Below are 60,369 nucleotides of genomic sequence, written 5' to 3'. Positions count from 1 at the left end.
ACGTAGTTTAAGGTTAAACCTCTTTTCTTCTAATTTTAATAAGTGGCCACGAGTCTTATTAAATTCCCTTACGCAAAAAAGTTTTCTCCCTATTGTGGGGTCACCAGTCCGGTATTTGTATATTGAAATCATATCCCCTCTCAAGCGTCTCTTCTCCAGAGAGAATAAGTTCAGAGCTCACAACCTTTCCTCATAACTAAGATCCTCCAGACCCTTTATTAGCTTTGTTGCCCTTCTTTGTACTCGCTTCATTTCCAGTACATCCTTCCTGAGGACTGGTGCCCAGAACTGGACGCATACTCCAGGTGCGGCCGGACCAGAGTCTTGTAGAGCGGGAGAATTATCGTTTTATCTCTGGAGTTGATCCCCCTCTTAATGCCAATATTCTGTTTGCTTTGTTAGCATTGCATGCCATTGCTGAGCCTATCATCTACTAGGACCCCCAGGTCCTTTTCCATCCTAGATTCCCCCAGAGGTTCTCCCCCCAGTCTATAGATTGCATTCATATTTTTCTACATTGAACCTCATTTGCCATGTAGTCGCCCACCCCATTAATTTGTTCAGATCTTCTTGCAAGGTTTCCACATCCTGCGGAGAAGTTATTGCCCTGCTTAGCTTAGTATCGTCTGCAAATACAGAGATTGAACTGTTTATCCCATCCTCCAGGTCGTTTATAAATAAATTAAATAGGATTGGTCCCAGCACAGAACCCTGGGGAACCCCACTACCCACCCCTGACCATTCTGAGTACTCCCCATTTATCACCACCCTCTGAACTCGCCCTTGTAGCCAGTTTTCAATCCATGTACTCACCCTATGGTCCATGCCAACGCACCTTATTTTGTACAGTAAACGTTTATGGGGAACTGTGTCAAATGCTTTTGCAAAACCCAGATACACCACGTCTACGGGCCTTCCTTTATCTAGATGGCAACTCACCTCCTCATAGAAGATTAATAGATTGGTTTGGCAAGAATGATTCTTCATGAATCCATGCTGATTACTGCTAATGATATTGTTCTTATTACTAAAATCTTGTATATAGTCCCTTATCATCCCCTCCAAGCAGTGGCGTATCTAAGGTATGGCACTTTAGCAAGTCCAATGGGCACCATATGAAGGCCATGCACCACCAGAGAAAGCACCAAGCGTGAGAGCGCTACACAACACAGGGTGAGCTCAAATCCAGCCGGAGGGAGCGTCACGCTGCCCGGCACCACCAGAGAGCGCTATACTGCCCAGCCCCACCAGAGAGTGCACCACATTGCCCAGCACCACCAGAGAGTGCACCACGCTGCCCAGCACCACCAAAGACAGCCCCCACACTGCCCAGCACCACCAGAGAGAGTGCCACGCTGCCCAGCATCACCAGAGAGTGATACACTGCCCAGCACCACCAGAGACAGCCCCCACACTGCCCAGCACCACCAGAGAGAGTGCCACGCTGCCCAGCACCACCAGAGAGAGCGCTACGCTGCCCAGCACCACCAGAGAGAGCGCCATGCTGCCAAGCACCACCAGAGAGAGTGCCACGCTGCCCAGCACAAACATAGAGAGCGCCATACTGCCCAGCACCACCAGAGAGAGCCCTACACAACACAGGGTGAGCGAACATCCAGCCAGATAGATCGCTGCTGCTGTTTCGCTGGGTTTGGTAAGAGGGCCTGTCGGCCATTATGCATTACTGATCCTAGGGACTGGGGGGGGGCTTGTAGTTTTGTTAGCTGTTTGTTTTTTTGTTAAGGTTATCTGAAAGATGGGTTTCAAATGTTTTGACAGGGGCAAAGTTTCAGTGCTTGCCATAGGCGCCATTTTCACTAGATAAGCCTCTGCCTCCAAGAGCTTGCATACTATTGATGTTAGGCTAAACTGGTCTGTAATTCCCAGGGATGTATTTTGGGCCCTTTTTTAAATATTGGTGCTACATTGGCTTTTCTCCAATCAGCTGGTACCATTCCAGTCAGTAGACTGTCGGTAAAAATTAGGAACAATGGTCTGGCAATTACTTGACTTAGTTCCTTAAGAACCCTCATCGTACAATAAAATTGCAAAAAGCACTGAAAATAATCAGGTGGCTGAAATAGAAGTCATTGGCTACAAGAACAAGTACTAAAAAAAAAAAAAAAAAGGAAGTACTAAATCTCACTGAAAGGCCAAACTGATGAATAAGATTAATTAACTCTTAAAATCAGTAAAAAAAAAATCAGAAACCTGAGAGACCAAGCTGCTGCAATAAAACCATTTAATTATTCAAAGGAGTACTAAAAAAAATGAAAAAAATAACAATAAAAAAACATGAAATATGATTAAATGTCTCCTGGAATAAATAAAATGGATTAATTACTGGAATAGGTGCTACAGAAAGCAAAAAGGCGTCATAGTAGTAGTAGTTACATAGTAGTAGTAGGTGAGGTTGAAAAAAGACACAAGTCCATCAAGTCCAACCTATGTGTGTGATTATGTGTCAATATTACATTACATATCCCTGTATATTGCGGTCATTCAGGTGATTATCTAATAGTTTCTTGAAGCTATCAATGCTCCCCGCTGAGACCACCGCCTGTGGAAGGGAATTCCACATCCTTGCCGCTCTTACAGTAAAGAACCCTCTACGTAGTTTAAGGTTAAACCTCTTTTCTTCTAATTGTAATGAGTGGCCACGAGTCTTATTAAACTCTCTTCTGCGAAAAAGTTTTATCCCTATTGTGGGGTCACCAGTACAGTATTTGTAAATTGAAATCATATCCCCTCTCAAGCGTCTCTTCTCCAGAGAGAATAAGTTCAGAGCTTGCAACCTTTCCTCATAACTAAGATCCTCCAGACCCTTTATTAGCTTTGTTGCCCTTCTTTGTACTCGCTCCATTTCCAGTACGTCCCTCCTGAGGACTGGTGCCCAGAACTGGACAGCATACTCCAGGTGCGGCCGGACCAGAGTCTTGTAGAGCGGGAGAATTATCGTTTTATCTCTGCAGTTGATCCCCCTTTTTAATGCCAATATTCTGTTTGCTTTATTAGCAGCAGCTTGGCATTGCATGTCATTGCTGAGCCTATCATCTACTAGGACCCCCAGGTCCTTTTCCATCCTAGATTCCCCCAGAGGTTCTCCCCCCAGTGTATAGATTGCATTCATATTTTTGCCACCCAAATGCATTATTTTACATTTTTCTACATTGAACCTCATTTGCCATGTAGTTGCCCACCCCATTAATTTGTTCAGGTCTTTTTGCAAGGTTTCCACATCCTGCGGAGAAGTTATTGCCCTGCTTAGCTTAGTATCGTCTGCAAATACAGAGATTGAACTGTTTATCCCATCCTCCAGGTCGTTTATGAACAAATTAAATAGGATTGGTCCCAGCACAGAACCCTGGGGGACCCCACTACCCACCCCTGACCATTCCGAGTACTCCCCATTTATCACCACCCTCTGAACACGCCCTTGTAGCCAGTTTTCAATCCATGTACTCACCCTATGGTCCATGCCAACGCACCTTATTTTGTACAGTAAACGTTTATGGGGAACTGTGTCAAATGCTTTTGCAAAATCCAGATACACCACGTCTACGGGCCTTCCTTTATCTAGATGGCAACTCACCTCCTCATAGAAGGTTAATAGATTGGTTTGGCAAGAACGATTCTTCATGAATCCATGCTGATTACTGCTAATGATATCATTCTTATTACTAAAATCTTGTATATAGTCCCTTATCATCCCCTCCAAGAGTTTACATACTATTGATGTTAGGCTAACTGGTCTGTAATTCCCAGGGATGTTTTTTGGGCCCTTTTTAAATATTGGTGCTACATTGGCTTTTCTCCAATCAGCTGGTACCATTCCAGTCAGTAGACTATCTGTAAAAATTAGGAACAACGGTCTGGCAATCACTTGACTGAGTTCCCTAAGTACCCTCGGATGCAAGTCATCTGGTCCCGGTGATTTATTAATGTTAAGTTTCTCAAGTCTAATTTTAATTCCGTCCTCTGTTAACCATGTAGGTGCTTCCTGTGTTGTGTCATGAGGATAAACACTGCAGTTTTGGTTACTGAAGCCCCCCGATTCACTCGTGAAGACTGAGGAGAAGAATAAATTCAATACCTTTGCCATCTCCCCATCCTTTGTAACCAGATGTCCTTCCTCATTCTTTATGGGGCCAATATGGTCTGTCCTCCCTTTTTTACTGTTTACATACTTAAAGAATTTCTTGGGATTTTTTTTGCTCTCCTCCGCTATGTGTCTTTCATGTTCTATCTTAGCCATCCTAATTGCACCCTTACATTTCTTATTGCATTCTTTATAAATTCTGAATGCTGTGGATGATCCCTCAACCTTGTATTTTTTGAAGGCCTTCTCCTTTGCTTTTATATGCATTTTTACATTGGAGTTAAGCCATCCAGGATGTTTGTTCGCTCTTTTAAATTTATTACCCAATGAGATACATTGGCTAATGCCCTTATTTAATATGCTCCTAAAGCAAACCCATCTCTCCTCCGTATTCTTTGTTCCTAATATTTTATCCCAATTTATGCCTTTTAGCAAGGTTTGTAGTTTAGGGAAGTTGGCTCTTTTGAAATTCAGTGTCTTTGTGTTCCCTTCATGTCTCCTATTTGTGTGATTTATACTGAAACTAATTGACCTGTGATCGCTGTTACCTAAATTGCCCCGTATTTCCACATCCGTGATCAGGTCTGTATTGTTGGTAATCAGTAGATCTAGTAATGTTTTATTTCTAGTTGGTGCGTCTACCATCTGACCCATAAAATTGTCCTGCAAGACACTAAGGAACTGGCGAGCCTTAAATGAATGTGCGGTTCCCTCCGCCCAGTCTATGTCTGGATAATTAAAATCCCCCATTATGATAACACTTCCCATCCTTGATGCTAATCCAATTTGTGATAGGAGATCCGTCTCCACTTCCTCCCTCAGGTTAGGGGGCCTATAGCATACTCCCAGTATTATTTTCCCCTTAGCTTTATCCCTTTGGAGCTCTACCCATAAAGATTCCACCTCCTCCCTAGCCCCCTCAATGATGTCATCTCTCACATTCACTTGTACATTATTCTTGATATATAGGCATACCCCTCCCCCTTTTTTACCCTCTCTATCCTTGCGGTATAGGGTATACCCTTGAATGTTTGCCAGCCAATCATGAGAGCTGTTAAACCAGGTCTCTGAAATTTCCACAAAATCCAAATCCTCCTTGTACAACAGTATCTCTATTTCACCCATCTTGTCCACCATGCTCCTGGCATTGGTGAACATGCCACATAGTTTAGACCGGTCGCATATTGTCCTCGTATTGGGTGTTTCAAGATTGCAACTTGGACTTGCTACTATACTCACCTTGTGTTTTTGTGCTTTGGTTAACCTACCACTAATGCCCCCAATACTACCCTCTGGAATATCTTCCGCGCTGGCTATCACTGTCTCTGGACCCTCCCCCCCATCGCCTAGTTTAAAAACCCCTCTAACTTTTTGTCCATCTTCTTTCCCAGCAGATCTGCACCCTCCTCATTTAGGTGCAGTCCGTCCCTTCTATAGAACCGGTTACCGACTGAGAAGTCAGCCCAGTCCTCCAGGAACCCAAACCCCTCCTTACTACACCAGCTCTTCAGCCACTTGTTTACTTCCCTAATCTCCCTCTGCCTTTCTGGTGTGGCTCGATGTACCGGTAGTATTCCTGAGAATACTACCTTGGAGGTCCTTTTCCTCAATTTAGCTCCTAAGTCCCTAAAATAGTTCTTTAGGACACTCCATCTGCCTCTGACTTTGTCATTAGTGCCAACGTGCACCATGATAGCCGGGTCTTCCCCAGCCCCTCCCAGTAATCTGTCCACAAGATCCGTGATGTGGGGAACCCGAGCGCCCGGTAGACAACATACTGTTCGGCGCTTCAGGTCTTGGTTACAGATTGCCCTCTCTGTCCTTCTAAGAATTGAGTCCCCTACCACCAGAATCTGTCTTCCCTTTCCCTTTGCTGCCCCCCCACTCTCACTGGAGGAGTTCTTCCCCTGGCAGCTAGGAGAGTCCCTCATCTCCAGCAGTGCTGGTCCCTGACTGGTTACACCAATGTCACTCAATGGAGCGTACTTATTGGGATGCTCCAGTCCTGGATCGGCCTCCCTGGTCATATTGCTGTAAAAAGTCGGAGGCCGGATTCACATAAATGCGACCGCGGTTTGCAGTGCGGAATCCGGTGCGTTTCTGTTCTGTTCTATTCAGGTGCAAATTTTCCCCTGAACCGGACCTAAAAACGCACAGGACCCTTTTCAAGACCGCACCGCGGCCGCCCCGGAAATGTGTGAACCGACCTCCATTGAGAGCCGCTCCGATTCACATGTAATGCGATTGGATACCTTTAATATTGCATCCAATTGGCATTTATGTGAACCTGGCCCAATTGGTTGCTAGGATGATTAATTACAAAGTACAAAGAAACAAAGCTGTTGATATAAAACTAATCAGCTACTGAAAAACAAAAAAACAATTAGCTATTAGAAAACCTACCTGCTGAAATAAGACTATTTGGCAGCTCCATGTGAATCAGCCTGTCTTCATGTAAAGGAGAGCAGCAGCAGCTGCAGACAATATAAGCCTAACAAGAGTGGTCCCGGTAGCTGATCACATGGATCCGGGTTTCTCAACCTTTTTTCCAGTCGGGGGGGGCTCCCTTGAAACGTATTTTCAGCCTGGGGGCCCCCCCAAGGCTCGGTTCACGTTACTGTGTGTCACGGAATAGGCAGACAAACACACTGCTCTTTACCAGACACACAGGGGTGTCATTCACTCTTAATGGTACCCCCAAGCATTGGCAAACGTGGGGCATTTCCGAAGCAGCGCAATTAAAAAAAAAAAAAGATAAGGGAATTCTTTCCCTGTTTTTCTGCGGGGAAACCCCCCTGAATTTGCTGCCCTATACGCCGCACACAGCTGTGAACCAGGGGCTTGTTCACCTACGAGGTTGAGGGGCGGTAAAACCACACACTTTAGGTGCGTTTTTACTAGGGGTGAGCATCTTCACTGGTCTCAGGATTCGATTACAATTATCTTGTCCACGATTTGATTCTCTTTGATTCCGCAATGCATCACAATTACTGCGCAGGTGCGCATGGTTAAAAACTTTTTATCCAAAAATTCAAGGAGTCAGAAAAACTAAATTTTTCTGCAGTGGCTCCAGTTTCTCCAGAGAGATCAGAGGGATGGAGGGATCAGAGGGATGGCGGGATCAGAGGCATGGTGGGATCAGAGGCACGGTGGGATCAGAGGGATGGTGGGGTCAGAGGGATGGAGGGATCAGAGGGACGGTGGGATCAGAGAGATGGTGGGGTCAGAGGGATGTGGGATCAGAGGCAGAGGGATGGTAGGATCAGAGGCATGGTGGGATCAGAGGGACGGTGGGATCAGAGGCATGGTGGGATCAGAGGGACGGTGGGATCAGAGGGATGGTGGGATCAGAGGGATGGTGGAATCAGAGGCACGGTAGGATCAGAGGGATGGTGGGGTCAGAGGCAGAGGGATGGTAGGATCAGAGGGACGGTGGGATCAGAGGGACGGTGGGATCAGAGGGATGGTGGGATCAGAGGGATGGTGGGATCAGAGGGATGGTGGGGTCAGAGGGATGGTGGGATCAGAGGGATGGTGGGGTCAGAGGGATGGTGTGATCAGAGGGATGATGGGATCAGAGGCATAGGCATGGTGGGATCAGAGGCATGGTGGGATGGTGGGGTCAGAGGCATGGTGGGATGGTGGGATCAGAGGCATGGTGGGATGGTGGGATCAGAAGCATGGTGGGATCAAAGGCATGGTGGGATCAGAGGCATGGTGGGATGGTGGGATCAGAGGTATGGTGGGATGGTGGGATCAGAGGCATGGTGGGATGGTGGGATCAGAGGCATGGTGGAATGGTGGGATCAGACTGGCATGGTGGGATCAGACTGGTGTAGCCAACTCCTGGGCCTCTCCAGGCCTAATGGTGACCTCCAGAGTTAGTGAGAGCTGACATCCTCCTGTGTAGAGTGGGTTATGAGGCATAGTGGGTGTAATGTAAGGTAGATTCATGGGCGCCAGACACTTCCTGAATGCAAAGAGATTTATTTTCTATTAAACAGAACTGTGGGAGAGAGGGTTTAGGGCCAGGACTCCCTTTAGTAGTTATAATCAATAGAAAAAAAGGGGGTTGGTCAGATCAAGTCAGAAGGCCAGTGTATTGAATAACATCAGCATTCAGTACATTAGCAATATAGGGATACCGACTCACCCTGTGTGGGTGGCGCCTTTTCCTTTTGTCTTGAACAGACATCGCTAAGGATGAGCTCTGGCGTGTTCGCACATCTCCACGTGCAGAGCCCGCCAGGAATTCGGCACGGCGCTGCGCTAATCACAGGAAGAGAGACATTTTCCCGATGTGCGGCTGCAGAGATCGGGAAATGTCTCTGCCTGTGATTAGCGCAGCGCCGACTTCCTGGCGGGCTCTGCACGTGGGGATGTGCGACACACGCCGGAGCTCATCCTTATGCCGCTTACACACGAGCGGACTTTACGGCAGACTTGGTCCGGAGGACCGGAGTCCGTCGGACAATTTGATTGTGTGTGGGCTCCAGCGGACTTTTTTTTCCCCAAAAGTTCGACGGACCTAGAAATGAAACATGTTTCAAATCTTTCCGACGGACTCGAGTCCGGTCGAAAAGTCCGCTCGTCTGTATGCTAGTCCGACGGACAAAAACCGACGCTAGGGCAGCTATTGGCTACTGGCTATCAACTTCCTTGTTTTAGTCCAGTCGTACGTCATCCCGTATGAATCCGTCAGACTTTGGTGTGATCGTATGTAGGCAAGTCCGTTCATTCGGAAAGTCCGTCGGAAATTCCGCCAGACCCAGTCCGTCGAAAAAGTCCGCCCAGTGTGTACGCGGCATCAGACATTGTTTTCTCAAAACCCAAGGGCCTCCAAATAGTGATACCTGGTCAAATAAATGGCAATCACAAGGAACCTGCGACTAAGCTGCAAATCAAGGACATTTCGGAGATAGCCTCGCAATTGATATACTTCAATCTTATTCTGCAATAGAGCTGACTCCTCTCGGATCAACTTACCGCGAGTAATTCACATGCATTTATATTTGAAAAATTGCTGCTTTGGAGTCAGTGGTTGGAGTATAATTTCATTGGAGGTTGGACTACTAGCTACTCTGTGATCCTTGTTACAAGTTGGCCAACATACTGTACATCTGCAATATATAGGGCTATTCCAGCAATTTGGGACTTACCTTTTTTTGATCCACTGACATTTTCACAGGGGACCTTTTACAAGAGGACTTTTCACAACACAAACCTCGTGACTAGACAGGTTGGTAGATCTTGAAAAATGAGCCATAGGAGGTAAGTACAATGGCGTCCCTAGGGGGGGCCAGAGGGGGCCCTGACCCCCCCAACATTATGCTGTGCCCCACCATGTGCCCCCCCCCCCCCCCCCCCCCCCCCAATAAAAAAAAAATTTTTTTTTTTTTTTTTACAAAAAATCAATGTCTAAGAGGGAGAGCGTCCCCAGTCAGCTCCTGCAGGTGATTCCTCCCCCCTCCCTCTGCTTGCTGACACTGCATAATGCGAGCGCACACACAACCACGGCCGCCCGATCTGCTCCTTCCCCTGCATCCTCATTGGCAGGGAGAAGGGCGAGTTGCAGGAAGGACTCCACCAGGACTCTCAGTTACAGAAAAAACAGACTGATTTCTCCCGTCCTTAGGACAGGAGGACCAGCCTGTAAATTCCAAGAGATGCCAGACCAGCGCTGTCAATAGCTGGGGCAGGACAGCAAGAGGAGGCTGGGGAACCCCACAGTGGCAGAACACCATCTCTCTATCTATTCTATATAGATAGATATATATATATATATATGCATTTTATAGTTGCCCCCCTACTTTTGTCCCTGTCCCCCCATGTGCCCCCCCTAAATATGAAAGCTGGAGATGCCACTGGGTAGGTAGCCTGTGTGTCGTAGCCATTACTTGGCAAACATTACTACAAGATACCAGCCCCTGCTCTCCTTCTTGATCCCTTGCACGCATGTCTGGGTTCAATTTTTTAATAGTTGCTGTGTGATTTATGTCTTTATTTGATTAATGTACCAGGTATCACCATTTGGAGGCCCTCGTGTTTTGAGAAAACGATGTCTGTATGGTGTCTGTATGAAGTGCTTACCCCCCCCCCCCCCCCCCCCGAAGGAGCGGCTAAATAATTGTTATAACCGTCATTCACGTTTACCACCCAACCCTCGCAGCCCATAGATTCATAAATCACAGTCCTTATTGCTTTTTCACTTGCTTTATTAATTAACATTAACTGGGATGGGAGAAGAACTTCTTTTGAGATGCTCTTTTGTTACATTATCATCTTTCAATGTCTCTTACAGAAAAACTAGAATCAATTGCGGATAGTTGGGAAATCACTTTGTGTGATTTCTTCAATCAGGGAAGATGGAAGTAGATTTGATAGAGAATAATCAATAATCACTAGTCCATGTGCCACTCATAAACGATCGATCGCCCAGTTTCCTTCCGCTTTGTTGCTACTTCTTCCGCAATGATTCTTTGTTCCCTTTTCTCCTTTATGGCCGCTCCCCTCCCCGCAGGGGCGGCCAACGACACCAGCAATCACATGCTGTAAGATGTCATCTCTTCCTCCATGGAGACTGGTTCCCCACCCTTCTTGCAAGGGGGAAGGCTCCGTTGGCTCCCTAGAGGGGGGGGGGAACCTCTCCCCTCCGGGAACCAGGCTGGGCTTCTCTCTAGGGTTGCCACCTCATCCCTTTAAACCCGAACACATATGAATTACACAGGTTATGAGGCTAATTTAGTTCAGATGAGGCACCAAGTGTGTATAATTACTAATTAATATTCTTAATCAGCCACAGAACCTGTGCAATTAATATGTGTTCAGGTTTAAAGGGATGAGGTGGCAACTCTATGGCAGACCCCGAGACTTCTACAGGCAGACAGCCATGCGGGGAAAGGCATCCAGCAAGACACCACATCTGCAGGAGTAGGATCGCCGTCTCCTATGGCAACAATCTTGTAACAGTTTCTAACACAAGTTGTAACAAACTTCTTTACTTCTACAATCTCCTATTGTAGATCTTCACTCCACTGAGCTCCCAGTCTCTCTCACACTAGACTTGCTGGTCCACTGCCACTGAATCCCGTGAGCGCTTCCAGTCTCTTTAGTATCTTCCTCAAGCGTCATCCCCGCGTCCCTGCTGGGTCCCTGGCTTGGCACTCAGATACTCTTCAAACGTCGCCCCGCTGGCCTGCTCGGTCCCTGTATTGGCACACAAGGCTGCTCTGCAAGCGTCACCTCCGCTGGTTGGGTCCCTTGCTTGACACCCACTGAAGTTTCCCTATTCTTCACCGTTCCTGGTTGGTGAGAAGGCTGCTCCGGTATTTGTTTCAGTTACTCACTGTGGTCCCTGGTAATAGGGTGGATGGTCCCTTAGTGGCGACAGCTTCCCCTCTACCTCCGACCACGACAGGTTCTCCGGCCAGCAGAACCATCACTTCTGGTTGGGCTACAAGCCGCAATCCCAGCCCTGCACTGCTTTTCCTGCTTCTGGATAGGCCCTCAGACAACCCAGCAGCCAGATGTGCCCGGGACAGGCCTCAGGCTCTTTCCTAGCAGCCGGGGGCAGCACAAACAAAGTCCACCCAGACAGCCATCCAGGTGGCACAGAACCCCGACCACCTGACTCCACCCGAATATATAGGTTCTCCCAGCAGGCCAAGGGATTCTAGAAAACCCCTGCCCATTGGCTGAGATACCCCATATATTCCTAATCTGTCCTTGCAATGCCCTTGTCTTATCTAATGTCGCCACGTACCCCGGCCACCTAGCGGCAGAAGAGAGAAGAGCAGCAATTCTAGAATTAGGGTGAAGTCAGTTGACACCCTAGCAATTGGCCAAGGCTACTACTGCCTGGCAAATAAATTTAAGAGCAACCCTGCCTAAACATCAGGGTGCTACACTGGGATGGTGGGATCAGACTGGCATGGTGGGATCAGACTGGCATGGTGGGATCAGAGGCATGGTGGGATAGTTGGATGAGACTGGCATGGTGAAATCAGAGGCATGGTGGGGTTAGACTGGCATGGTGGGATCAGACTGGCATGGTGGGATCAGACTGGCAAGGTGGGAACAAACTGGTATGGTGGGATCAGACTGGCATGGTGGGATCAGAGGTATGGTGGGATCAGACTGGCATGGTGGGATCAGAGGCATGGTGGGATCAGACTGGCATGGTGGGATCAGATTGGCATGGTGGGATCAGAGGCATGGTGGGATCAATGGCATGGTGGCATCAGACTGGCATGGTGGGATGAGGCAGAGGGGTGATGGTAGTGGAGGGATGGGATCAGTGGCACTCACCTGCTATTAGTGTCAGTTGATTCCCCCTCCTCAATGCTGCTCAGTGTGTTTTCCTCCTTTCAGTGTCTCCAGTGAAGCCTCTCCTGATGTCGGGTCTCCTTCAGCTCCTCCCCCTGCACTGTACTGGCTGTCAGCTCATCAGCTGACATTCTGAATCAGTGAAGGGGAGGTGGCTTTACCCACCATGCAGGCTCTGCCTCTGTGTTTCTCCCTGAGAGGCACCGCACGGCGCAATGACGTCACCAGACATCGATTCAGCGAACTCGCAGCATCGGTGCAGGATCGTGAACATCTGAATCGCGATGCTGCGATTATATTCAGCACCCCCTAGTTTTTACCACCCCCAGCTGCTCCCACCCAGCAGCTGGAGGTGTACACATGCTGTGGCTGGAAATATGCCCCTAGGTGAATGGGGCTGTGCAGCAGCTACCCTGCAATTCTGTGAATTGCACGCATTTAGGGGGTTAAAACTGGAGGGGAGGAGGCAACATATTGCCTCTTCATTGCCTGTCAATTGCCTCTGAAAAGCGATCTGAGCATGGATCGCTTTTCAGAGGAATGACATTTTCTTGCTGGGATTATGAACAAGCAAGAAAAAAATCACTTCTGGTCGTACAGAAATAGGGAGTCAGGATTAAAAGATTAAAAGTAATGTACATACATACACACACACACACACATATATATATAAACATACACACATACAGTAAACAGACACACATACATAAAGACTCACACACACACATATATATATATATATGTGTGTGTGTGAGTCTTTAAGTCTCCTCCCCCTCCCGCAGAGGTCGCAAGTCAAGTGAAAAAAAGATGCCCCCCCCCACTCGACTCAATGACGTTGGATGACGTAAACGCCCAATGGCCTTAAAAAAAAAAAAAAAAAAAAAAGAGTTTTTTTTTTTTCAAAACAATTGCGTTTGTAAGACCACTGCGCAAATACGGTGTGACATAAAGTATTGCAACAACCGCCATTTTATTCTCTAGGGTGTCTGAAAAAAATATATAATGTTTGGGGGTTTCTAAGTAATTTTCTAGCAAAAAAAAAACCTGATTTTTGTGGTCAACTCCTTGCCTACCACGCCAATTCTGCCACTTTTCTCACATCCATAAAAACAGCATTTATTTTGCTAGAAAATTACTCAGAACCCCCAAACATTATATATACAGGGCCTTGAAAAAGTATTCATACCCCTTGAAATTCCCCACACTTTGTCAGGTTACAACCAAAAACGTAAATGTATTTTATTGGGATTTTATGTGATCGACCAACACAAAGTGTCACATAATTGTGAAGTGGAAGGAAAATGATAAACGATACAAATAAATATGTGAAAAGTGTGTGTGTGTGTGTGTGGGGGGGGGCATTTGTATGGCGCCCCCCGGAGTCAAATACTGAATGTATGAATACTTTTTTCAAGGCCCTGTATAAACACACACTATACATACAGATTTTACAAATCGTCAGTACTGAACCTTCTCTCTCCCTGCTGGGTACTGCACTGTAGGGGGAGGCAGAGAGCTCAGCACACACAGTGATGGACACCTCTCCCTTGCTTTCACTTTCTTAGATGTAAAGAGTGTATTGCAGCAACTGGGGAGTGGACATGCGGGAAGAACCACAGCGGTCAGCAGAGGGAGCAAGCATTTGGACATGTGAGCCAGCAGGAGCAGGGCCGTCTTTAATATTGATTGGACCCTGGGCAGAACTTTTCTTGGGCCCCCCCCCCCCCCCATGCAGTTTCGCTCTCCGCCATACAATAAATAGCAGCTAGACTCAAAATCAGTTTACTGTATCAGATCAGGCAGCGATTGTGATTGGTTGCCAGAGGTTACAGTGTATCATTACCGCTCACTGACTGGTTGCTAGAGGTTACAGCACATGATTTCTGCTTGTTGATTGGTTGCTAGAGATTCATGTGGATATGACCTCAGGGGGGCATGGTATACATATGAATGCCGCCGGCCGCCGCTATTTACATATGGATGCTGGTAATTTACATGTAAACACAGGGTCTGCAGGTGAGTCATCTGTACACAACAGGGCAGAGCTGGGCAGCATTAGTAGCAGCACTTCACACTGAGATATTGGGACACAGCACAGGACTAAAACTTCAAGGGATGAGGGGATTTAAACCAGGATAGTTGTCAAGTATGAGGCAGCTACTTTGGGCCCCACAACAATGACAGGGCCCAGGGCAGCTGCCCCTTTTGCCCTGCCTTAAAAACGGCCCTGAGCAGGAGCAACCACAGCGGCCAGCAGGGGGAACAAGCATTTGGATATCTGAGCCAGCAGGAGGAAACACAGCAGCCAGCAGAGGGAGCAAGCATTTGGATATGTGAGCCAGCAGGAGGAACCACAGCGGTCACCAGGGGAGCAATCATTTTACTCATCTGACCTGGGGGGGGGTGGACATACGGCAGGATTCCAATGCAAGGACCACCCAACAGGTAAGTATATTCACTCTTTTTTTGAGGGTGATCTTTTGATTATAACGGACCCGGGTGCTGAGGAGAGGTCCGGCTCATATGTGCGATGTTCATTGCTTTGTTTGCTCTGCCTTCCTGCGATTTCCGGCTCGCCCCGGGTCCCGTAGACTTGACGTGTTCCCGACATGTTGGGCCCAGAGACTAAGAAGAACATTGAGCCGGGAGAAGGACCACACTGGACTCCATGAATTATTATGTATGTGGTTTATATATATATATATATATAGGAACAAATACCATAGAATTAAAAAAAAACAGAATCTAGAGGGGGAGTTCCTCTTTAAGGTGAAAAGTTGTTTTTAATAACAAAATAGCAAATGATTAAATGATTAAATGATTACAGAATCAAAACTAAGAATCCCCTCCCTGTGTTTACATGTTGTGTAAAGCTTTCTTATATCATATCAATCAAACAGGACTCCATATACTGTACAATATATTCATATATAATGTAATGTTATTTCTTTTATCAATGCCCTAATATGGAAACATTACAGTAGAAAGCGACTTTTAGAGCCCTTTCACACTGGGGCGGTTTGCAGGCGCTATTGCGCTAATAATAGCGCCTGCAAACCGACAGCAAAGTGCCGCTGCTGTGTATCCAGTGTGAAAGCCCCGAAGGCTTTCACACTGGAGCGATGCGCTGGCAGGACGGTGAAAAAAATCCTGCTAGCAGAATCTTCGGAGCGGTGAAGGAGCAGAGTGTATACCGCTCCTTTACCGCTCCTGCCCATTGAAATCAATGGGCCGGTGCGGCTATACCGCCGGCAAAGCGCCTCTGCAGAGGCGCTCTGCGGTGGTATTTAACCCTTTCTCGGCCGCTAGTGGGGGGTAAAACCGCCCCGCTAGCAGCCGAATACCGACGGTAAAACGCCGCTAATAATAGCTGCGTTTTACCGCCGACGCAGCACCCGCCCCAGTGTAAAAGGGCTCTTAATCTCTTTATATGATTTAATAGCCCCCGTGTCCAAATCATTTACCCAACTTGGTTAAAGTGGACCTTCAGTCATCTTTCCATCTATTAAATCTTCTGCTCTTGTTGTTATTTTATCTTTGGATAGTAAAACATTTTTTTTTTCTGCCGGTAAATCCCTTATACAGCCCACTTCCTCTTTCTTGTCTGGTCATTGGTCTAGGCTTTTGACATCATACACAACTCTCTCTCTTTCACTCTCATGAGAGTTTTCCAGGAAGGGAGGGGGGGAATGAGTCATAAGAGGGCCAATGAGAGCTGCATAGCTGGAGGCGTGTGTCTGTGTAAATCCAGGAAGTGAACAGGCTTCAGCTGCCCACAGTTAAAATGGCTGCAGCCAGACTTAGTGCAGGGAGATTTCTGCAGCCTATTTGGCAAGTACAGAATCACAGTATATATGAAATAATATGCAAAGTGGTAGGAGGGAAGCTTCAGAATGGCAAAGATGTTATTTATTACAAATGATGTGAGCAGACTGCAGTTCCTCTTTAATGAACACTATCTGTACCCCTTGATTTTAGCTTAAAGTGTAAGTTCACCTTTACTGAAAAATCTGTAAGGTGAACACCTGCCGAGTGCCCACCATAGCAACCTGCTTGCTATGGGGCACTCCTGAATGCTCGCTCCTGAGCCAGCTCTGCGTGTCCATTGACACACAGAGTGTGGCTTCCCCCCACCCCCCACACTCCCTCCTCACTGGCTGTGATTGCCAGTGGCTCCCACTGCTGTCTCTGAGCCAATGGAGAGAGAGCGTAGAGAGCTACTTCTCTTAGGCACATTGCTGGATCGAGATTGGGCTCAGGTAAGTATAAGGGAGGGGGCTGGGGAAGGAGAGCTGCAGAGAATGTATGAAGGTAAAAAAAAAACCTTCAGCCTTCCCGCTGACCATACGCAGATGTGCAGCCTCACAGAAGAGGGTCTTTATCCATGAGACCACCTATCTGCATACCTCAATTTGTGCTGGGACCGTGCCGCGCGCTCTCAGCACAGAGGCCGGTCTCTCACCAAGAGCCCTGCGTCTTGTACTTCTGGGTATGAGACGCAGGGCTTGGACTCTCGGACTCCTGGGTTCCCACTCACCTGATTGCTGTGATAACCTCTGAATGGCAATCCCAGTGATCAGTCACGGTGAGCCCACCCCTGTGTTTTGTTTCATTCCATTGCTTGGATGGAGAGAAAGATACATTGTATCTTTCTCTCTTTGCAGGAGAGAAAAAATGTAAACAAAGATACATTGTATCTTTCTCTCTTTGCAGGAGAGAAAAATGTAAACAAAGATACATTGTATCTTTCTCTCTTTGCAGGAGAGAAAATGTAAACAAACAAAGATACATTGTATCTTTCTCTCTTTGCAGGAGAAAATTTATAAACAAAAAAAGTGTAAAGAAAATTAAAAAATTTATTAAAAAAAAACATTACTAAAAAGACAAAAATAGCTAGATCCAGGTTTGATCTAGGTCAATGCCAGGGTTAGTGCTAGGGTCAAAGTAAGGGTCAAAGGTAAGTATCAGTATATTTTGGGTAGGATTTTTTTTTTAAACTAACCAGTCCAATAGGGGTGCAGGGGCGCCTCCCCCCTAATCCATGCGCCTGGCCCTTAATCTACATGCAGGGCGCCGGACGCATGGATTTCAATGTGTTTTTTTTTCTTTTGAAGCATGTGATTAGAGCCGGAAGCTCTAATTGGCCTCAAAAAGGGTCTGCTCGGGGCTCAGAGCATTGTGTCCTGAGCCCACCCTGTTGGGTGACAATAGCGTCTCCTCCCGGCCAATCAGGAAGCATTTTTACCTTTATGCATAGAATGCAGTGGCGGACGCTCATGCAGAGGGCGCAGGGGCGCAACCCCTAATCCATGCGCCCGGCCCTTGGATCGAGAGCCACGTGGGGGGGTGGGGGGTTTGAGTGTGGGGGCCAGGTCTGTTTGCTGCCCCCCCAAATATTGACCACCAGCTGCCAATGTAACTAACATACACATATGTTAGTCATAAGTCCAAAAATAATAATAAAAAAGAATCAGAATTTATCCTTTACCATCTACCACCAAAAGAAAGCCCAATTTGTTCTAAAAGAAACAAGGTAGAAATCACCTGGTTACACAAAAAAGTCGTTGGGATGATATGTACAGATTTACTAACACACATTAAAGTTGCAAAATTGCGTTCAGGCATTAGGATTTGTTTTACCTTCAGTCACTAAGGGGTTAAACATATATATAGATTTACAGCTTTTAGAGCAATAATAAACACAATTAGATATGTTTCCTTGTCACTCGCTTTAAAGTAACGTCTAAACCCCAAACTTTTAAAAAAGTAAAAAAACTTTTTTTACTTTGCATAGAGTAAAGAAAGATAAACCCCCTGTGATGTCACTTGGTTGCCGATTGTGTCTGATTGGGGAGCTTTGTCTTCACTTTCTGTAATGTAACATAAAAGGCGCGGCACAGTGGTGTAGTGGTTAAGCACTTTCACCTAGCTGCAAAAAGGGTCGCTGGTTCGAATCCCGACCACGACACCATCTGCCTGGCGTTTGCATGTTCTGCCTGTGTGGGTTTCCTCCGGGTACTGCGGTTTCCTCCCACTCTCTGAAAGACACACTTGTAGGTTAACCACTTGCTGACCAGTCGCTGCAGTTGTACTGCGGCAGAATGGCACGGCTGGGCGAAACAACGTTATGTAACATTGCCGATTGTGTCTGATTGGGGAGCTTTGTCTTCACTAGGGGAGCTTGCCCACAGAGCCAATGCGAGTGCCCGGCAGTCATGATCACCGCCAGGCTCCCGCGATCGCTTGGAGAACCGGGATCTGTGCTTGTAAAACACACAGTTTCCGGTTTTCTGAGGGGAGAAGAGACTGATCGTCTGTTCATACAAAGTATGAACAGCGATCTGTCATCTCCCCTACACTGTCCCCTCCCCCCTTCAGTTAGAACACACACTAGGGAACACAATTAACCCCTTGATCGCCCTCTAGTGTTAACCCCTTCCCTGCCAGTGACATTTTTACAGTAAACAATGCATTCTTATAGCACTGATCGCTGTAAAAAATGCCAATGGTCCCAAAAATGTGTCAAAATTGTCCGACATGTCCGCCAAATATGTAGAAGAATGCATATCCACCTAAACTGAGGAAACAAGTTGTTTTTTTCATATATTTTTGGGGAATATTTATTACAGCAAAATAAAAAAATTACGTTTTTTTCAAAATTGATTACAGCGCAAAAAATAAAAACCGCAGAGGTGATCAAATACCACCAAAAGAAAGCTCTATTTGTGGGGAAATAAGGCTGCCAATTTTGTTTAGGTAAAGCGTCGCACGACCGTGCAATTGTCAGTTAAAGCGACGCAGTGCCGAATCGCAAAAAAGTGCTCCGGTCAGGAAGGGGGTAAAATCTTCCTGGGGCTGAAGCGGTTAATCGTATCCTGTCTAAAATTGGCCCTACCCTATTTCCCCCGAAAATAAGACCTAGCATGAGTGTCAGTGATGGCTGCAATATAAGCCTTACCCCCCCAAATAAGCCCTACCCTGTTCCCCGAAAACTTTAACTAGGGATAATTTGGGGGGTAGAGCTTATATTGCAGCCATCACCGACAATGTTATTATTGGTATCACACAACTCAACTTCCCAGTAATGTCTACCCCCACCGAGTCCTAGCCTGCTTAACACCTGGTAAGATTCAAACCTGTTGTATGTGTCATTAATGAAGAGGTTATCCTGTGTCCCCTGTGCAATCAATAAATCGGGGGAAATGGCCACGTTACTTGCAGCTGTCTCCATATCAAGCCGTATTTCTGACAACCCGGGAATGTTGAGCACTTTTGAAGCACTCATCCAAATTTCGGATAACTGCTTCTGTAAAATCAAAGAGATCAACATTTCATCTGTTTCTGCAATTTTGGGGACATCTTGGCTACCTCCCTTTTCGGTAATGCAAAAGTTGGCTCTGGTTGACTCCTTCTCCAGTAGGACCGTTAGAGGGTCCGTCACGTTGATGAGCTCCTCGATGTGGCAGATTTTACTGCACAGCTCGTCCTTCTTTATTTCCAGCTGTCGGATCAGATCAGAGACCGGCTTTGCATTCATTTCCGCTTGCTTGGTGATTTGGTCAATGGCCTGAACTTCAAGAACATCCAGTCTTTGGCGGATTTGTTGGAACAGACCTCTCACGTGTGCTGTGAAGGCGGTTTCTGCGTCATTGGCTTTTTTTCTCTTCTCCTGTAGACCTTGGAGACTTTTCTCGATCTCCTTTGTCGAAGAGGTGAGTTGTTTAAGGGTCTTTTTCAGTTTATCCTTTTTGTTCTTGGAGGCTTCATCTAGTGCCAGGACCTGGTGATGGCAATGCTTGGCATCTTGCAAACATGACTTGCAGATACAGGTGGAATCCACGGTGCAGTAATACTGCAGGATCATATTATGGATGGAGCATTTCCACTTCCCCGGTGAGGTGGTGGGCTCAACTAAAACATGTTCTGGCGACTTGCTGTGGGCTTTCAGGTGACTATCGCACAGGGAAACGTTATGTAACATTGCCGATTGTGTCTGATTGGGGAGCTTTGTCTTCACTAGGGGAGCTTGCCCACAGAGCCAATGCGAGTGCCCGGCAGTCATGATCACCGCCAGGCTCCCGCGATCGCTTGGAGAACCGGGATCTGTGCTTGTAAAACACACAGTTTCCGGTTTTCTGAGGGGAGAAGAGACTGATCGTCTGTTCATACAAAGTATGAACAGCGATCTGTCATCTCCCCTACACTGTCCCCTCCCCCCTTCAGTTAGAACACACACTAGGGAACACAATTAACCCCTTGATCGCCCTCTAGTGTTAACCCCTTCCCTGCCAGTGACATTTTTACAGTAAACAATGCATTCTTATAGCACTGATCGCTGTAAAAAATGCCAATGGTCCCAAAAATGTGTCAAAATTGTCCGACATGTCCGCCAAATATGTAGAAGAATGCATATCCACCTAAACTGAGGAAACAAGTTGTTTTTTTCATATATTTTTGGGGAATATTTATTACAGCAAAATAAAAAAATTACGTTTTTTTCAAAATTGATTACAGCGCAAAAAATAAAAACCGCAGAGGTGATCAAATACCACCAAAAGAAAGCTCTATTTGTGGGGAAATAAGGCTGCCAATTTTGTTTAGGTAAAGCGTCGCACGACCGTGCAATTGTCAGTTAAAGCGACGCAGTGCCGAATCGCAAAAAAGTGCTCCGGTCAGGAAGGGGGTAAAATCTTCCTGGGGCTGAAGCGGTTAATCGTATCCTGTCTAAAATTGGCCCTACCCTATTTCCCCCGAAAATAAGACCTAGCATGAGTGTCAGTGATGGCTGCAATATAAGCCTTACCCCCCCAAATAAGCCCTACCCTGTTCCCCGAAAACTTTAACTAGGGATAATTTGGGGGGTAGAGCTTATATTGCAGCCATCACCGACAATGTTATTATTGGTATCACACAACTCAACTTCCCAGTAATGTCTACCCCCACCGAGTCCTAGCCTGCTTAACACCTGGTAAGATTCAAACCTGTTGTATGTGTCATTAATGAAGAGGTTATCCTGTGTCCCCTGTGCAATCAATAAATCGGGGGAAATGGCCACGTTACTTGCAGCTGTCTCCATATCAAGCCGTATTTCTGACAACCCGGGAATGTTGAGCACTTTTGAAGCACTCATCCAAATTTCGGATAACTGCTTCTGTAAAATCAAAGAGATCAACATTTCATCTGTTTCTGCAATTTTGGGGACATCTTGGCTACCTCCCTTTTCGGTAATGCAAAAGTTGGCTCTGGTTGACTCCTTCTCCAGTAGGACCGTTAGAGGGTCCGTCACGTTGATGAGCTCCTCGATGTGGCAGATTTTACTGCACAGCTCGTCCTTCTTTATTTCCAGCTGTCGGATCAGATCAGAGACCGGCTTTGCATTCATTTCCGCTTGCTTGGTGATTTGGTCAATGGCCTGAACTTCAAGAACATCCAGTCTTTGGCGGATTTGTTGGAACAGACCTCTCACGTGTGCTGTGAAGGCGGTTTCTGCGTCATTGGCTTTTTTTCTCTTCTCCTGTAGACCTTGGAGACTTTTCTCGATCTCCTTTGTCGAAGAGGTGAGTTGTTTAAGGGTCTTTTTCAGTTTATCCTTTTTGTTCTTGGAGGCTTCATCTAGTGCCAGGACCTGGTGATGGCAATGCTTGGCATCTTGCAAACATGACTTGCAGATACAGGTGGAATCCACGGTGCAGTAATACTGCAGGATCATATTATGGATGGAGCATTTCCACTTCCCCGGTGAGGTGGTGGGCTCAACTAAAACATGTTCTGGCGACTTGCTGTGGGCTTTCAGGTGACTATCGCACAGGGAAACCTCACAGTGCTGACAACATTTGATGGCAGAGTGAATGCAGTAGGTACAGGTGATCCCGGTCTTCTTCTGGTCGGGCAAAGTCGAGTGGAAGCGCTCTGCAATGTTAGACAGAGTGACATTCTTCTGCAGCCAAGGACGTTTCTTGAACACTGCTCTGCACTCCGGACAGGTATAGACACCCTGTCCTTTCTGACTATCCAGCACACGATTGATGCATGCTTGGCAGAAGTTGTGACCACATCTCAGAGTTACCGGGTCCTTATACACCTCCAGACAGATGGAGCAGTTCAGTTCTTCCTTCAAGTCAGCAGACGCCATCGCTAGCTGTAGGTGCAGGAAACAAAACTAAAGTAAAGCTTTGTCCGGAAAACAAGCCACATTGACGTAACCATGACAGTCATGTCATTTGACCTCTGGAAGGTTTTAACTCCTTCATGACCAGACCATTTTAAACGTGACAGATTGGCGGCAGCGAGCAGGATTTGCTTAGTACATTAGTACATGGTTTATTCATTTAACCTGTGTACTAAAGGTCAGAAGCTTGTTAGAAGCAACTGACCTACAGAAGCTCACTCAGTGCATCATTTTTGTTTTGTAGAAGACATACTTGATTATTTGCTCCCCACCCTTTTTTTTTTCTTTTCTATCTTTTATTTGGGCAAAAAACTTGGAGATGGTAACCCACAAGATGATATGCTGGTACAAGAGGAAATCCGAAGAGACCGCGATTGACCTCTGTGAGCTAAGAGGCATTAGTACAGTCGGCAAGACGAGGACCCAACTTTTATGTGCGTTGATAGAGGATGACCATGAACAGTTCACCATGGCATCTAAACCCAGAAACTGTGCCATTCCAGATGACTGTGTGAGACAGCATGATTCTGTTCTCAAACCCTCTCAGCGGAAGAAATCACTACAGCAGATGAAGCAAAGAGAGAGAGAGCACAAACTGAACAGTACCCAAATCCAGCCTGGAAATGCAACATCACCTCCATCTGCATCAAGAACTACAAGAGCCAGACCTACATCTGTGGAAACCTTGAAGTGTTTTGTCTGTAACCAAGGTGGACATTACTCGAGCCTTTGTCCAAAGAGGAGGAGGCCTAGCCCACCAGCAACTGTGAAAAGTTCTCCCCCTACTGTGTTGCTTGTTGGGGAAAATGTAGGAGACCGAGCGGATAACCTGCAGCCAGTTACCGCAAGTAACAGCGTTACAGTCGGACTCCGAGGTATGGGATCAGAGGATGTCCTAGCTCTTCCAAGATTGAGGTGCTGTGAAGATGTGATCCCAGGGGAAGCCATGTTTGTCACCGGAGGTGGAGGAGCCATCTCTGCCGTGCCTACAGCTTGTGTTTTGTTGAACCTGGACTCTGAAAGCCAAATGAAAGAAGTGGGCAGAGCAGATCCCACGTATGTAGGAGGCCATGTGGATAGCCTGCAGCTGGTTACCGCAGGTAACAGTGTTACAGTTGGACTCCAAGCTATGGGATCAGAGGATGTCCTAGCTCTTCCAGGATTGAGGAGCTGTGAGGATGTGATCCCAGGGGAAGCCATGGTTGGCACAGGAGGTGGAGGAGCCATCCCTGTCATGCTTATGGCTTGTGTTTCGTTGAACCGGGAATCTGAAAGCCAAGTGAAAGAAGTGGGCAGAGCAGATCCCACAAATGTAGGAGGCCGTGCGGATACCCTGCAGCTGGTTACCGCAGGTAATAATGTTTCAGTCGGACTCCGAGATACGGGATCCACGGATGTCCTAGCTCTTTCAGGATCGAGGAGCCATGAGAATGTGGTCCCAAAGAAAGCCACAGTTATTACAGGGGTTGGAGGAGTCATCCCTGTGTTACCAACAGCTTGTGTTTCTTTGCTCAGAGGATCAAAAAGCAAAGTGAGAGAAGTAGGCATAGCAGATGCCAATAACGTACTATCGGGTACTGACCGGGTACAGTTGGTAGCTCGCTATGAGCCAAATTCAGCCCCCCTGGAACCTGCATCTTCACCTGAAGCACCGGATTCACGTAAAGTACTATTGGGTGACTCAGTGCACATTGGGAACTCTGGGGAGGGTCAGGGGACTAGTGACTGTGTGCCAGGTCCAGGCCCTAATGGGTTTCTGGAGCCAAGGCCCAGAGAGGAAACTAAAGTCAGAATGAACTCTGAAATTGATAATGTTTTGTGTGATGTAAAAAGTCACGATCTGTGCTGTGCAGACGCTCCCTCTGCTGCAGTGGTGACTCCCGGGGCCCACCGGTCTGCCCCGAACTGGTCATTGCCCACTGCTACAGATGGACTGTCTGTGAAAGGGCCCAATCCACCTGGGTCGGACCCTTGTGAACTTGGCCAAGTAGGCCTGAGGTCCCCCCACACTGTTGTCTCCCTGGCATCTGTGGCAGATCGCTCTGAGTCCCCTGAGGCTGTTAAAATTGACATCAGCCTGGAGGAGTACAGAGGTCTGGCTGACGGACGGTCAGTTGGGGATGGCGGGATGAGGGTGTACAGGGAACAGGACTGTGACTCTGTAACCACTTGTAAAGAAAAGGAATGTTTTGAAGTACCTGCTGAAAAGGAAAACTGTGTTTCAGTGGATCCTGGTAAGGACAAGCAAGGTGTGCTTGTAACCTTATGTGAGGCAAAGTCTTCTGTAGTCTGCTCCTCTGCCATCACAGCTACAAGTACTTCCATTGTGGATTGTGGGCTGTGCATCACAGAGGAAGGACCACAGGGTGAGGGGACAAATCTGATCCAATCTGACTCTACTCCCTTGGCAGTTGCGGCTGACAGCACTGAGTTCTTAGGGGCTGATACATTTGTTGCCAGCCCAGAGGAACTCAGGTGTTGTGCCAACAGGTGCTCTGCTGAGGATGGAGTAGGAGTATGTGATGTGGGTCAGAGGACAACCCCCGGTGGAATTCAGTCTTCTGTGACCTTCTCCTCTGCTACCACAGTTGCGAGTTCTGCCACTGCGGATTCATTGCTGTGTGTCACAGAGGGAATATTACAGGGTGACAGGGAAAATCTGGCCCCGTCAGGGCCTACCATCTCAGCAGCTGCAGCTGACAACACCAAGTACTTTCTGGCTGATAAGTCTGATGTTGGCCCGGAGGAACTGAGGTGTTGTGCTGGCAGGCCTTCTGCTGAGGAGGACAGAGTAGGAGAGTGTGACCTGGGTCAGAGCATGACCCCTGGCAGAATAAAGTCTTTTGTGGCTTTATCCTCTGTACCCACAGCTATGAGTATCATGATTGAGGATTCGTTGCTGTGCATAACAGGGGAAGAACCACAGGATTATGGGGGAAAACTGATCCCATCTGAATCTGCTCTCTCAGAGGCTGCAGCTGATGGCACTGAGTTCCTACAGGCTGATATGTTTGGTGTCAGCGTAGAGGAATTCAGGGGTTGTGCTGGCAGGCCTTCTGTTGAGGCAGAAAGAGAAAAAGTGTGGGAGACAGGCCAAAGAGTGGAGGCCCTGGTACCCAGATCATGGAACCAGGCCCAGACCACCCAGGGACGGCCTTATGCCAGGCTCAAACATCTGGGTGTGGTAGCTCATAGAGTACCACCAGATGGCCAGGGCCAATGGCTTAGAATGCTGACAACACACAATGACAAATTTGCCTGTACCCTTTCAGTAGGTAGTCAGTGGCCAGAGGATGAAGTGGATCCGCAGGGCAATCTACTGGCAAATCCTGATCCAGACCCGTTAGGATCGGTCAGAAAGGGGTGCGGTCGCCCTCTCCTATCTGCAAAGGGACAGGCTGAAATGTCGGTGGTGCCAAGCTTCAGTTGGAGTAACCTTCACCCCCATCTTAGGGAATCTTCCATGCAGACGCGTTAGCTGACCCGTTTAGGCTCAGCTGTGCGTCATCTGGAAGGGGGAGATGTGACGAAAATATAAGCGTAGGATAGTTTTGCCTTAACAAGATGTGGTGTGATCTGTAGAAGTAGTGTAATTGTAGATGTAGTTTAATTCTGGGTTATTAAAAATATAGTATTCTATGTCAGTCATGCACATATGTTCTTTCATTAGCATTTGAAAAGGACAGAGACAGTTTTTTCTAGGATCGAAGTGACACCTAGATGCCAATAAAAGTTCCCATTAGAGTAAACATAGATTGCCACCTTCCTGAGGCTCAAAGAAAACAGCTAGTCATCTTGGCCACACGGATCTGCAGGGGGCATTCACAAGGCTCCGGACAGTCTGCAAGCTTTGCTTAATATCAAGAGATCTAAGGAACCTATTTTATCTCTCATAAAAGCTAAAATATTAACGGCAGAGAGATGAAAATAATTCCTTTTGATCGTACACCTGATGGGTTACGTGTACATGTAACTCTGTATGTTTAGCAGGTGTGGAATCCTGGAGAACCACACAAAACCGCTATATGTCGCCTGATTGCGGCAGGCAGGCAGTGATTGGTACTGTTGCGATCGGCATGATGCGCTGGTATCGGAAATCCTATCCATGACCCAGCAATCAGCGCCATTCTGGGCCAATTTGACTCTGGTCATTTCAGAACACAAAACATTTGTGGGCTGAGACAGGAACACCCCCCCCCCCAGGGTTGATTGGCCAAGGGCTAAAGTCCAGCCCACATCCATATTTCAATAAATTGGGTAGCCTGAGATATGGACATTGTTCTTCCACGAAGCCAGTTCGAAACTGGGGAGTTCCCACATGTTCCAGTATGCTTCTACTAACGGATAGACTTACTTGGTAAAGTTTATTTCTGTTTTTACCCCTTTTTTATTTTCATAGCAAATTGCCAATTGTGTGTCTTTCTGCATTATTGTATCTTTTTTTGGTAAATCCTTTTTCTTTGTATATCTTATATGCACTGCCCACTTTCAGGATATTAAATGATAAAATTAATAAGTGACTTCTGTGTACTAAGCTAGGACTCATATCTCTGGAGAGGTTGTTGTATTTTAGTGCCTAAGTACTCGGTCTAAGTTACGTGCCAATCGGTATGCAATTGCACTGTGTGTTGGCAGATTGTATGCAGATTGTAAGCTAACAGATCTTCCAGACAGAGATCTGTGTGTGTGGTGGCTCAGCAGACCAGTCTGCGGACAAACTGTTGGGTGGTGGCAGGCTATCGTTTATTGTGTGTCTGGTGTGTGGGTGTGGGAACAGTGGGAAGAGTGATTAACAACGGGGTTCAAGCTTGCAGGATAGCTGGAGGAACCCTAGAAGTTTATAGTAATTGCTAGACTGCTCCCCAACCCTTAGAGTGCACCAGATTGTATGTAAGATTTGTATCTGCCTGTGTGTGGTCAGCTATCTGGATTGGAGTGGAGTCTCCCTCTAGTGGTGGCCAAAGGTAGTGCAGGCTGTGAAAGTACCGCAGCCGGTCTTACATGCGCAGTATAAGTTCCCCCTTATTCCCTTAGTTCCTCATATCCCCGGTCACGGAACGCACGTCACGGTTAGTTAGTCGCCGTGGGCGTGTGAATTCGTGACAGATTTTATATCATTTTTTTTCACACAAATAGAGCTTTCTTTTGGTGGTATTTGATCACCGCTGTTTTTTTTTTTGTTTTGTTTTTTTAAATTATATAAAACAAAAAACAAAAAAAAACAATATTTTCTTGCAACAATGCAAAAAGCATTTTCCACTTTCATCCGGACACAAGAAAACAGTCTTTGAGCTTGGTTTTGTTGTTTTATTAGGGGTAACAACTTGGATGGGGGTAAAGGGGTTATGGGATGCCCATCTTGACTAAAAACAATGCATGAGGACAACTTCCTTCATATGTACAAGATCCTGGATTCTTCTTCCTGAACACCGACAGTCTTTAGTAATCATAAGCAAAAGTCCCTTGAGGACTAGGAGCTCTCAGTCCCCCTTAGAAAATCGCACAATATGTTTGCGAGCTGCATTCAGGAGTATCTCCTCACCTCTATAGAACTGCTCCCAGCTCTACTGCCTGCAGGAACGATCGGCACTCCTGGCTGCTTGTTCACCAGCCCACCTGGCTTCTCCAAAGATCTCCCAGGGCAAGGGTTAAGCACAGCCCTGTCCTCCTGAAAGCTTGCTACATGTGGCAATCTCTCCCCTTCTGAATCCTTGGGTGTGCTGATGTCAGTGGCGGCTGGTGCCTGGTGGTAATTTTTTTTTGGTGGGGGGGGGGCGGCAAACAGTGCACCCGGGTCGGTCTGGTTGGTCAGTCGGTGCACTTACCTCAACCACGGGAGGGTTCCCCGGGCTCCTCATCATGAACTGGCATCTCCTTCCCCTGTAATATCTTGGCCCTATTTTAAATATTGGTGCTACGTTGACTTTTCTCCAATCAGCTGGTACCATTCCAGTCAGTAGACTGTTCATAAAAATTAGGAGCAAGGATCTGGCAATTACTTGACTGAGTTCCCTAAGGACCCTCGGGTACAAGCCATTTGGTCCCGGTGACTAATTACTGTTAATTTTTTCAAGTCTATTTCTAATTCTGTCCTCTGTTAGCTATTTAAAGATCATTAAAGTGTCCCTAGCAAAAAAAATTGTGTTAAGTGCAGCATGCTAAGTAATATGTCCGTGTAATACTTCCAGGTAATCATTACCTCCCACAGAGATCACACTACACTAGGGTGACCATGTGTCCCAGATTGCCCGGGACAGTCCCGCATTGCCCGAGACAGTCCCGTATTTTGCATGGTTGCCCCCGCACCTTCATTCCAGGACAATACAGTGTCCCGGAATACAATGGGGATCCAAGCTGTCACTGGAGATGAGGCTGGGGGGGTGCGCCCGCTGTGTGATAGCCCGCGGTGGAACCATTTTTTCCCTACACGATACATGCAACTGACACTGAGCAGCACCACGGCCCTGCCCAGGACACGCCCTCCATTCACACACCCTCTCCAGCCATAGCAGAGCCACCGTCCTGCTGTATAACATCTCACAGCCCGCCGCTTCACCCCCGGCCCGCCAGACTCCGATGCCCGTCCATCCCAGTGTGTGTGTGTGTCGGTGCAGCACAGCCGAGCCCTCTGTTTCCACAGGGCTTCCTGAAATGGACTACTGGAAATAGAAAGGAGTGGCTAGATGGTCAGACACCATTCCACTGGGACTTGGGACCAAAAGTGAAGGACTACAGGTCACAGCATGAACCCCCTCAGAGTTGAGGATGTGACACCCCCTCCAACTAGTGCAGGTCCCAGCATAAACCCATGAAATCTATGGGGTCACACCCTTAGATCTCAGGGGTTCATGCTGGGACTTGCAGTCCTTCAATTTTGGGGGGGAGTCACATCCTTAGATCTCCGGATTCGTGCTGGGACTTGTAGTCCTTCAATTTTGGGGGGGGGAAGTCATATCCTTAGATCTCAGGGGTTCATGCTGGGACTTGTAGTCCAGCATTTTTTTTGGGGGGGAGGCACATCCTTAGATATCAGAGGTTCATGCTGGGACTTGCAGTCCAGAACTTATGGGGGGGAGACACATGCTTAGATATCCGGTGTTCATGCTGGGACTTGTAGTCCAGCACTTTTGGGGGGGGGGGGACATGCTTAGATATCAGGGGCCCATGCTAGGACTTGTAGTTCTTCACTTTTGAGGGGTATGACCCCCAATTCAATTGAAAAAAATAGTAAAATGATAAAAAAAAAGGTAATGGTAATCTTCTAATCCAATCCAACTATTAATTATCTAATCACTTTACCCAAAATTGATGGCAAGAGCTGGCTTATATTTAAAGATTCAAATTGGCATACTATGGGCGCCGTTTTTTCTTTACATTGTTGTTTTATTAATTTTCTGAATTCATTTTACAAATGAAAAATTATAAAACAGAGCGTATTAAAAATATACTTAGTACAAAGGCAATCGAAAAAAAAATTAGACGGTCTGAAATTGTTGGTATCTCATAAACGTAGAGAAATACCGACCACAGCATCATGTGCAGCCCCCCCCATAGATACGTAGAAAGCAGCGGGTTTCTACCAGCCTATGGGACCCGTCAGAGCCACATGACGTGTCCGTGCAGGATTTCACACCATCCCACGCATGCTCAGACATGCTGGGGGGGGGGGGGGCTCTGCCTGGTCCCAATGACCTGGAAGAGACTCATGGACCAAGATGGAGCACAGTGACTAAGGAGGACATTGGAGTTGAAAAAGAGGAAACTAAACTACATGAACCAGCAAGTACTTATTTTTTTTATTTATAAAATAGAAAAGTTACCAAATAATTAAAAAAAATAATGAATAAATGATTACAGAATATGAAATCAGAATTTCCTTCCTTCAACACATTAGAATGTAATGACATGTTCTATACAGTGGATATAAAAAGTCTACACACACCTGTTGGTAAAATGTCAGGTTTCTGTGATGTAAAATAAATGAGACAAAGATAAATCATTTCAGATCTTTTTCCACCTTTAATGTGACCTATAAACGATACAACTCAGTTGAAAAACAAACTGAAATCTTGGGTGGAGGCAGTGGCGTCGCTAGGGGGTGGCTTTTGGGGCTATAGCCCCGAATCTGGGGCCCATAGCCCCGAGTCTCTGCAGGGGTCCACAAGAGGAGGGGAGGCTCTCTGGGGACCCTGATGTAAGTGGGAGGCTCTCTGGGGACCCTAATGTAAGGGGGCTCTCTGGGGACCCTGATGTAAGTGGGGGGTTCTCTGGAGACCCTGATTTAAGAGGGAGGCTAGGCTCTCTGGGGACCCTAATTTAAGGGGGAGGCTCTCTGTGGACCCTAATGTAAGGGAGGCTCTCTGGGGGCCCTGATGCAAGGGGGAGGCTCTCTGGGGGCCCTGATGCAAGGGGGAGGCTCTCTGGGGATATATACACACACACACACATATATTATATACATGTGTATGCCCGCCCAAGCGTAAGACTTTCTTTACTATGCTGCTATGGGCTCTAGCCCCAGATCTTTTGTAGACCTAGCAACGCCCCTGGGTGGAGGGAAGTAAAAATAACAAAATAAAATAATATGGTTGCATAAGTGTGCACACCCCTTACACTAATACTTTGTTGAAGCCCCTTTTGATTTTATTCCAGCACTCAGTCTTTTTGGGGAGGAGTCTATCAGCATGACACATCTTGACTTGGCAATATTTGCCCAAAAACACTCCAAATCTGTCAGATGGCGAGGTCATCTCCTGTGCACAGCCCTCTTCACATCACCCCACAGATTTTCAATGGGATTCAGGTCTGGGCTCTGGCTGGGCCATTCCAAAACTTTAATCTTTTTCTGGTGAAGCCATTCCTTTGTTGATTTGAATGGATGCTTTGGGTCGTTGTCTTGCTGAAATATGAAGTTCCTCTTCATGTTCAGCTTTCTGAAGGTTTTGTGGCAATGTTGACTGGTATTTGGAACTGTTAATTCCTGTTACCTTGGCTAAGACCCCTGTTCCAGCTGAAGAAAAAACAGCCCCAAAGCATGATGCTGCCACCACCATGTTTCACGGTGGGTATGGTGTTCTTTTGGTGATGTGCAGTGTTGTTTTTGCGCCAAACATATCTTCTGGAATTATGGCCAAAAAGTTCAACCTTGGTTTCCTCACACCAGAACATTTTCCCACATGCTTTTGCAAAATGTAGCCGGGCTTGGATGTTTTTCTTGGTAAGAAATGTCTTCCACTTTACCCCATAGCCCAGACATATGAAGAATACGGGAGATTGTTGTCACCACACAGCCAGGACTTGCCGGATATTCCTGCAGCTCCTTTAATGTTGCTGTATACCTCTTGGAAGCCTCCCTGACCAGTTTTCTTCTCGTCTTTTCATCAATTTTGGAGGGACGTCCAGTTTGTTTTTCAACTGAGTTGTACAGTTTATAGGTCACATTAAAGGTGGAAAAAGTTCTGAAAGGATTTATCTTTGTCTCATTTTTTTACATCACAGAAACCTGACATTTTACCCCCCCCCCCGGGGTGTGTAGACTTTTTATATCCACTGTATATCAAATGAATCAAACAATATTCTGTAGACCAATATATTTATAAATAATGTATTGTTCTTTTTTTTTTTTTTTTGTATATTAATGCCCTAATATAGAAACGTTACAGTACAAAGATACTTTTAAACTGTTTACATATTTCAATAACATCATTGTCTAAGGCTCGGTCCTCACTGCTGTGACCCCAAAGTCCTGCGGGATAAGAAGAATCGGGCGCACAGAGGGTGTATGCCCAAAAATAAATTAAAACAAGTCTCTTAAACAGTAGTTGACATTAAAAAGCGGCAAGCTTAGTCCTTAAGACCATCAATCCTAAATAAAACAATTGTAGGCAGCAGCCTTCCTAAGAGTATGTCCAACTCTGAATTAAGGAAGAGAAGGAGGGGGGGGGGTGTAGTATTTAAGTGGTTGTAAACCCCTCTGTGCAACTTGTACCTATAGATAAGCCTAAAATAAGGCTTACCTATAGGTACTGTAAATTATACATGTGCAATTCGTTTAGTTCTGAATTCGTTTTTTAACGAATTTTGATAAATTCGTTAATTCCAAAATTTCTGAATTTCCGAATTTTTCAATTTCGGAAATTTTGAATTTCCAAATTTCTGAATTTCCAAATTTCTGAATTTCCAAATGTCAAATCTTGAAAATTCAAAATTTCGTAAATATGGAAATTCCGAAATTTAGAATTTTCGAGAATTCGGGAATTCGTAATTTCGGAAATTCGAAATTTCGAAAATTGGAGCATTTGGGAAATTCGAACATTTTGGAAATTTGAAAATTCGGAAGTTCGGAAATTTTTTAATTTCGGAAATTCGGAAATTCAAAAATTTGGAAACTCTAAATTTCTGAAATTCAGAAATTCGAAATTTCAGAAATTCGAAATTTCAGAAATTGGAACATTTTGGAAATTGGAACATTTTGGATACTCAAAAATTCGAATTCGGAAGTTCGGAAATTCAAAATTTCGGAAATTTGAGAGTTCGGAAATGCGAAAATTAGGAAATCCAAAAATTTGAAATTCGAAAATTCGGAAATTTAAAAATTCGAATTTTCGAATTTCCGAAAAAAGCAAAAAAAAAATGAAACAAATCTTTTGTCAGTGCACACGTCTACTGTAAATATCTCGTAAACGTGCGCTGTTTTAGTAGATATTTACCTTGTAGTGCGCCGATGATGTCATCAGCGCAGTCGCTGTGAAGGAACAGACCTCCTAGCCGTTTCTTCACAAGCGAGTGCCGTGACTGACGGCGCTGGAAGGACATCACACGACTCCAGCCAGTCCCAGAGCTGAAGTCCGCGGCCCCCAGAAGGAGGAGGGGCGGGGGCGGCGTGGGCTTCGTTTGCAGGTAAGTGATGCATACTAGCAAATTATGCTTTTACTTTGCAGGGGGGAAAAAAAGAGGAAGTAAAACCCATCAGAGTTTACTTCCTCTTTGATAATGTAAAAAGCCTTTAATAAGTATAGGATTAAAAACACTCACAAGAAATAAGTGTGGTCATTGTGAAGTACTCAGCCCCAAGAGGTCCCGCCGCCCTGCAGGCAAGTTGTTGTAACCGTTGGCTGGAAGGGGAGGAGTAGAAGCACAAGAGTGGTCAGCGCACGGGTGGAAATGACGTCACCGGAAGGGAAGCAGCTCAGGGGCTGGAACTGGAAATTGCATTATGAAACCAACAAAAAAAAACAAAAAATAGGTCTGTATCTCAGTTCTAAAAAGGGGAGCATAGAATTAATGGTAATCATTAACCGTGTAAAAAGAGTAAAAGGAATAAAAGGCCTGAGTAGATGGGGGACGGGGAAGAAAGGGACAATAATATCTGCTGGCCATTATAGTCCCACAGCCACGGACCTTGTGCCCCTCTATTTAAGCTGCATTCAGGCCTGAAGAAGGAGCGCATGCTCCGCAAATGCGTCACCTATTGGTCCAACGTCAAACCGGAAGTGCCGTCATCCCCCAGCTTCCTGTGTGCTCAAGGTCCAGGAAACGTCGGTAACCGCCGGCGCAGCCCGCTCCACTTCACCAGCATACAGCCACGGATGGACTCCCTCCCGGACGTTCGGTTCACCCACACTTGACATGCCTATTTTAATTCTACTCTTGTGAATATATATGCACAATCTGTTCATTAAAAACTCATTGCTATACTGCACTTAGAGTGGCGCCTTTGTGCTTTTTACCTCATTAGTCCAGTAGAAGGAGCTGTGAGCTGCGAGCGCGTAGCCTGCACCTTCCAGTTCCAGCCCCCCCCTCCCGAGCAGCTTCCCTTCCGGTGATGTCATTTCCGCCCGTGCGTTCCACGCTGGCCAGTGAGACTTCCTGGACTTACAGTGGTGTCTTATGCTTCTACTCCTTCCAGCCAACGGTGACAACAACCTGCGGGAGCCTGCAGAGGACGGCGGGACCTCTCGGGGGCTGAGTACTTCACGATGAGACCCCCAAAGTCCTGCAACTTCCAGTGCAACTTTGCATTGCGACTTGATGTGACTTTAACCTCTTGAAACTAAGACAGAATGTGTTTTCACTTGTCCTGCGACTTTCTGTGTCGCTGATCGCAGAAAGTCGCACCAGCAGTCACAGCAGTGTGAACCAGGGCTACCTCAGTACCAAATTTGGTTCATAACTACTATCGGTATGCCTTAATTGCAACTCAAGGACATAAGATTACAGCTTTTCTAGACAAAACCACATTTTCAGACTCTATAAAGTCTGCTTATGTATATTCCCAAACCAAGCAAATACATTATAATCCCCATAGAAGTAACACCTCATAAAAATCATTAATATTATTAGCAAAGATCTAAGATAGAAACAATTCCTTTACAATGTATCCATACAGGCTTCTACAGAGGAATACAGTGGTGGAAAAAGAATAGAATTGCATAAAAAATACAAAAAGCAATACATGACACAAGCAATAATAAACACTAGTAGATATGGCTCCATGTCATCCGTTTTGTAAAATGTTTTACTTTGTGTAAGCTAGCAGTCTTGACCTGGAGCTTACACAGTACTGAGGACTGTCTCCACCCCCCGTGACTGTGCTGAGTGACCGAGTAGCCAATCACTAAGCACCAGTTCTATCACATGGGAGGGAGCCACATACCTAGGGAGGAAGTCTATACCTAGATGTACCACCTGGAACTACTGGATATCTTTCTTTCAGAAGCGTAGCTCGAAACTTGTGGGCCCCGATGCAAAAGATGACCTGGGCACCCACTACCACCCACTGCTTCCACTGCATGCCAAGATGCTCCAAGTGAATAAAGATTTATGGCACAGGTAGGTTTCAGTAGGGCAGAGGACAGAGTCGGTAGGGCAATGGACAGGGTCAGTAGGGCAATAGACAGGGTCAGTAGGACAGAGGACAGGGTCAGTAGGACAGAGGACAGGGTCAGTAGGGCAGAGGACAGGGTCAGTAGGGCAATGGGCAGGGTCAGTAGGGCAGAGGACAGGGTCAGTAGGGCAATGGGCAGGGTCAGTAGGGCAGAGGACAGGGTCAGTAGGGCAGAGGACAGGGTCAGTAGGGCAATGGACAGGGTCAGTAGGGAAGAGGACAGGGTCAGTAGGGAAGAGGACAGGGTCAGTAGGGCAATGGACAGGGTCAGTAGGGCAACCGACAGTGTCAGTAGGGCAGAGGACAGGGTCAGTAGGGCAGAGGACAGGGTCAGTAGGGCAGATAAAAGGGTCAGTAGGGCAATGGGCAGTTTCAGTAGGGCAGAGGACAGGGTCAGTAGGGCAATGGACAGGGTCAGTAGGGCAGAGGACAGGGTCAGTAGGGCAGAGAAAAGGGTCAGTAGGGCAATGGGCAGTTTCAGTAGGGCAGAGGACAGGGTCAGTAGGGCAATGGACAGGGTCAGTAGGGCAGAGGACAGGGTCAGTAGGGCAATGGGCAGGGTCAGGAGGGCAGGGTCAGTAGGGCAGAGGACAGGGTCAGTAGGACAATGGGCAAGGTCAGTAGGGCAGAGGACAGGGTCAGTAGGGCAATTGACAGGGTCAGTAGGGCAACTGACAGGGTCAGTAAGGCAGAGGACAGGGTCAGTAGAGCAGGGGACAGGGTCAGTAGGGCAGGGGACAGGGTCAGTAGTTTTTTATTTTTTATTATTTTTTTACCATTTTTTTCCACAATTGTATTTTTTTTTTTTTTTTTTATTATTACTTATTACCATTTTTTTTTTTTTTTTAGGAGCCTCATTAGAGGGCTTTGGTGAATTATTATGAGACTTAACAGACCTCTGATGCTTCACCTTTGAGACAAGGAGATTGAGGACATCAATCTCCATCTCTGCAGCCTCAGCTGCACAGAATGAATGAATGAATAGGAATAGCTCTGTACAGAGGCTTCTGGGTTCATTCACAAACTGAAGCATAGTAAAACACAGTTTACTATGCTCCACTTGTGAGTGAAAACAGTGAGTGGTTGGTAATGATCACTTATTGTGTTCATTTAGAAAAGGAAGGGGCTGGTACATGACATACCCTATGTACCGACCCCTTCCCCGCTCTCCATACTGAAACATCCCCCAGAGCAGCCGACAGGAATAAGGATAAGCCAGAAGAGCAACGATGGGGGGACCTAGAGAGCACACAGAGGTCCCGGGCAGCAGGAAACAAGAGTAACCAGAAAAGGAGGGGCGGCGGGGGTGACATATACAGTAGAGGAACTGATCCTCTCCATTTTCGCATCTGCTGAATGCTGGCAGGAGGGAGGGGGGAAGAAGTGGGCATTCAGGGGCTGCAGAAGGAAATCGGAGAGGATCGGTTCCTGTACCGTATATGTCACCCCTCCTGTTCAGGTGGAAAAACTGAATGTGGCAGGGAGGTTGCATGGACCCCCAGGATCATGAGGTGGGGAGGGTCGCCATTGCGACCCCAGATAGTATGCCAATGCTTTCTTCCCTCCTGGAGGCTGAACAATTAAGTATGTGCAGCAGACGGAGCAACCATTAAAATGCATTTTTCACTTAAAGGTGGCTGTACATGACCCAATCCCATCCCAAGTAGGCCCGTGGTGACCAATCAGCAATCAGGTAAAGTATCTTCTGTAGAAGAATATGTTAAAAATGCTTGGAAGTTATTTTCCAATGTTAGAAAGTCTAATGCCTAATTTTCTAAAGAACGGTCACACCGTGGTTTCTCTTGTTCTTGGCTAACCCCAATGGTTTTCTGCTAATTTCTACTTCCATCCCAAAGCCCTCCTGCTATTATTTTACGATCTTCACCCAAACTCCCCAGCTCACCCTGATGGCGGCATGAAGTGGCTCCTTGAATTTATTATAGAAAGTGTGCAGGTGTCTAACCTCTGGCTCCAAGTTGTAGAAGGAGAGCCGCCCCTTCTTGAAATCCAGATATATTCCCAACCGTTGAAGCCTTTTAAAGGAAGAGGATACAATTTTGTGATCGCCGTCATGCCTGAATGAATATCCCCTCATGCTTTTGCACAAGCACCATGACTCATCTGTATTTCCAAAGATAGAGTCATCTCCATCCCTGTCTATCGAGTAGTAGGACATCCCTATCCTCCAGTTATTGGTGTCACACAACTCAGTTTCCCAGTAATATCTACCACCACTGAGTCCCGTTCTGCTTAACACCTGGTGAGACTCAAACCTGTTGTCCGTGTCATCAACAGAGTCATTCTCCTGTGTCCCGTGTGCGATCGATAAATCGGGGGAAATGGCCACGTTACTGGCAGCCGTCTTCTTGTCGAGTCGTAAGTCTGATATCCCGGAAAGGTTGAGCACTTTTGGAGCATTCTTCAATATTTCGGATAATTCCTTGTGTAAGTTCAAAGAGATCAAAATGTCATCCATTCCTGCTATTTTGGGGACCTCTTGGCGACCTCCCTTGTCGGTAACGCAGAAGTCAGCTTCGGTTGACTCCTTCTCCATTAGGACCGCTAGAGGGTCCGTCACGTTGCTGAGCTCCTCCACGTGGCAGATTTTACTGCACAGCTCGTCCTTCTTCATTTCCAACTGTCGGATCAGATCAGAGACCGGCTTTGCATTCATTTCCGCTTGCTTGGTGATTTGGTCAATGGTCTGAACTTCAAGAACATCCAGTCTTTGGCGGATTTGTTGGAACAGAGCGCTCACGTGTGCTGTGAGGGCGGTTTCTGCATCATTGGCTTTTTTTCTCTTCTCCTGTAGACCTTGGAGACTTTTGTCGATCTCTTTTCTCCTAGAGGTGAGTTGTGTGAGGGTCTTTTTCAGTTTATCCTTTTTGTCCCTGGAGGCATCACCTAGTGCCTGGATCCGGTGCCGGCAATGCTTGGCATCTTGCAAACATGACTTGCAGATACAGGTGGAATCCACGGTGCAGTAATACTCTAGGATCCTATTATGGATGGAGCATTTCCATTTCCCCGGTGAGGTGGTGGGCTCAACTAAGACATGTTCTGGTGCCTTGCTGTGGGCTTTCAGGTGACTATCGCACAAGGAAGCCTCACAGTGCAGACAACATTTAACGGCAGGTATGGCAGAGTGAATGCAGTAAGTACAGGTGACCCCGGTCTTCTTCTGGTCGGGCAAAGTCGAGTGGAAGCGCTCTGCAATGTTAGACAGAGTGACATTCTTCTGCAGCCAAGGACGTTTCTTGAACACTGCTCTGCACTCCGGACAGGTATAGACACCCTGTCCTCTCTGACTATCCAGCACACGATTGATGCATGCTCGGCAGTAGTTGTGACCACATCTCAGAGTTACCGGGTCCGTATACACCTCCAGACAGATGGAGCAATTCAGTTCTTCCTTCAAGTCAGCAGACGCCATCGCTAGCTGTAGCTGCAGGAAACGAAACTAAAGTCAACCTTTGCCTTGAAAACAAGCCACGTTGACGTAACAATAACAGGCATATTAACAGAGCTGCTGTGAGAAATCATGGGGCCACGTAGGGTCTAGCTGACAGGCCGCCCCGCCCCCCCCCCTCCCTCCCCATGGCATGTGGGTGTAGGTATACAGCCTCGAACACAGACAGGTACCACACCTCCACACCGGTCAAATTAAGACCTGCTTTCATACAGCCTTCTGCTCCTTACAAAGTAAGTTTATGTTCACATCTACAGTGTGTGTGTCGGGAAGTCATACAATATCAAATGCTTTCCCAACACACAAAGAAGCTTGCTGCCATTGACCACTTGCTTACCGGGCACTTAAACCCCCTTCCTGCCCAGACCAATTTTCAGCTTTCAGCGCTGACGCACTTTGAATGACAATTGCGCGGTCATTCAACACTGTACCCAAATTAAATTTTTATCATTTTTTTTCACACAAATAGAGCTTTCTTTTGGTGGTATTTCATCACAGCTGGGATTTTTATTTTTTGCTAAACAAACAAAAAAAGATGGAAAATTTTGAAAAAAAACAAATCATGTTTCATAGTTTGTTATAAAATTTTGCAAACAGGTAATTTTTCTCCTTCATTGATATGCACTGATGAGGCGGCACTGGTGGGCACTGATAGGCTGCACTGGTGGGCACTGATAGGCTGCACTGATGGGCACTGATGGGAACAGATAAGGCGGTACTGATGGGAACAGATAAGGCGGCACTGACGGAAACAGATAAGGCGGTACTGATGGGCACAGATAAGGCGGCACTGATGGGAACAGATAAGGCGGCACTGATGGGAACAGATAAGGCGGTACTGATGGGCACAGATAAGGCGGCACTGATGGGCACAGATAAGGCGGCACTGATGGGAACAGATAAGGCGGTACTGATGGGCACAGATAAGGCGGCACTGATGGCCACTGATAAGATGGCACTGATGGGCCCTGATGGGTGGCACTGATGGGTGACACTGATGGGCACTGATAGGTGGCACTGATGGGCGGCACTGATGGGCACTGGCAGGTGACACTGATGGGCACTGATAGGTGGCACTGATGTGCAGCACTGTTGATGAGGCACTGATTGTGGGCACTGATAGGTGGCACTGATGGGCGGACTGATGGGCACTGGCAAGTGACACTGATGGGCACTGATAGGTGGCACTGATGTGCAGCACTGTTGATGAGGCACTGATTGTGGGCATTGATAGGTGGCACTGTGGGCACTGATAGGTGGCACTGTGGGCACTGTTGGGTGGAACTGTGGGCACTGATGGGTGGCGCTGGTGGGCACTGGTGGTAGGCGGCACTGTTGTCTACTGCTAGGTCACACTGGCAGGTGGCACAGGTGGGCACTGAGGAGCTGGCGGCAGCTCTCCGTATTTGCGACTGATGTCCCTCTTACGGCCGCCGTTGATCGGCTTTCTTTTTTCTCCTCACGCTGTCAGAGCGAGGAGTAAAAATAGCCGATTACCGGCTCTGTTTACATCACATGATCAGCTGTCGCCAGCTGACAGCTGATTACGTGGTAAGGTGTCGGGATCGACCCCTTTCTTCGATCTGTGATCCAGCGAGTCTCATAGAGTCTCATGGCGATGCCGTTAATTGCACCCCCCTACGCATTTACCAAAGCACCAAACCACATGGTGCCACTGCGGTATGGCTCGTTTTCAGAAAAAAAAAAGAGGGACTTCTTTTCCCCCGTCTTATACCTAGGCCAGCCCATTGAAGAGAATTGCCTTACACATAATGTGCGAGAACATGCAAAAAAATGAGTGGAATCACGCCAATGCTTTGTCGCAACTGTAGGTGTGAATCATACAACCAGAATACCTGTGAGAATAAGCTCCTAATTATGTTTTTTTTTACATTGTTTTCCCGGGTGGGGGTTGGGGTGGCTTTGGTGAAATATCACGTGTCTAAGCAGACCCAATGTCTCACTTTTGAGACAAAAGAGAGAAATTGAGGACACAGATTCCTCAATCCTTTCTCTACAGCATCAGCTGCAGAGTGAATGAACAGGAAGCATTCTGTACAGAGGTTCCCTGTTCATTCACAAACTGAAGCATAGTAAACACAGAGGGGGGGGGGGACAGGGAGATTGGTTCCAGTAAATGCACCCACTCCTGCTGCTCTGGGCCCCCTTGTTGAACTTATGGGGCTGGGCCCTGTACAGGAGGGCAGATGCTACCCCCTTATCAGGGGCCCTGCATTATTAACCACGGAGTACTCATTCTTGAAGGATTAGGAATTGAGTTGAAACTCTAGACAGGCATAGATAAATGCAATTACACATTCATTTAAAGGTCATCAAAGTGTCCCTAGCAAAAAAAAATGTTCATGTTAAATGCAGCATGTTAAGTAATGAGTCGGTGTAATCAGGGGCGGCCCTTCCATTAAGGGCCCGCCTCCCCTTTCCATGGCCGCCGCCACCCCCTATTTATGTATCTGGCTCCTTTCAGGATGCCGGGCGCATTAATTACAGCGGCAAGGTTTTAGTTTTGAAGCACCTGATTAGAGCCAGAGGCTCTAATAGGCTTCAAAATAGAATGGGCTCCGGATGCAGAGCATTGCGCTCGGAAGCCCACACCCAGGTGTGTTAAAATAGCGAATTAATATTCACTATTCTAACACTGAATGGCCTCTTCGCCAATCAGGAAGCGCAGTTTCCCGATTTCCCGAAAGGAGACCCGTTTTGATTGGCCGCCGAGGAGGAGGGAGGAGACGGAAGCCGCAGGGGAAGGAGATATCCGCTCGTGGAGTCGGGGAAGCTGTCAGTGGTTGAGGTAAGTGCACCGACTGACCCGGTGGTGTCGGGTGCACTGTTTGCCGCCCCCCCCCCCCTCCAAAAAAAAAAATTACCACCAGCCACCACTGGCTCCATGTAACATTTTGTATATCAGCACTCCCTTTGGAAGAGGGAAGTAAAGCGCCCTTTAGAACTTTGTTGCTTTGCATAGTGCATACCTGAACAGCAGACACTATATAGGCTTGTTGGACATCCCATTCCAAAGCCATGAGTATTACTCTAGAGTTGGCTCCCTATTATAGCTCTATCAGCCTCCACCCTTCTGGAAAGGCTTCCACACAATTTTGGAATGGATTGTGTCTGAAGGACCTTGTCCCCATTCAGCAAAAATTGCATTTGTGAGGTCAGGTACTGATGCTGAATGAGAAGATCTAATCCCAAAGGTGTTCAGTAGGGTTGAGGTCAGGGTTCTATGCAGGCCACTTAAGTTCCTCCACACCAAACTGCACAAACCATATCCATCAAGTATGTATAGGTTGAATTGTTAGGTACCAAAAAACTTATGGCCATATAGTATAACTGTTGGGGTCGTGTCGTAGAATATTGTAGCTGTGACATTAAATTGCAAAGGACTTTAAAGGCAAACAGGCAAATTGATAGCCTTCTGGGCTTCAGCTGCCCTCATACATTGGATGATCCAGTGTCTTTTAATAGTAACCTAGAAGGAACCTTTGGGAACAAAAGAATCAGGATGTTTGAAGACTCACTATTGATCTCCTCAACACTGTTGCCATCTCCAAAAGGGTCTGTCTACCTTCTCTATTACCCTACACTAGAACATTCCCATAACTAGAGTGGTCCTGGATAGCGGAGAAACTGTAAAAAAAATCAGGTGATGGTTGCACAAGGTCCCAGTGTTTTATAATGTCTGCAGTGTTGTAAAAGTCACCAAGGGGTCCCCTATTAAACTGCTGCACAAGTACGTGAGGGATGGATGGATGAGTAGGTGGGTGGATAGATAGATGGATGGGTTGGGAGCTAGATGGGTGGCTAGGTGTATGGATGGGTAGGTAGCTGGATGGGTGGGTCGATGGATGGCTTTATGGGTGTATGAATGAATGGATGATTGGATAGAGAGATGGAGGGATACATGAATAGATGGATGGGTGTATGGAGGCATATTTAACCATGTTCCCTTATGACATGCCCAATATCCAACACAATCTAGCCACGCCCATTTGTTGCTGCATGCTCAATATTTTCTCATTCACAGGTTGTATATATGGATGAATGGATGGATGGGTAGATGGATGCATGAATGGGTGGATGGATGGATGGGTAGATGGATGCATGAATGGGTGGGTAGATGGATGCATGAATGGATGGGTGGGTAGATGGCTGCATGAGTAGGTGGGTAGATGGATGGATGGGTAGATGGATGGATGGTTAGATGGATGCATGAATGGGTGGGTAGATGGATGCATGAATGGGTAGGTAGATGGATGGATGGGTAGATGGATACATGAATGGATGGATGGGTACATGTATTCATGAATGGATGGGTGGGTAGATGGATGCATGAATGGGTGGATGGGTGGGTAGATGGATGCATGAATGGGTGGATGGGTGGGTAGATGGATGGATGGGTAGATGGATGGGTGGGTAGATGGATGGATGGATGGATGGATGGGAAGATAATGGTTAGATGGATGGATGGGTAGATGGATTCATGAATGGATGGGTGGGTAGATGGATGGGTGCATGGATGAGTGGATGGATGAATAAATGGATGAATGGGTAGATGGATGCATGAATGGATGGGTGGATGGATGGGTAGATGGATTCATGAATGGGTGGGTGGATGAATGGATGGGTAGATGGGTGGATGGATGGGTAGCTGAATGGATGGATGGGTATATGGAGTCATGAATGGGTGGGTAGATGGATGGATGGGTAGATGGATGTATGAATGAATGGATGGGTAGATGGATGCATGGATGGATGGGTAGATGAATGGATGGATGGGTAGATGGAGGCCTGAATGGATGGGTGGGTAGATGGATGCATGAATGGATGGATGGGTAGATGGATGCATGAATGGATGGATGGATGGATGGATGGGTAGATGCATTCATGGATGGATGGGTACATGGATGGATGGGTAGATGGATTCATGGGTAGATGGATTCATGGATGGATGGATGGAGTCATGAATGGATGGGTGGGTAGATGGATGCATGAATAGGTGGATGGGTAGATGGATGCATGGATGGATGGGTGCATGGGTGAGTGGATGGATGGATGCATGTATGGATGGATGGATAGATGGATGCATGAATAGATGGATGGGTAGATGGATGCATGAGTGGGTGGGTAGATGGATGGATGGGTAGATGGATGCATGAATGGATGGATGGGGGGATGGATGCATGGATGGGTAGATGGGTGGGTAGATGGATGGATGGGTAGATGGGTGGGTAGATGGATGGATGGGTAGATGGATGGATGGGTAGATGCAGTCATGAATGGATAGATGGATGGGTAGATGGATGGGTGCATGGATGGGTAGATGGGTGGGTAGATGGATGGATGGATGGGTAGATGGGTGGGTAGATGGATGGATGGGTAGATGGATGGTGTCACGGAACGTCCCACACTCCGCTTGAGTGCTTCCGTCATATACCACTTCCTCCCAGTCTGTATACAGATATCCCAACCTCTCTGAGCACAAAACAAGGCGACACTTGCTTGTTGCTAACATGAACTATTTAGTTAGAATCAAAGTTACAAGACTTTATATGCCGTTGGAACCTCCTCTAACACTACAACTGTAACCTAATTAACATGAGCTAATTAACTATAAAAATTTACTCAGTTCAGATGACAGACTTGTGGGCACCGAGCTTCACACAGTAGTATAAACACAATAGCTGGAGCTAATTACAATTAACATAAACACAGGTTGATGACACCAGCATCTCCTCACAGGATGTGTCCCAACAGAATGAATCAGTCTTATCAGCAGGGGGCTGCTGGAGGAATCCCCCCTCCACCGTTCCATTGAAAATCCAGGGCCCATAATCAAAAGGCAACAGGCTTGCATTCAGTCCTCTCCAACAGCCTCTGTCCCAGCTAGGTCTGTCACAGATGGATTGATAGATGGGTAGATGGATGGGTAGATGCAGTCATGAATGGATAGATGGATGGGTAGATGGATGGGGGCATGGATGGATGGATGAGTAAATGGATGGATGGGTAGATGGATGTTTATTCAACCACTTAAGGAACGAGCTTCTTTCTAAGATCTGGTGTTTACAAGTTAAAAACTGTTTTTTTTTGCTAGAATATTACGTAGAACCCCAAAACTATATATATATATTTTTTTCTAACACCCTAGAGAAAAAAATGGCGGTCATTGCAATACTTTCTGTCACACTGTATTTGCACAGCGGTCTTACAAGAGCACTTTTTTTGGAAAAAATACACTTTTTTTTAATTAAAGAAAAAAAAAACATTTTTTTTTCTATATTGTGAAAGATAATGTTACGCCGAGTAAATTGGTACCCAACATGTCACACTTCAAAATTGCGCCCGCTCATGGAATGGCGACAAACTTTTACCCTTAAATATCTCCATAGGCAACGTTTAAAAAATTCTACAGGTTGCATGTTTTGAGTTACAGAGGAGGTCTAGATTTAGAATTATTGCTCTCGCTCTACCGATCGCGGCGATACCTCACATGTGTGGTTTGAACACCGTTTTCATATGCGGGCGCTACTCACGTATGCGTTCACTTCTGACCGCGAGCTCGGCGGAACGGGATGTGTTTAAAAAAAACATTTTTCTCATTTATTTTACCTTTTATTTTTTCATTTTACACTGTTCTTTAAAAAAAAAATGTCACTTGTATTCCTATTACAAGGAATGTAAACATCCCTTGTAAAAGAAAAAAAGCATGACAGGTCCTCTTAAATATGAGATGTGGGGTCAAAAAGACCTCACATCTCAAATTTACACTAAAATGCAAAAAAAAAAAAAAATTAAATGTCATTTAAAAAAAAATAAAATAAATAAATGTTGCTTTAAGAGCTATGGGCGGAAGTGACGTTTTGACGTTGCTTCCGCCCTGCAATGGTATGGAGACAGGTGGGGGCCGTCTTCCTCTCACTCGTCTCCATACCAAGCCAGGAAGAGGACCCGATCGCCTCCGTCGCTACCGACGGCTCCGGTAAGCGACGAAGGGCACCAGAGAGCGGCGGGAGGGGGGGCCCTCTCCCGCCGCTGATAAAAGTGATCTTGCGGCGAATCCGCCACAGAGACCACTTTTATCTGAAACCGGACCGCTCACTGAAGTAGAAGATACTGGGTTTATGGTAGCTAGCTTCTGCTAGCTTCTTGGGAGGTGTATGGGGGTAAAGCCACCCCCCACCGTCCTCTCTGACTTTCGAGCATATGACTAATGCATGCTCTACAAACATCTAGAGTCAGTATAACCCTCCAGACAGACGGAATAGTTCAGCTCTTTTTTTCAGGCTATTTTCAAGGCTTTGAAAAACCGGTCTTGATCACATAGCAATGACAACTGGTATGTTTACAATGGAGCATTCACTGCTGAGTGCAGGAAAAGTGACCGGGGAGCTCTACATCCATCTAGCTCCCTTTTACTGAAAAGCCTGGAGCTGACTTGTTTTTACCACTTGTAGTCCAGGCTGTCTGTATATGTTCTAAGGGTGGCATTTGGTTAAAGTGTATGCACACCCAAAAGTTATTATTTTAGTTTTGGCTAGAATGAGGAAAGTCTGCAAATGCTTCCTGCTGCCTGCAGCAGACTAGTGACATCATCTCGGCCTAGGCAAAGTCATTGGACTGGAGCTGAAGGATGCCATTTTAATGATACAAGGTGGAGCTTTTCATAAAAAATGATCCTGTTGCTGTACATTGTGACATGTCAGGAATTTTTTTTTGCAGACTAGTAAAGATACTGAAAGGTATAACTTTATAACATAGAACTTGCACTAGCTTTTTAATTTGGCTTGGTACCCATGTAATCCCCCCCCCCAAAGCTAGTGCCAAAAAAATGGTCCTTAAAAAAAAAAAAAGGTCCTTTAAGTGCACTGTGTACTGGCGCCAGGCACAGTGCACTATGGGCAGCGTGACGTCTATGCAATCACGTGATTGCAGGTGAGACGCTTCATTTGCCTGGTTTTCTGAGTGCTTGTGGTGCAAAGCAATGCGCCGCAACACTCCCTTATTGGTCATTCTTCCTATTGTGTGGTTTTCCTATTGGCACCGCCTGTAGGACATGGGCGGTGCTTTCCTCAGAGCCACAGCGTCACTTCTGGTTTCTCTGTGCCAGTGGGAAACCGGAAGTGACACGGCGGCTCTGTGGATGGAACGCACGGCCCGAGCGGCGCTTTCTTTCATCTCTCATCTGGATTGGTAGGTGCTGAGAGAGTGCTGGACTGTATACCATATCTGTGATGCTGGGCTGTATACCATATCTGGGATGCTGAGCTGTATACCCTATCTGTGATGCTGGGCTGTATACCATATCTGGGATGCTGAGCTGTATACCCTATTTGTGATGCTGGGCTGTATACCCTATTTGTGATGCTGGGCTGTATACCCTATCTGTAATGCTGACCTATATACCCTATCTGTGATGCTGGGCTGTATACTCCTGACACTATGAGTGCAATACAGGGAACGGAGTGGGTGGATTCTATAAGGGGTGGGGCTTATGAGAAGTGGGAGAGGTCAAAAAGGAAGGGCGGGGTCTGGCACCCACCTATCCTAAAACTTCACCAGCCGCCACTGGAATAGGAAGCCCAACAACTCAGCTATGAGGTGTGATGGTCAGGTGTCCATAAACATTGTACTATCAAGAGAGGGCAGAGCCTTCATTTCAGTCGAACCTTGCCCATAAAGCCACATACACACAGGCCTAATATAGGCTGAAATCAGCTGGTACAGAAGAAACCGATCGACATTCAGCCCATGTGTACAGCTCCTTGCTTGACAGAAGGCCAATCTCACGACCACCTTTGGTCAAACGAGCATGCTGGAAAACCAACAATGGCTGTGAGCGCTGACCGGTGTGTTCTGGCTGGAGAAGGGGGGGCGGTCCCCCTGTCAATATACAATAGCACAGCGGGGAGATTGCTGTACTAATATCACATAGTTAGTGCAGTAAGCTCATCGCAAGCTCTTCCGTTTTTTTTTTGTTTGACCAGCTGGGTTGAATGAAAAAAAAACCTTACTCAGTGTATCAGGCTGTTTTTCTTCCCAATTCTGTGCAGCTGCAACCAATCTTATGAACGAGGCAACACTGCCAGGCAGCACAGTCAGGGCCCCACTTTTCGTCTTTGGCAGTTAAGAAGAGTGGCTTGGCCAAGTCTGTTAAAGCCCTTTTACTTTAAATCAGCTAAGTGTATTGGAAGAAATTTATCAATACTGGAGCAGACGTAATCTGGAGCAGATGTTCGTGGCAACCAATCAGTTTCTACCTTCAGCTTGTTCAGTTAAGCTTTGAAAATGAAAGATTTGGATGAACTTGACTAACAAATTAAAGCCGAAGTCCAGCTAACACTAAATGATCACTGCCACACCAGTGACAATGTCACCAGACCAGTGCAGCCAATAACAGTGTTTCTGTTTACAACCACACCAGTGCCAGTGTCACCAGTGCCAATCAGCTTAATACATTGGAAGGAATTGATCAACACTGGAGCAAACGTAATCTGGAGCAGATGTTCATGGCAACCAATCAGTTTCTATCTTCAGCTTTCTCAGTTAAACTTTGGAAATGAAAAATTTAGACGGACTTGACTAACAAGTTAAAACTGGCGTCCAGCTAACACTAAATGATTGCTGCTACACTAGTGACAATGTCACCAAACCAGTGCAGCCAGCAACAATGTTCCTCATTGCAAGCCACACCAGTGCCAGTGTCATCAGAGCCAGTGCCGCCAGTAACAGTGTCCCTGTTTGCCACCACACCAGTGCCAGTGTCATCAGAGCCAGTGCCACCAGTAACAGTGTCCCTGATCGCCACCACACCAGTGCCAGTGTCAGAGCCAGTGCAGCCAGTAACAGTGTCCCTGATTGCCAACACATCAGTGTCATCAGAGCCAGTGCCGCCAGTAACAGTGTCCCTGATTGCCACCACACCATTGCCAGTGTGATCAGAGCCAGTGCCACCAGTAACAATGTCCCTGATTGCCACCACACCAGTGCCAGTGTCATCAGAGCCAGTGCCACCAGTAACAGTGTCCCTGATTGCCATGACACCAGTGCCTGTGTGATCAGAGCCAGTGCCGCCAGTAACAGTGTCCCTGATTGCCACCGTGCCAGTGTCATCAGAGCCAGTGCCACCAGTAACAGTGTTCCTGATCACCACCACACCAGTGCCAGTGTCATCAGTGCCAGTGCCACCAGTAACAGTGTCCCTGATTGCCACCGCACCAGTGCCAGTGCCGCCAGTAACAGTGTCAATAATCGCCACCACACCAGTGCCAGTGTCATCAGAGCCAGTGCCGCCAGTAACAGTGTTCCTGATCACCACCACACCAGTGCCAGTGTCATCAGAGCCAGTGCCGCCAGTAACAGTGTTCCTGATCACCACCACACCAGTGCCAGTGTCATCAGAGCCAGTGCCACCAGTAACAGTGTCTCTGATCACCACCACACCAGTGCCAGTGTCATCAGAGCCAGTGCCACAGTGCCACCAGTAACAGTGTCCCTGATCACCACCACACCAGTGCAGTGTTGCCTATGCCTGCCCCTTGTACGTACTCTGGCCTGTTTATTGAAGGTGTTCCTGCCTGCTGCCTGGGCCGATCCTTTGCCTGTTTGCTGACCATGTCTCTGTCTGCTGCCTGAACTGACCCATCTGTACATACCAGATACCACTAACTACATTTCTTTGAGACACCACACCTCCCAACTTTTTGACATAGGAACGAGGGACACCTATTAGCAAAAGTATGTAGCCATAGGACACGCCCCTTTCCATGCCCCCTTAAAGGAGAATTATATATAAAAAAAAAAAAGATTATGATTATTATTTTGATGCAGCAATTTAGAAAGATTTACTCAGGAGGAGCATAATTTGTTTTGGAGTGTAATTCTAAATATGGCCATGTTGTGTGTGAGAAATATTTTATTAATTGGCAGATGTGCTTTTTAAAAAACAAAAAAAACTATTTTGTTTTTTCTTTCTTTACTTTTCAGAAACGCGTAGAATGTGATTCTCAAAAGACTCACCATGCTTCTAATAAAATAAGTTGGAGGGTCTATTTTGCAAAATAGAGTCATTTTGTGAGTATTTTTCCTGTCCTGGAACTTCAGGGCCTCAAAGAAATGTGATAGGTAGTCAGAAAATCTGATTATTTATGCTCCTTAAAAGTCTGAAGGTGCTCCTTGGCTTTTGAGCCTCTTTATGCATTTAAGCAGCGAAAAAGTCTCACAGGTGCTATTCTCATACTAAGGGGGAGTAAAAGAATGTGTTTTGGAGTGTAATTGTAAGTATGCCTATGCTGTATGTTAGAAATAACCTGTTAAAAAGGCAATTTTGTGAAATAAAATCAAATTTTATTTACTTTCTTCATTTTCTAAAAAATTGTGGCAAAAAAGTACAACTTAAAAAAACTCACCATGCCTCTTACTGAATACCTTGGACTGTCCCCTTTTTTAAAAATAGGTCATTGTAGGGGGTATTTGTACTGTCCTGGCATTTTAGGGCACTGAGAAATCAGATTGGCCGCCAGAAAATCAGCATTGATCAATTTCACATGTATATACTGTATCGTGACTAGTAGGCCAGACTAAAGAATATACACCTATTTGATTTGTGTTTTTTAAATCAAAGAAATGTAGCAGAATACATTGTAGCTTAAAATTATGAAGAAAGATTATTTATTTGTAAAGTTCTATAATGGAAACTAAAAACAAAACAAAAAAAACAGTAAAGCATTTTTTTACATTTTGGGTCTTTTTTTTTTCCTTTTTATAGTAAAAAAACAAAACAAAAAACAAAACAGCAGTGATTAAATACATCAACATAAAGCTCTATTTGTCTATAAAATGAAGTGTGGCATGTATGGCAGTGCTGAAAACATAAAAATCAAGTGGTTAAGGTAGTCACACTGGAACTATGCAATTTGATATGGCTCAAGTCTATTACCTTCCTGGGAAATTTTTTTCTCACAATTATTTAATCTCATTCATTTCAGACACCCACTCCGCCACAGTGGGGGTATGTTGTGAACTCCAGTGTCTCGTTATAGTTGTGGGGGGGCCACCATTAGGATATGGCACAATAGCTCTTTCTTGAAGGAACCCGGGAGAATGGACAATAGGCTAATGTGAACGTGAGGTAAGGGAATGTACAGCCATTCAGCACAACATCACACCAGAACCTTTCCCAGCTACCCGGATCATGCGAGGAGCCTTTGGGACGCAGTAGAACTGCCAGGACTACATAACATGACTCCCACTTATATCATATAGGGCGTACACACGGTTGGACTTTGTTCGGACATTCCGACAACAAAATCCTAGGATTTTTTCCAACGGATGTTGGCTCAAACTTGTTTTGTCTACACACGGTCGCACAAAGTTGTCGGAAAATCCGATCGTTCTAAACGCGGTGACGTAAAACACGTACGTTGGGACTATAAACAGGGCAGTGGCCAATAGCTTTCATCTCTTTATTTATTCTGAGCATGCGTGAAACTTTGTCCGTCGGATTTGTGTACACACGATCGGAATTTCCGACAACGGATTTTGTTGTCGGAAAATTTTATCTCCTGCTCTCCAACTTTGTGTGTCGGAAAATCCGATGGAAAATGTGTGATGGAGCCTACACACGGTCGGAATTTCCAACAACACGCTCCGATCGGACATTTTCCATCGGAAAATCCGACCGTGTGTACGGGGCATTATAAGCGTTTTTAATCTTGTGCAATAATACTGTTTTAATACAACACTTAGAGAGCCCCCCCCCCCCTGTTTCTTTAATAAGGTAATGTGAGGCTTCATATTAGTAGCCTAGATTTCATTGTAAATTTTTTTAAATTGGTCCCAAGAGGATATATTAGGAGAGCATGTTCCTGGGAGAATGGACAATAAGGTAATGCAAAGATCAGACCCCATATAAATGTCCACAATTTCATTGTGAATTTTCAAAATGTCGTCCAATGAGAGGACATGTTCTGGTTAGTTTTTGGTTCTAGTTTAAAAATCCCACCGGATGGTCGAGAAGTTGGCAGCTAAGGTATGGACCCAAGCTGGGGTGCCTACCTTACAACAATGGAGAGAAAGGATTATTAAAATGATTGCATATAAGAAACCGATGAGGTAGCCTGAAATTTTTGGGGGAATATTTGGGGCATGTGGCAGGTCTATCCCTTTACTTGCTGTCCATTAGGTGCAACTCTTACTTGTGGCTCTTTTGTTTAGGTTTTGTGTTTTAAACTCGGTTGTGATCTGTTATGTCTAAAGCCGCGTACACACGAGCGGAATGTCCGACAGAAAAAGTCAGACGGAAGCTTTTCATCGTATATACCGATCGTGTGCAGACCTCATCGGCCGTTTTTTTTTTTTCTGAAAAATCTGACGGACCTAGAAATGGAACATTTTCTAAATATTTCCGACGGACCCAATTTCTATCGGGAAAACTATATCGTCTGTATGCTGGTCCGACGGACTAAAAAAGATGCATGCTCTGAAGCAAGTACGAGACGGAAGCTTTTGGCTACTGGCTATTGAACTTCCTTTTTCTAGTCCCGGCGTAAGTGTTGTACGTCACCGCGTTCTGGACGATCGGACTTTGGGTTGGCCGTGTGTAGGCAAGACCGCTTGAATGGAGTTCCGTCGGAGAAACCGTCGGAGTTTATTACGACGGCTAAACCGGTCGTGTGTACGCGGCATAAGGGTATTACTAAGTTCTGAATATCCCTAGATTTGAGATGGCCCTTTTGGTTTTCATGGTTTCTCAACCAATTGTCCTCTAATTATATGGACTTTGCTATATTATTTTGCACTTATTCTCTTCACTTAGTCTGAGATTAGGTCTTTTTAGAGCAGGGTTTCTCAACCAGGGCTCCATGGAACCCTAGTGTTCCTCCAAAGGTTGCTAGGGGTTGCTTGAGCAATGAGCAATTTCTGCCTCTCAGATAGTTCTCACTGACACCGTTGATATTTTTTAGCTATCTGTAAGGGGGAAGGGGATTCTTCCCAATGATCACAAGCGTAAGGAGCATTCTTCCCCCTGACCATCACACAAATGTATCATGAGTTGTAGATATAGTAATTATAGGAACCGGTTCCCTGAGACCCCGCATAGAGGTTATTTCGAAGGTTCCTCCATGTTGAAAAGGTTTGCTTTAGATAAAAAAAAAAAAAAACACCAAATGAAAACCCAATCTCCTAACATTGTATTATTATTTCTTCCTATCTGCAAAAATTCTTTCATTCCTAATTTTTACCTGGACACCTGAGCCAACTCGAAACACAGCATGGAGGGGCTGAGTGAAGGCGGTGGTGAAGGTGTGTAAGTGGTGGCTCGGGTCACACAGCTCATAAAAGGACAGCCGCCCAGCCTCATAATCTAGGTAGATCCCTAATCTCCTAATAGAGGACTCATTGTGTAAACCTATAGAATGATTAAGATGCCTAAATGAGAACTTTCCAACTGTACGTACTAAGCACCAGGAATCACCGGTATTGCCAATTACAGATGACCGCCCCTTCCGGTCTATGGTGGCATAGCACATTCCAATTCTAAAGTTGTTACTGCCCATGATATCTACTTCCCAGTAATGTCTTCCTCTATCAAAAGCAGTGCTACTTAAAACCTGGTTAGACTCGAATGTTTGCAATGTCTGTTGTTTAGTTTCAAGAAATTCTACACCAGTGGCAACCTTTAGGTCACCAGATACTTCTACATTAGCAGCGGCACTGCTGTCATCTAGACATACATCTGAATCTTCTGCCACTGAGAGATATTTCATAGCATTGCTTACAATATCAGATAATTCTTTACATATATTAAGGGAAATCAGAATATTGTCCAAGTCACCAGCACCATGGATGTGTTCATCATCTTCTGCTCCATCTTCATTATCTCCCTCCTCATCGTTATCGCAAAAATCACCTCGGTCCAGCTCCCGGATCACCGCTAGCGGATCAGGTATGGAGCGCAGCTCTTCAATGTGATGGATCTTTTTGGATAGCTCTTCATACTTTTTTTCCAGCTGATTAATCAGACCAGAGCTTGAAATGAGCTCCTTGGAGATTTCAGCCAGGACTCTGCGCTCAAGGTCTTCTATCTGCCTCCGGAACGTTCTGAACAGAGAGGCCACCCATTCGGTTATACCGTCGGCTTTTTCTTGCAGTTTGCCCTCATGTTTTTTCAAACCGTGGATTCTTTTCTCCATCTCCTTCTTCTGGTTTATCAACTTCATTAAAATGAGTTTATATTTGTCTTTTTTTTCCATACTAGCCTGGGACAAGGTTTGTATGGTATGCCCCCGATGCTTTATTTCTGTCATGCAGGATTTACAGATACAAGATGAGTCCTCCACACAGTAATACTCCAGGGTCTGGTTGTGGAGGGAGCATTCTCTGTTCTGCCAGTCGGAGGTGGGTTGGGTCAGGACGTGCTCCGGTGACTTGCTGTGGACTTTTAGGTGTTTATCGCAGAAAGAAGATTCACATTTCAGACAGGACCTCACAGCCGGTGTAGGGGTGTCAACGCAGTAAGTACACGAGATCCCAGATTTCTGTTCTTCAGCTTGGATCTCCTCCGCTATGTCTCTTAGTCTTGTGTTTGTTTTTAGCTCAGGTCGGTTTTTGTACCTGTGGTGCAAAGAAAGAATGTGTGTGACACTGCGCTATGGTATATAGGATACAGGAGACTGTATTAAAAGAAAGGGGAATAACTGATGCTCTGTAAATGAGAAAAAAAACCTTGATGCTCTATGTATGAGAGAAAAAAAGACTAAAGGAAAAAGGAATAAGGGAATGGCAGCCTCTACATAATGCTACCACCTAGGTGGAGCATGATAAGAGTACAATGGTGTAGATATGGAGCTATTCCTCTAGTGAAAACCATAAAAAATCATAAAAAAAACATTCAAATCCAAAGTTTATATGTTTTTTTTATGATTTTTTATGGTTTTCACTAGAGCAGGGATATGCAATTAGCGGACCTCCAGCTGTTGCAGAACTACAATTCCCATGAGGCATAGCAAGACTCTGACAACCACAACCACAAGCATGACACCCTGAGGCAGAGGCATGATGGGACTTGTAGTTTTGCAACAGCTGGAGGTCCGCTAATTGCATATCCCTGCACTAGAGGAATAGCTCCATAGCTACACCATTGTACTGTTATCATGCTCCACCTAGGTGGTAGTATTATGTAGAGGCTGCCATTCCCTTATTTCTTTTTCCGGTTTCTGTACCTGTGCATGCATTCCGGGCAGGAAGATTCTCTTTCCTCCTGGTGGTCCCATGTCTTTTTGATACAGTTCTGGCAGAAATTGTGTCCACACAGCAATGTCACGGGGTCTTTATAGATTTCCCAGCAGACCGAACATTTCAGCGCGGCTTCCACTACAGGAGATGCCATTTCTGAGCAGGAGGTGTAAGAACAAAAGCTGTGTACGTGTCTAATATAAGCCAACCCACAGGGTGTGTTTGCCCTCCAGGAAGATAAAGTTTCACTCTCACCTATGACCTAGTCTTTTTGTTAAAGAATTATAATGTCACATCCATACAACTGATGTAAAGGGGAACTCTGTGGAATCTAATGTTAAGGGGAGCCCTGTGAACTCTTATGTAATTGCTAATATTTCTAGCTACATGCTTGTAACTTTAATATTGATATTTGCACTGTTTTGCACTGAAAACATTAATTTTATGTACTTTTTTGAAGTGTCAGTAAAAAAAGAAAAGAAAAATTGTCTCTGTCATTAAATTCTTGGCATCCTGTCAGTAGATTTTACTTTGCTAGGTTGGGAACACTGATTGATGGATGGGTAGGTGGATGGGTGGATGGATGCGAGGATGGGAGGATAGATGAATGGATGGGTAGATGGTTGGATGAATGGATAGATGGATGGATAGATGGGTAGATGGAGGAATGAACGGATGGATAGAAGGGTATATTGATGGATGGATGGATGATTAGATGGATGGATGATTAGATGGATGGATGGATAGATAGATAGGTGGGTAGTTGAATGGGTGGATGGATGGGAGGATGGGTGGATGGATGAATTGATGGATAGATATAAGGATGGGTGGGTAGATGGAGTGATTAATGATTGGATGGATGGGTAGATAGATGGGGTGGGTGAATAGATGGATGAATGGAGGCATATTTTACTATGTTCCCTTACAACACACCCAATATCCAACACAATCCAGCCACACCCACCTGTTACTACATGCCCCATATTTGCTCATATACAGGTTGTATAGATGAATGGATATATGGATGGGTGGGTAGATAGATGATGATCAGCATTCTGATGAATGAATGAATGGGTGGGTAGACGGATGGATGAATGGATGGGTGGATATATAGATGGATGGGTGGATGGATGGGTAGATGGATGGAAGGATGAATGGATGGGTGGGTAGATGGATAGATGGATGGGTGGGTAGATGGATGAATGGATAGGTGGGTAGATGGATGAATGGATGGATGGGTGGGTGGATGGGTAGATGGATGGATGGGTGGGTAGATGGGTAGATGGATAGATGGATGAATGGGTGGGTATATGGATGAATGGATGGGTGGGTGGGAAGATGGATGGATGGGTGGGTAGATGGATGGATGGGTGGGTAGATGAATGGATGGGTGGGTAAATGGATGAATGGATGGGTGGGTGGGAAGATGGATGGATGGGTGGGTAGATGAATGGATGGGTGGGTAGATGGATGAATGGATGGGTGGGTAGATGGATGGGTGGGTAGATGGATAGATAGGTATGGATGGGTGGGTAGATGGATGGATGGATGAATGGATGGGTGGGTAGATGGATGGGTGGGTAGATGTATGAGTGGGTAGATGTATGAATGGATGTGTGGGTAAATGGATGGATGGACAGGTGGGTAGATGGATCAATGGATGGATGGGTGGGTATATGGATGGATGGACGGGTGGGTAGATGTATGAATGGATGGGTGAGTAGATGGATGAAAGGATGGATGGTTAGATAGATGGATGGGTGGGTAGATGGATGGATGGGCAGATGGATGGATGGATGGGTGGGTAGATGGATGGAAGGATGGACGGGTAGATGGATGGGTGGGTAGATGGATGAATAGATGGGTGGGTAGATGGATGGATGGGTAGATGTATGAATGGATGGGTGAGTAGATGGATGGATGGATGGATGGGTGGGTGGATGGATGGATGGGTAGGTAGATAGATGGATGGGTAGGTAGATGGATGGATGGGTAGGTAGATAGATGGATGGATGGGTAGATAGATGGATGGATGGGTAGGTAGATGGATGGATGGGTAGGTAGATGGATGGAGGGGTGGGTAGATGTATGAATGGATGGGTGGGCAGATGGATGGATGGATGGGTGGGTAGGTAGATGGATGGATGGGTGGGTAGAAGAATGGATGGGTGGGTAGATGGATGGGTGGGTAGGTGGATGGATGGGTGGGTGGGTAGATGGATGGATGGGTAGATGGATGGGTGGGTAGGTGGATTGGATGGGTGGGTAGATGGATGGGTGGGTAGATGGATGGATGGGTAGATGGATGGGTGGGTAGATGGATGGATGGATGGATGGGTAGATGGATGGATGGGTGGATGGATGTATTAATGGATGGGTGGATGGGTGGATGGATGGGTGGGTGGATGGATGGGTGGGTAGATGGATGGATGGGTGGGTAGATGGATGGATGGATGGGTGGGTAGATGTATGAATGGATGGGTGGGTAGATGGATGGGTGGATGGATGGGTGGGTAGATGGATGGGTGGATGGATGGGTGGGTAGATGGATGGATGGGTGGGTAGATGGATGAATGGATGGATGGGTGGGTAGATGGATGGATGGGTGGGTAGATGGATGGATGGGTGGGTAGATGGATGGATGGATGGGTGGGTAGATGTATGAATGGATGGGTGGGTAGATGGATGAATGGATGGGTGGGTAGATGGATAAATGGATGGGTGGGTAGATGGATGGATAGGTGGGTAGATGGATGGATGGGTGGGTAGATGGATGGATAAATGGGTAGATGTATGAATGGATGGATGGGTAGATGTATGAATGGATGGGTGGGTGGATGGATTGATGGGTAGATGGATGAATGGATGGATGGATGGATGGATGGGTAGATGGATGGATGGATGGATGGGTAGATGGATGGATAAATGGATGGATGGGTAGATGTATGAATGGATGGATGGGTAGATGTATGAATGGATGGGTGGGTGGATGGGTGGATGGATGGGTGGGTAGATGGATGGATGGATGTATGGATGGATGGATGGATAGATGGGTGGGTAGATGGATGAATGGATGGATGGGTGGGTAGATGGATGGGTGGATGGATGGGTGGGTAGATGGATGGGTGGATGGATGGGTGGGTAGATGGATGGGTGGATGGATGAGTGGGTAGATGGATGGATGGGTGGGTAGATGGATGAATGAATGGATGGATGGGTGGGTAGATGTATGAATGGATGGGTGGGTAGATGGATGAATGGATGGATGGATGGATGGATGGATGGATGGATGGATGGATGGATGGATGGATGGGTAGATGGATGGATGGATGGATGGGTGGGTAGATGTATGAATGGATGGGTGGGTAGATGGATGAATGGATGGATGGATGGATGGGTGGGTAGATGGATGGATGGGTGGGTGGGTAGATGTATGAATGGATGGGTGGGTAGATGGATAGATGGATGGGTGGGTAGATGGATGAATGGATAGGTGGGTAGATGGATGAATGGATGGATGGGTGGGTGGATGGGTAGATGGATGGATGGGTGGGTAGATGGGTAGATGGATAGATGGATGAATGGGTGGGTATATGGATGAATGGATGGGTGGGTGGGAAGATGGATGGATGGGTGGGTAGATGGATGGATGGGTGGGTAGATGAATGGATGGGTGGGTAAATGGATGAATGGATGGGTGGGTGGGAAGATGGATGGATGGGTGGGTAGATGAATGGATGGGTGGGTAGATGGATGAATGGATGGGTGGGTAGATGGATGGGTGGGTAGATGGATAGATAGGTATGGATGGGTGGGTAGAAGGATGGATGGATGAATGGATGGGTGGGTAGATGGATGGGTGGGTAGATGTATGAATGGATGTGTGGGTAAATGGATGGATGGACAGGTGGGTAGATGGATCAATGGATGGATGGGTGGGTATATGGATGGATGGACGGGTGGGTAGATGTATGAATGGATGGGTGGGTAGATGGATGAAAGGATGGATGGTTAGATAGATGGATGGGTGGGTAGATGGATGGATGGGCAGATGGATGGATGGATGGGTGGGTAGATGGATGGAAGGATGGACGGGTAGATGGATGGGTGGGTAGATGGATGAATAGATGGGTGGGTAGATGGATGGATGGGTAGATGTATGAATGGATGGGTGAGTAGATGGATGGATGGATGGGTGGGTGGATGGATGGATGGGTAGGTAGATAGATGGATGGGTAGGTAGATGGATGGATGGGTAGGTAGATAGATGGATGGATGGGTAGATAGATGGATGGATGGGTAGGTAGATGGATGGATGGGTAGGTAGATGGATGGAGGGGTGGGTAGATGTATGAATGGATGGGTGGGCAGATGGATGGATGGATGGGTGGGTAGGTAGATGGATGGATGGGTGGGTAGAAGAATGGATGGGTGGGTAGATGGATGGGTGGGTAGGTGGATGGATGGGTGGGTGGGTAGATGGATGGATGGGTAGATGGATGGGTGGGTAGGTGGATGGGTGGGTAGGTAGATGGATGGATGGGTGGGTAGATGAATGGATGGGTGGGTAGATGGATGGATGGGTAGATGGATGGGTGGGTAGATGGATGGATGGATGGATGGATGGGTAGATGGATGGATGGGTGGATGGATGTATTAATGGATGGGTGGATGGGTGGATGGATGGGTGGGTGGATGGATGGGTGGGTAGATGGATGGATGGGTGGGTAGATGGATGGATGGGTGGGTAGATGGATGGATGGATGGGTGGGTAGATGGATGGGTGGATGGATGGGTGGGTAGATGGATGGGTGGATGGATGGGTGGGTAGATGGATGGATGGGTGGGTAGATGGATGAATGGATGGATGGGTGGGTAGATGGATGGATGGGTGGGTAGATGGATGGATGGGTGGGTAGATGGATGGATGGGTGGGTAGATGTATGAATGGATGGGTGGGTAGATGGATGAATGGATGGGTGGGTAGATGGATAAATGGATGGGTGGGTAGATGGATGGATAGGTGGGTAGATGGATGGATGGGTGGGTAGATGGATGGATAAATGGGTAGATGTATGAATGGATGGATGGGTAGATGTATGAATGGATGGGTGGGTGGATGGATTGATGGGTAGATGGATGAATGGATGGATGGATGGATGGATGGA

General features: G+C 46.4%; 2 protein-coding genes across 2 annotated transcripts; both read right to left on the bottom strand.

Moving 5' to 3' along the window:
* Positions 1-30,364: 30,364 nt before the first annotated feature.
* Positions 30,365-38,986, bottom strand: LOC141113706 (E3 ubiquitin/ISG15 ligase TRIM25-like). Its single transcript, XM_073606973.1, has one exon. It carries the CDS (start codon positions 38,909-38,911, stop codon positions 37,346-37,348), a length of 1,566 nt encoding a protein of 521 aa, XP_073463074.1. The 5' UTR covers positions 38,912-38,986; the 3' UTR covers positions 30,365-37,345.
* An 11,619-nt stretch (positions 38,987-50,605) lies between these two features.
* On the bottom strand, positions 50,606-55,419 carry LOC141113705 (E3 ubiquitin/ISG15 ligase TRIM25-like). Its single transcript, XM_073606972.1, has 2 exons — positions 55,189-55,419; positions 50,606-54,580 (listed from the first exon to the last, which is right to left on the bottom strand). Exons 1-2 carry the CDS (start codon positions 55,353-55,355, stop codon positions 53,164-53,166), a joined length of 1,584 nt encoding a protein of 527 aa, XP_073463073.1. The 5' UTR covers positions 55,356-55,419; the 3' UTR covers positions 50,606-53,163.
* Between the last annotated feature and the right edge of the window lie 4,950 nt (positions 55,420-60,369).

The sequence above is a fragment of the Aquarana catesbeiana genome, linkage group LG12 (assembly GCF_042186555.1).
Source record: "Aquarana catesbeiana isolate 2022-GZ linkage group LG12, ASM4218655v1, whole genome shotgun sequence".
Lineage (NCBI taxonomy): Eukaryota > Metazoa > Chordata > Amphibia > Anura > Ranidae > Aquarana > Aquarana catesbeiana.
This window is presented reverse-complemented; position numbering and strand designations above follow the sequence as displayed.

Excerpts from the sequence above, each read along its gene's own strand:
- LOC141113706 (XM_073606973.1), bottom strand. The coding sequence starts at position 38,911 with ATGGCGTCTGCTGACTTGAAGGAAGAACTGAATTGCTCCATCTGTCTG.
- LOC141113705 (XM_073606972.1), bottom strand. The coding sequence starts at position 55,355 with ATGGCATCTCCTGTAGTGGAAGCCGCGCTGAAATGTTCGGTCTGCTGG. Across the intron at positions 54,581-55,188 it reads TGCCCGGAATGCATGCACAG|GTACAAAAACCGACCTGAGC; the intron begins GTACAGAAACCG and ends TTTGCACCACAG.